This window comes from Artibeus jamaicensis, unplaced genomic scaffold, assembly GCF_021234435.1.
Source record: "Artibeus jamaicensis isolate MK-2021 breed Jamaican fruit bat unplaced genomic scaffold, CSHL_Jam_final contig_335, whole genome shotgun sequence".
NCBI lineage: Eukaryota > Metazoa > Chordata > Mammalia > Chiroptera > Phyllostomidae > Artibeus > Artibeus jamaicensis.
The window spans coordinates 6,599,194-6,670,856 of NW_026521800.1; the positions used below are offsets into that span (position 1 = coordinate 6,599,194).

At 44.7% G+C, this 71,663-nt stretch overlaps 1 protein-coding gene across 6 annotated transcripts; it reads right to left on the reverse strand.

The window, feature by feature from the left end:
• Window positions 1-27,927: 27,927 nt before the first annotated feature.
• TFAP2A (transcription factor AP-2 alpha) lies at window positions 27,928-50,543 on the reverse strand. Of its 6 annotated transcripts, XM_037158650.2 has the most exons (8): window positions 43,632-43,880; window positions 41,344-41,397; window positions 40,963-41,200; window positions 37,866-37,917; window positions 35,634-35,865; window positions 33,644-33,762; window positions 31,582-31,723; window positions 27,928-29,885 (listed from the first exon to the last, which is right to left on the reverse strand). In XM_037158650.2, exons 1-8 carry the CDS (start codon window positions 43,799-43,801, stop codon window positions 29,597-29,599), a joined length of 1,296 nt encoding a protein of 431 aa, XP_037014545.1. In that variant the 5' UTR covers window positions 43,802-43,880; the 3' UTR covers window positions 27,928-29,596. The 6 variants fall into 6 exon arrangements, with proteins under 6 accessions (XP_037014545.1, XP_037014543.1, XP_037014542.1 ...); XM_037158648.2 differs by lacking the exon at window positions 43,632-43,880 and adding an exon at window positions 50,385-50,543 and having other exon boundaries at window positions 40,963-41,397; XM_037158647.2 differs by lacking the exon at window positions 43,632-43,880 and adding an exon at window positions 45,944-46,191 and having other exon boundaries at window positions 40,963-41,397.
• Between the last annotated feature and the right edge of the window lie 21,120 nt (window positions 50,544-71,663).

Here is a 71,663-nt window from a genome sequence, read left to right on the forward strand (position 1 = left end):
AACTCCTTGATAAAGATTGGTATGTGGAGAAATTACTATAATAAGGCACCATGGTCATATTTTCTGAATCAAAATCTGAAACACACGTGCATTCATGGAAGAAAGTTGGAACTGTCTCAGATCATCAAGAACCTAGAATTTCCAGGGGTGACATATAGAAAAGTCAAATATGTACCCCTTCATTCACTAATAATTTGTGAAAGGGGCTAAAAGGAAGACATAACAACAAGAAATTAAACTAAAACATAGTCCCTTCTGCTAGATACTACTGGTGAACTAACTGGGGAAGATGAGACACAAAGAAAGACATAGCCAAGGTAAATAAATAGCCTTGGTAAATAAATATTTATCTATAGATAAATAGCCAAGGTAAATGGTTCTATGAGAATGTTTTAAAGATCAAAACTATGGGATGATGAATGGATATTGAATATTCAGGGAAGAGACTATGCAGTTGGACATATCTTTAGAAATAGGCACAACTTGTACAAGCAAAGGGGGGAAAAGGCACACCAAGCAGAGAGCACTGCTTCATCTATAACAGCCACATCACAGGTCCCCATGTAATACAAGCAGCTAAGGTTGCTGTAGGCACACCGAAAGAACCAATGAAATGGTTCTTTCATTGGAGGAGGGGAGACATTTCCCCACTATCTGAACAAGCTGAGGCAACCCAATGGCTCTCTGCCCGAGGCGGGGAAATGGGGCTCATCGTCTATCTATGTTTCCCAAGGCTCTGAGTAGTTCATCCATCAAGATCCTAAACTCCTCCAACAGGTCTTGGGGCTTGTGATTCATGTCATTTCTGATTCACCCAAGGATGACGTCTGTCATCTCCATTGCTCCTGTGGTAGTTAGCTCCATAACAACAGACTTGAAAAGCTTTCTTCTTTAGAGCCTAGAAGAGAGTGATACATTCCACCAATGAAGGTTTAAGTACAGAAACATCTGCACCGATTGCTGTGAACTGGAATTCCAAGCAAGAGGTTACTTCAAGGCTCATTGTTCAGAAATTCAGTGTTTTATTTTACCCTTCTGCATGATAAAGACTTTGCATCTTTTACAACATAATGGCATGGTGCCAGAAAATGTCTGCTATTTCAGTAGCTCATTCCACACTAAAAAAAAAAAAAAAAGAGAGAGAGAGAAAGAAAGAAAAAAGTCTGGTCCATTTTACTGGTTCCTCGATCCCATCTTTCTAGAGATTTTTATGTTAAGGCTGTTGACCCTAAAAGTAATGATTTATTGGAAGTTCTTGAAACTTTCTTATCTGATAGTTTTCCAAAGTAGTTACTGCTGTTGTACCATAGAGAGTAAACTTTGTGATCAAAGTGTTCTCTATGAGGAAAACATTCAGGAGACCTGCTTTGTGGTTTAAAAAAAAAAAAGGAAGAGCCCTGGCTGGTGTAGTTCAGTGGATTGAGCACTGGCCTGTGAGGCAAAGGGTCACTGGTTCAATTCCCAATCAGAGCACATGCCTGGGTTACAAGGCCAGGCCCCCAGTAGGGGACACATGAGAGGCAACCACACATTGATGTTTCTCTCCCTCTCTTTCTCCTTCCCTTCCCCTCTCTCTAAAAATAAATAAATAAAATATTTTTTTAAAAGGAAGAAATAAATTCAAACTTCAAGAATTGAAACAATAAGGCAACAAATTTCCAAGAGAAATCAATGGTAGCCTTTAAAGAGTGTTGAAATCAGATGATATTCTGCAAAATTTTACATCAGTGAATCTGATATCTTTTACTGGTAAATTCTAAAAAGTAGACACAGGGAGAAAAAAATCTTGTGAACATAGGAAAAGAAGAATAGATCATAGCAAATCAGTAAGTATTCACAAAGAACAGTCAAGATAGTTCATTTCTTTTCCATGTAAGATTACTAGCCTGAAGAATACTTTCAACAGTAATACCTCAACTTTTTAAAAAGCTTAGGTAAAATCTCCTTAACCACTATAGTGCTGATAGAAAAATATAAGCTGGATGCTAATATAGTTCTAGGTAAATCAAACTTAGTTGAACATCTTTCCCCAAGAATACTGGCTTCCTGTGAGTGGATTTTCCTTAGATGCTCTTGATACTGTGGGCTGCTGCCCAACCTTGATTTCTTCTGGGCTCAGTATTGTTGTCCAAGGGGATGCTTCTTGGCATGAGTCTCATCCAGGTTGTTTCTGATACCCCATTCATACATACTCTCACCTCGTGAGACAAATTTGACATAAAAATTCCTCCATTACCCTAAGCCTTAGAACCTAAACTATTGATAAATATGACCCTGTATGGGCTAGAAGCACATTGCACTGACACTATGAAGTGCTGATTAATAGAAAAGTATGTGTGTTTTAACAATATATTATATAAATACTCATATAATTATATTATACAAAATATTTCTCAAAGATGTCAGTAGCTTTTCTTCATATAGCTATCATTCTTGAGAAGCCTAGTACAACAAACACTAGTTGAATAAATGGTGGTGTTTATTCTACTATAGTACTTTCCCTGAGTTTATTTTTCTAAATATGTGAAGTAAGAGGCCCTGGCTGGTGTGTCTCAGTGGATTGAATGCTGGCCTGTGAACCAAAAGGTTGCTGGTCGATTCCCAGTCAGGGCACATGCCTGGTTTGGGGGCATGTGAGAGGCAACCAATAGATGTATCTCTCACACATTGACACTACTCTCTCTCCCTTTCTCTCTCCCCTCTCCTCTCTCGAAAAGAAAATAAGTTATTTTAAAAAAGAATAAAGGTATAATATATTTATTCTACATAAGTGGGAAATAAAAATATACAATATGTATGTGTGTAAATTAACTACTAACAGGAATGAGCATGGTGGTGAGACAGGGTGGGGCACAATGGAAAACGGGTAGATGAAAAATGGAATAACAGAGAGACTCTCTTCACTTTATAACTTTCTGTATATTTTTGACTAATGTGAATATACTATCCTAAAATCAAATACATTGACTTTTAAATTAAAATCAAGTATTATCATTGAAGTGCTGATATTAAGTGCCTCTGGACAAAGAGACCAAAAGGAGGCAAGATGGCATATTGCTTTCCTAAGGCTACCATAACAAAATGCCACAAATTGAATGGCTTAAAACAACAGAAATTTATTCTCTTATAGTTCTGGAAGCTAGACATTCAAAACCAAGGCATCCTCCGCGTCTTGTTCCCTCTAAAACTCTGGGTAGCCCTGGCTGGTGTAGTTCAGTGGATTGAGCACTGGCTGGGAACCAAAGGGTCACCAGTTTGATTCCCAGTCAGGGCACATGCCTGGGTTGCAGGCCAGGTCCCCAGTGGGGGCCGCATGAGAGGCAACCATACACTAATGTTTCTCTCACTTTCTCCCTCCCTTCCCCTCTCTCTAAAAATAAATAAATGAAATATTTAAAAATCAATAAAAAATAAAATAAAATAAAACTCTGGGTGGATCCTTTCATGCTCCTCCCTCGCTTCCTAGCTTCTGATGTTCCTGAAGGCACCCCCAGCAATCCTCGGCGTGCCCAGGTTTGCAGCTGCATCACTCCAACCTCTGCTTGTGGCATCACATTGCCTCCCCCTCTCTAGACTGGTCCACATTTTTTTGCTTATATAAGGACACCAGTCATATTGCATTGAGGTCCTATCCTACTCCAGTATGACCTCAATTTAATGAATCATATTTCCAGTGACCCTATTTCCAAATAAGGACACATTCTGAGATACTGGGATTAGAATTTCAACATATCTTTTGCGGGGACACCACATCACCCATAAGAAATGGGATAGAGAGAAATTTACATAATGTCTCTCTTCATACTTGTATTTTTTTATGTGCAAAAGAGAAATGCAAAGATTTAAAAAGATCTTAAAAGTACTATTACAAATAAACCAGTGTACTGCTGGAAAAGGGGTCTACTACATTTGGGCTGCATTCTGAAGCTTCACAGTGTGAGAGTTCTGCCTGCACTGTTATGATGTGAGAGTTCTTGTGCTTGCTTGGAGATTGTTTTGGTTTGTTTTTTTTACTTTTCTCAATATGCTAAAAGAAAAGTTAAAAGAAAGTGCACACATGCTAGGGAAGTGTGTGTGTTCATACAAACCCTCCAAAGCCACAGTTTTTTCATTACCTTGATGCACTCATAGTGGGACCTCAATCACCCAGAGACACGTTAGTATAGCCCCAAACAACCCTCATTTCAGTTGATGTTCCTCTCTTATAAACACAGGAAGAAACAAATATCTGTCACCAGGATTCCCCTTCCCATCATTTATTAATTATGCAATAAAATCAAATGGCTTCATCATTAATTCAGATGACTCCATTTCACCTAGAAAGGCATGGGAAATTTCAGCAGAAAAAAAGGCCATGGGCCACACAGCAGTTATTTCAACAGCAATATCCTGGAGAAGTTTGTCAAAATTTAAAAAGCAGTTAAATTGTTTGCTGGTAACAATTCAGAGTCGCAGGAGGTTTCAGGGAGATGAGTAGGCTCACTATCAGTACTCTGCTCCCAGAAAACCCCACATGAAAACCTAGCAGTCTTCATTTACAAAAGAAGTCAACACGAGAACTTTTTTCATAAGATCTACTCAACTGAAAAATCAGAGCCAATTTTCACATGCAAAAAAAATCACACTTCATCACATATTTTCAGAAACACATCTCTCAAAGTACACTTATTTCTTTTTTTAATATATTTTATTGGTTAAGCTATTAGAGTTGTCCCATTTTTCCCCTTCATTCCCCTCTACCCTGCTCCCTGCCTCCCACCAGCATCCCCCCACTCTGCCTTAGATCATGTCCATAGGTTGTACACATTAACTTCTTTGGCTTGTCCATTTCCTATTCTGTACTTAACCTCCCACTGTCTATTTTGTACCTACCATTTATGCTTCTTATTCCCTGTACCTTTCACCCCATTCTTCCTCCTCCTTCTCCCCACTAACCTTCCCTGTGATCTCCATTTTTGTGAATCTGTTCCTGTTTTAGTTGTTTGCTTACCTCATTTTTGTTTTTTATTTTATTAGGTTCAGTTGTTGATAATTGTGAGTTTATTGTCATTTTACTTTTCATATTGTTGATGTTCTCTTTCTTAGACAAGTACCTTTAACATTTCATAAAATAAAGGTTTGGTGATGATGAACTCCTTTAACTTGACCTTATCTAGGAAGCACTTTATCTGCCCTTCCATTCTAAATTATAGCTTTGCTGGATAGAATAATCTTGGATGTAGGTCTTTGCCTTTCATGACTTTGAATACTTCTCTCTAGCCCCTTCTTACCTGCAGGGTTTCTTCTGAGAAATCAGCTGCTTCCTGTACTTCCTGGAAGTCTATTTTCTTTGCTGGATTAGGGAAGTTCTTCTTCATTATTTGTTCAAATAAGTTTTCAATTACTTGCTCTTTGTCTTCTCCTTCTGGCACGCCTCTGATTCAGATGTTGGAATGTTTGAAGTTGTCCTTGAGGTTCCTAAACCTCTCCTTTTTTTTTTTTTTTTTTTTTTGAACTCTTGTTTCTTCATTCTATTCTGATTAAATGTTTATAAATCATTGATCTGAATCCTGGTTTCCTTCGCTTCACTGTTGGTTCCCTGTACATTTTCCTTTATTTCACTTTGCATTGCCTCCACTTCTTCCTCTATTTTGCAATGTTACTCAATCATTTCTGTGAGGATCCTGATTACCAGTGTTTTGAATTGTGCATCTGATAAGTTGGTTATCTCTTCATCACTTAGTTCTATTTCTGGAGCTTTGATCTGTTCTTTCATTTGAGCCATCTTTTTTTTTGGGGGGAGTCTCAGGACAACTGTTATTTTCTAAGGGGCAGAACCTTAGGTATTCACCAGGGAGGGGCAACCCACATTGTTCCATGGTAGCCCTGTACATGGGGGAGGCATCCAGGAGGGAACAGTGTCACTTGCTGGGCTCTCAGTCGGCTCTCAGTTCCTTTCTCCACTTCACACAAGCAAATTGGGCTCTTATGGTGCTGATTCCTGAGTGGGTGGGTTTGTGTACATTCTAAGACGCTCTGGAGCTCTCCAATGAACTCTCCTGCGAGGCTGGGAGTTTCTCCCACCACCAAAACCCCCACAAATTTTTACAGCCAGAGGTTTTGAAACTTTCTTTTCCTGTGCTGGAACCCTGGGTTGTGTGGTCTGTCTCACTTCCCAGTAATTCTTCCCGGTTTATCCATATGCAAATGTGGGACTGCCAGCCACCACCTTGCCTGCCTGGTCCTCTAGCCACTGCCTTGGTGTGCCATCCTCTCTTCTCTGGTTACCAGTCTCCACCCCTTCTACCAGTCCAAATGAATGTTTCTTCTTTAACTCCTTGGTGGTCAGACTTCCACGCGGTTCGATTTCCTGTCAGTTCTGGTTGTTTTCTGTCTTGAAATTTGTTGTTGTTCTTCTTCTTTTATTTGTGCAAGGAGGCAAAGTGTGTCTACCTGGCCAGCAGTCCTCAAAGTATATTCATTTCTAAATCACATTTCATTATTGCCCTTTGTTTAACATTTTCACAGCATAAGATGCAAACTTTCACCTAGGCTGGTGTGGTTCAGTGGATTGTGCGTTGGCCTGAGAACCAAGGGGTCACTGGTTTGATTCCTGGTCAGGGGACATACCTGGTTTGCAGGCCAGGTCCCTGGTAAGGAGCGCATGAGAGGCCCTACACATTGATGTTTCTCTCCTTCTCTTCCTCCCCCCGCCACCTTCTCCTCTGTCTAAAAATAAAATAAATAAATTTTTGAATAAAAAGGATGCAAACATTCATAAAATGTATCTTAACCCAACACTTTTTCTTATGAATATATGCAAAGCTTTGCCAATCACTATAAAAAACACAGATATCAATAAAGCATGAGCCCTGCCTCCATACACTTATCATCTACTGAAGAAAATAGATGTTAACAACTAACCAAACACAAAGCGGAAGGAGAGTCTTCCTCATGCTTTATTTAAAAAGGTCTCACTGTACCTGAAGCATGTACAGCATTACATTTATAAACTTTACTATAAAGACATAGGTGTTCAATAAATAATGATGATCATAGGCTCACAGCAAGGGGGTTTAAATAGACTTAAAGCATGGTTAAATAAGGTTACAAGAATTATGCTCTAAGAGCCCTGGCTGGTGTGGCTCAGTGGATTGAATGCAGGCCTGCGAACCACAGGGTCACTGGTTCAATTCCCAGTCAGAGCACATGTCTGGGTTATAGGTCAGGTCCTCAGTAGGGGGTGCACAAGAAACCACACAGTGATGTTTTTCTCCCTCTCTTTCTCCTTCCCTTCCCCCTGTATCTAAAAATAAAAAAATTAAATCTTTTTTAGAAAGAATTATGCTATAAGAAATCAGGAGGAGAGAATTGTTTTAGGGAAATTAGAGAAACTTAATCAGATGAATTGGTAATCTGGGATTTAAAAGATAAGGTGTTTTTGTTTGCTTGCTTTTGTTGTGTTTTGTGTTTTCATTGTCTGAGTGGGAGGAATGGCATTCTAGTCAGAGCAAAGTCCAGGAGGAGTCCTGTTAGACCCTCATACAGTCAAGTTTAGACCTAAGTTTAGGAATATAAACCTAGACAACAGTAAAATACTCAACATTAATCTAGTGTGGCAGATGAACCAGGTGGGGAAAAAAAAAAGCTGCATGTGAAGATCTTAGAAAGAAAGTCTTGGATTTAACTCATTCCCAGCATAATTATAAAGCCACCTTACATCTTCAAAACATTCTGCGGTTTTACAGTATGCATTATTTTACCCAATTCACCCAATATTCCTACATGTTTTAAATTATTGTGCCCATTTTGAAGGTGAGGAAACAAAAATTCATCCATACTAAGTGGTTTGCTCACAGATAAAAACTCTCAGTTCCTCTGCATTCAAATCCACCCTTGTTTCCCCTAAACCACAGCTAACTCCAAATATGTCCATTTTTATTTTACAGTGAAGATTATTTTCTCAAATGTACTTAGTGTCGTGAATAAAAACAGACATATTTGGAAATTTAAAAACTAGTTTCATTCTTCAGTCACCTTTGTGTCTGAACACACAGACACACACACTCCTCCAAAACTTTAGCACCAAGATTTAAAATGAAGCAAATGTTGGCAGTCAACTTTTAAACTTTTGAAAATGGTGTCATTAAAGGAATAACAGCCACAATAACAAGGCTACAGTAAAACAGTCAATACTAATATGGTGTGAATGAAAAGAATTGTTTGTTACATTCCCTTAGGAATGTGGGTCAACCTTCTCATGCTTCCCCTTCAGCCTTGTCTGAAACATTAACAAATGGCTTTTGTGTCCCTGTCTGTGTGACTATGGTATGTGACCAGACAAGAAGCTACTTCATACAAGAAGGGTTTATATATAAAGGTTTACATCGATAGTAGCGCCTTCTGGCCCAGATGGATTGAAATGCTATCCGAGAAGTGCTGCACGGCCCCACCTCCCTGCCTGCTGGGCCTTGTTTAGGGAAGCCGCTAACCCCAGCTGACTGGCTGTCAGGGAGTTCTAAACCAGGTTTTCCATAGTACCCCCCCCCACGGTGTTCATTGGCTCTTTAGGATTACTCAGGATGTTTGTGGATAGTGAGGACTTATTATTTTTTAGACTTTGGTAGAAAGAGGAACAAAAAGTTTTTTTTATTCTTTTTAAATGAGGCCATTTCATGTAAAAATATTTTTGTGACGGGCTCCATCCCTCTTTCCCGCTTCAGGCCGTCATTTTTCCTCCCCTTCCACTAAAGTGCTCAATAATTATCATCTTGTCTGCTTTCCTGATTGTTAAGAGGCCTACTATTATTACATTTCTCAACTTGTGTTATGTTCTACTACTTAAATATCTGTATCTGATAAAAAATTTCTTCTAGAGCTATCTCAAAACATCTCAGATACTGGGTTCAACAAATTCTTAAACACTGGGCAAGATATAGAAGGGATAATTATAGTTTTCCCAAAGGATAAAAACAGCAAACCAAAAAAATAAATTATTTACAACTTCGCAAAGGGATTTTATTACTTTTTCTATGTATTAAAATTTGATAACTTCTGTATGAACAAGAGGAAACAGGTTTGCAAATTCAACAATCATCTATATGTAATTGATAATATGGAAAACCATCTTTCCACACCCTGTCCCTTCTGGTTGGGACAACATTTCATCCAGCAACTTCATTTTGTACCAGGAAAATGGAGGCCAAAAGTTGGTTTTCTGTGTTTCCCCCAAGTTAACTAAGTTCTCAGATTAACTAGAGGAACATTTGAGAATTTACTTTCTTATTTTATGAGGCTTGGTGGGGGTTGAGAGGTCTCTCTATAGCAAGCCATAAATCAGGAGGATTTTTTAATCAGTAAAATAATGCCAAATTTCTGGATAAATTAACCAAGTTAACTGTGGCTTTTTAAGTAACTGGCCAAGGCAGCCACAATAACCAACCTGGTAGTCTGAGATTGATAGTCTGTCTTAGGGAGACAAATTCATCTATCTAGCTCAGTGGTTACCAGCCACACCTCTCCTTCTTTTTCCATTATTACTCCCTCTAAGAGCAAAAATAAATTTAATTTAAATTCCATCTAACAAAAGAAAATAAATACAAAGGAATAAGATTTTGTCAAGTAGGGTTGAGCTTGGAGAGCCACAAACCATTGTAATGTCTAAGATTGTGTTTTCTCTCCAAGAACCAACATTTGCTTCTTTGAGAGCAGACTATATGCTCTGACCTAATTTCTATATTCAAATGATTAACTGACCTAGTCTCACCATATGTATAAACCTCCATTTGAACTTATACCCCTGGTCTTGTCTGTAATTACATTTTTACTCATCTGCTTCCCCACCAGCTTGGAAGCTTCTCAATGAAATTTTTGAATTCCAAGAAAAGAACTCAAAAGAGTTGAATAAATGAATGAAAGACTGAATGAATGAATGAAGCATAAAGATGATTTACTATAACCATTAAGAAGCCCCCAGTGTCCTTAATAGCTCTGCCTCTTTATTCTTTGACTGACTGGCCCTAGTTTAAAGACGTCTCCAGGTGCTGCCCCAGGCAAACGACTAGCATGAAAGAGTATTCGAGGTTTTCAGACAAAGGCAAGTTTTTGCCCAATTGTTGGAGGATGACAGGTGCAGTAGGTAATGTCAGAGACTTGATGCTCATTTGATGTCTTTGTGACCACTTCTCTATGAGACCCAGTAAGGTATGGGAAGTAGCAATTATGTTGTCTCAAAGCAGCATTACAAATTTACTCACAAAAATTAACACTTAACTTTTCTCACTGTTGTGCTGGGGCTGGTTCCGAAGAGTGATGGCCCACAGCAGGGCAAATGGCCCAGACACCATTCCTGGCAGAACCCGAGATCCCATAGGATACAGGGAGACTCACCAGAAAGAGCTCAGTCATTTCCAGAGGTGTTTCCTCCATTCAGCCAGCACAGTCTCGCTACCTCACGTTCACCAGATTCATCACCACACACATCCCCAAACAATCACTCACCTAAAGTTCAACCAGTGTTAGTGATTACTACTGGAAAGTAGGTTATTGGAGGTACTAGCAAGTATACATAAGAAGGTGCATATAATAACAGAACAACTTGCTGTATTCATGCAGCATTTTCACATTCTCAACATGTTTTTATAAATGGATCAGATTTTATGTTTACCACGCTGTGAGCAATACAGACTAAGCAGGTATCAGCTGCATTTTATAGATAAGAAATCTGAGGGCAGTGGCTTATACCCTTGATCACAATGGCTGAAAGCCCTATGGCAGTGCCTTCTTCATTCTAGTGTCCTGGGTTCCAGATCAGTCATTGCAAGTTATTCACCAGTGACCTAAAATATATTACTTACCCTTTCTCAGCCTTTGTTTCCTTATTTAAAAAAAAAAAAGAAACACCAGCAATAATACCTATCTCAAAAGGTTGTTAAGAGTTTAAATGGAGTGAAGTCCATAAGACACTGAACACAGTAACTGGCAAATGCTAAGGGCTAAAAAAGTGATAATTATTAGTACTGGGACCCATATTTAGACAGGAAATATTAAGCAATGTGTTGCAAAGCCAAAATGACTTTATTTTAGCACTTCTCAAGGAAACAGGATAATATTCTCCTTCAGAGATGAAGTCATAGGCCAAATGATCCCATTTGAGAAATATAAAACATCTTTCTTCAAAACATTCCAGTGGAATATTATTCAGCCTTTTAAAAAAGGAAGTCTTGTCATTTGCGACAACATAGATGAAATAGAGAACATTATGTAAGTAAAATAAGCCAGACACAGAGAGACCAAACTGCCCGAGCTCACTTATTCGTGCAATCTAATATATTGAATTCACAGAAGCAAAAAGTGGCCTGGTAGGTTGCCAGGGGCTGGGAAGATGGGGAAATGAAATGTTAGTCAAATGCTACAAAGTTTCAGTTATGCACAAATTCTTGATATCCAATACACAACATACTGACTACAGTTAATACTGTGTTATGTACTCGAAATTTGCTAAGCGGGTAGATCTTATGTATTGCCACAAAAAAAATAAATGAAACAAAAATTAAGGTAACTATGTGAGGTGATGGATATGTTAATAAGCTTGAGTGCACTAATCATTGCACTATTTACATACATATATCTCAAAACATCAAGTTGTACACCAAATATATACAATTCCTGTCAATTATATATCAATAAAACCGGAAGAAAAAAGTATATTTTTATACAATTACTTTCACTTGTAAATCTCACATTTGTTCTCCTAAGCTCAATTAAGTAAAGAAGAATCTGAAAGGTGAAACATTAAAGCATTTTCCCAAAGTTTGACAGGAAACCATTTACCCAGCCCTATAAAACAATACATCTACCCAAAAAACCAAACAAACAAACAAATAAAAATATCAGCTTTATGAAGAGAGGAATTTTTGTCTGTTTTGTTTGCTTGCTGTATCTCCATCGCCAAGAACAGTTCCTGCACGCGGTAAGTTACAAAAAAATACTTGTCAGATATTGAAAATATTGAGAACTTGAGCATCTCAGTCCACCTTCAGATGTTATCAAGAAGACTGTCCATTGAGTTATTTGCTTTCTATTATTGGTCCATTCAACATTTACTTATTCAGTGCACACCTATTAAGCACCTACTGTGTGCCAAACACTGGGCTGGGTGCTAAGCATAAGATGACGCTTGAAATAGAATAAGATTTCTTGCTCCGAGAGTTTAGAGTCTGATGCATGGAGAAGAAGAAAAAAGAAATCACTTCTGCAGGTTGTGGAAGACAATGAACTTGGTATCCCCCTCTTCTCTTGGGCATTTCCACTGGGCTCCTTTTTCTGCATGAGCTCTGAAGACATTTAAGTCAATAACAAGCCTTCTGCTGTAAAAGAAAAGAAACAGAGGAGCGTTTCATTTTTGTTTTCATTCCAATACACAGGTTTTACACCTCTCCATTTTTGGCTGGTTTGTTGCTGCCACAGCTAAGCTGTCGTGTGGTTCCTGTCCAATGAAACAAGCAGCTACCGACCCGCACCAGATATAATGGTGCGACGTTGGACCGAGCCTCCGACCACATTAGCCATAGGCCGCGTTGTTGCTGCTGCTGCTATTTTAATTATGATTGTACCTTAACCACCACCTTCCTTCCTCTGCCTCCCTTCAGCTGCAATGATGTATGTTACTTTTTGGTAACTGGATTTCATTAACATTTATGAACTCTCATAAAGTAGTAGAAAAAGCAATTTGTGTGGAAGAATTTTCCACCTCATTAAACAGTGTTCTTTTGGGGGTCAAGCTGATATTTTTTGTTGCATTTTTTATAGGCCCTTTGTCTTTCCCTGAGCCCAGTGGGATGAAAGAAGAGCGGTTCCCCTTTGGAGAGCCCCGTGAGCCCTATAGAGGGCGCTAGACTCAGAACGGGCTTCTCACTCACTCTACCCACTGAATTTTCAGGCTCCCCTGAGTGCCAAGTACCCACTCTGAGTTGTTACGGCCTCTTTCCACCTTGGCCAAGTCTGACATTTTTACCGCGTGTAGATGGTATCTCGTGGCTAAGGGGAGCGTGCGGCTGGTCCCCAGACCTGACGCAGCTCACACCTGGAACCTAAGGGGATGCTCCACGCCTTCTCCTAAGCGAGGGTGCGTCACATCCCCGCGTCTGGTGAGGACAGTCCCTAGATCTGCTCTCACCCTTCGACCCCCCCCCCCTTGGCCAAAGCTCGCTGGCTCCCCCTCCTCTACCTACCCCCCCCCGCTCCCCCCCAACACACACACACACACACACACACCAAGCCCCTTGCCTTTGAGGCAGGCAGGCCCCAACCCCGGGGCTGGGGGCGGGGGGGGGGGGGGGAGGCCTGGGGGAAGTGGGAGGAGAGATTCGAATACGAGGCCCCGCTTAGTCTTTTAAAAGCCCTTCCCCTCGTTTCAAGCTTAGTTGTATCTTCCAGCCACGGTCTCATGGCCCAAGTCAGTTGGGTTTGCTTTCACACGGGGACCGCAGTCACAGCCTTGGCGGGCAATGAGTGCGAGCTGGAAGTCGGGCAGATCTGTCCCAACACAGGTGACGCCTCTCCTCCCCAGCCGACCCTCAAATCCTGCACCCACCCTCCAGCCCTCGGCGCTGGGACGAACTGGAGGACACGCTGGAGCCACTGAAGAGGGCAAGGGGGAGCAAAGAGGGAAGAGCAGCCTCCCCCAAGGCTAGTCCGAGGGAACTGGGGAATGTGGAACCTACTGCGATGGGCCTTGGTTAGAGATGCGCTCGGTCCCAAGCTGGGCCCAACGTCCCGCCTCCAGCTCGCAGGGAGGAAGCAAATCGGGCTCCGAGGACTTAACACTTGGGGGACTAAAGTGAAGCCAAACCCGAAGACTTCGAGGCCTGAGGGCGCTCTAAAGTAAACAAGTAGCTGACAGGTGCTGGGGGAAAGCAGTATGTAAGGACCGCCTTTCTCTATTCTAAGTGTAAAACTGTAAAACTGTCGTTCAAACCCAAGAATCTGTGAGTACCTTGATTAAAAAACCGAACTTGGCTCTTAAACAAACCATCATTTGTTCCTTGGGATGCATTTATCTGCCAGAAAACCCCCAAATCAAATTTTATGAAAGGAGAACTCTTAAAACCTGTTAGCAGGTGACCCAGACAGGAGCGGGAGCGCATCTGCAGTCCAGCCTCCGGAGAGGCGGTTCGCCTCGGCCGGGGTGGACGCGGTCCAGGGGCTTTTCCGATTTGCTGAGTCAGCCGCGGGTGCTGCGCGTTCTGCTGTTTCCAGCCCAGGCGACTGTGCCTCGCTGACTGGTGTGTCGACTTGGTGGTGTAATTATTGTTTTGTTTTCTAATATGTAATTACTCTTTGTCGTCGCTATTATAAATCCGCCGAGCCTGACTGGAGCAACAAGAAGAATTCAAGTTTGGGGTTAGGATTCGATCCGTGGGAAATACTGTTTTCTCCCGAGGCTGAGGACACGAGGCCCACGTTTCTCTCCTCCTCCACTGACCCGGCCCACTCGGAAAGACGGTCTGGGGTTTCTTCGCTGACCGGAGGCTGTCAAGCCTGGTTCCCGTGCGGAACATTCACTCTCGGCTATTGCTGAGGCTCGTTTTTCCCTTTCGTACATTTATAAAGAGGGTGAAAGAGGGAGACAGAAAAGAAAGAGAAACAGACCGGCTGGAGAGTTGAGGACAAGCGAAAAACAGGGGAGAGAGAGAGAGAGAGAGAGATTCTTGCTTATTTCCAAATGTGTTCCTTCTCATATTTAAGACGAGATACTGGAAATTTCCCTCCATTTCTCACTTGTTTTACCACACCCTGCCCTAGCAATTCCCCGCGCCCCATCCCGAGTGGCCGCCTGGTCCCAACATTGGCTCCCCCAATCTTGCGTCCTGCTCGGGGCCGGTCCTGCACGGTCGGATTCCCCCACCGACGGAGCGACCCGACGCGCCTCCCTAGGGGTGCCTCGCTGGGAGCCTTGAAAGGGTCCGAACAAAGAACTCCTGCCGCGAGCGCTTCCCCTGGTGGCTGACCTCCCCCGGCCCCGCCCTCAGAGACTAACCCCCGGGCTGAGCTCCGTGGCGAAGACCCCCACCACCACCGCGGGGAGAAGTTCCTGGTTGGTCTGGGCACCGCGGAACCCTCCCGGCTGCAGCTCGCTGGGGCCCTGCCCACGGCCCTCTGCGGCCTGCCGAGCAAGCGGAGCGGTCAGCCTTGCAGAGGGACCGGCTGCCCAAGGCGGGGAAGTGGAGTCCCTGGCCTAGGAAAGCGATCCATTTTCTCTAACCACTTGCCCGAGAGCTGTCAGTTTAGCGCTGCCTCCTCGGCCGCCTAGAGAAGAACGCGTTAGGATTCTTAGCTCGGGAGTCTCCCCAGACCTAAATATACCGCCCTGTGGCATTTGCGGCGCCGAGCGCGGATCTCTAACCTCGGCCACCTTTCTCCCGTTGAAATATGCACATCACTCTTCAATAATTTAGACACCTGGGAGACTGGACAAGTATAATTTTTTTCCCCAAACACACACGCATCCGGGTTGCCATCAATCATGCTTTTGTTTTATGTGAGATGGGCTTTGTGTGTTTAGCTGCCCAGCTCCAACCTATTTGCATGTGGCTATTTAATGGGCATTTATTTTAGCTTTGAAGATCTGCTCAAAAATCTAAACCCAGAAAAGGGGGAGGGGCGCCCCTCTCGTGGTACGGATGGATTTGCCTGCGGGCCGGGGCCGGGGTGGGGGGGGGGGGGGGGGCGGGAGGCCTGCCTTTGAGGAGAGGGGCCTGCGGGTCTCGATTACAGATGAATTTTGATTCCGAGGTGGGACACGTAATGGAACGGAAAAGATGTGTTCTTTATCCTAAATCTCGGGGTTTCTTTCTAGCAAACAATGCTCCAGTCAGTATTTGTGTATGAGACAAGTAATTGTGTTCCAAATGCTTAAATAAATCATTGATGGGTGAAATTACACGTGCTCACTTAAAGTGTAATGTGATTAAGAGATTATGAGATTGAAGCTAATATCTTGTCTCCCAGCTCCTGGCCTCAAATCTTGACACCAGAAATTTATCAACTACTACTGACCTGAAATTTACAGATACAATAGGTTTCTATTGAAGACCAATCAAAGACAACCTCTTAAAAACAAAAAATGTGTGTATATCAATATTGTATTGGTCGTGGTTTTACTATAAAAGACGGGAAGAGAAAAAGACTGAGATGATGGTCAGAGTGTGTTTGTTTTTATTTTTAAAAAGTCAGTGGCCGGGTGGGGGGACCGGGGACCATGGCGGGAGCTTCGTCTGCGAGCTGATTACTCCCTGCCTGCAACCCGCTCCATTTCCCGCACCCTGGGTAAGTCCTTTATCGGGGAAAGCCCCGGCCTCGCCCGCAGCCATCCTACGCCCCGAGGCGCGCGCGGGGCCGGGGCGCGGGAGCTGCTCCGAGACTCCGTAATGACCCGGGTTCGCCGCAGCTGCGCCCTGACCCTTTGTGATGGCGCCGATAGCGCTGGGATGAAATTATGTCCTTCTCCGGGTGTGAAATTACCATGTTTATTAATTGAGCCAGACATTAGCTTTACCTTTTCTTTTTAAGCCGTGAAAATTTGCGATTCAGGGCAAATGGTTCTCCGACAGACGCTGCGCTCGGCGCCCCCTCCCCTCCGGGCCCGCGCCCCCTCCCACGCCGGCGCTCCCCTTCCCCCACGTCCCGGGCAGCTCGGGGGAGCGGGCTAGGTTTCCCTGCTGGAAGCTGGCGGGCCTCTGAGTGTGCGAGCGCGTGTGTGTGCCAGTGCGCACGCGGGGCTTGCCTCCTCTGCAAGTGTTACCAAGCGATATAACAACCCCCGACTCTGAATTACAGCATTTCCCCCCAAATTCTTGATCAGTAAAACCCAAATCGTTTTCAAGACAAAGAAGCATCAATCAGCGACAAAGACAGATTTAACGTATTAAATCTTTATTAAAGTGAAGTCATTCTTATTGAAATGATGTATTGGGTATGCAGAAAGATTGGATTTTTTTTTTTTTTTTTTTTTTTTACCATGCTTAAGATGGAGATGGCGGAGAACAAGCGCTGTGCCTGGCCCTTATTGTTCTGCGCAGGGGTTGGTTTAATGGGGCTCTGTTCAGGGCCCCGCGTCGGGGAACACCGCCCTGGCCACGACGCAAGGCTGATTGATGCCCATTCTCCCGCCGGCCCCCACTTCGATTTCCCGACGAACAAGCTCCCCGGGCCTCCTCGGGAACTTTCCTCCTTAGTCACCGCAGTAGGGAAACTAACGCGCAAGTAAGGCTGCCCGTAAAGTCACGAAGTCACCGACTCCCGAGGCCTTGAGAGGAAAGGGAACGTCCCCGGTGTTCAAGAACCAGACTGAGGGCTGGGTTCTCTTGACAGCCTAAAGAAAACCCTTGCCCCCAAGGTCTGAAGAAGAAGGGGAGCGTGAGTGTTTGCCCGGGCAGGCTCCTTAATCCTTTCTTCCTCCCGGACAGATTGGAGGCAGGCGCTGACTGTCTTCTGGCCTGGGATGGACTCTCAATTAAATTGACCCGTCGGACCTCGGGTCTTGTCAACACTGGGGAAACCTGGATGAGAGGGAGTTCAGAGCAGAGTCCTCTCCGGTCTAGGGACCGGCTGCCCAGAATTTTCTGCGTTGCATCTTAAATGGCTCAAATTCTTATCTCCCCAGGAAGGAAGGGAGGGGAGGTCTAAAGCCATGGGCTGCTTCTGAGAATGACAGCCACAACTTTAACAAGATGTATTTGTGTCTCCCCCTTCAGACACACAGATATCCACATCGATGGAAAAAGAACTGTTGGAACCAATTTCCTTGGAATATTCAACTTTTTTCTATCATATTTCAGCAGTGGAACACTACAGCCAGTTGATTTAATTTAGTATTTTCAAAACCAGGAGAAGAAGGTGGCTTTGCAGACTCAATGAATAGGTCTCTTGTTTGTTGTGTGTATGTTGTGGAGTTGGACTTTTAAATACATGTAGGAAAGGAGAGCAATAGGAAGGCTTTTCTAGGACTGTGCTGCTGGCCCAGGAGTCAGAAACAGAGAAGTCACTGCTGGGATGGTGATGGACTGTGGTGACCTCGCTCCTCTGGGTTTTCCCACTCCTTTCTCATATCCACCCATAGCCTCTACCTTCAAAGACTCACTGATTTGCTTGTTCCAGGCAGCCCTGCTCTTAAAGATAAATTCCTTTGGTAAGCTGTTTGGAATGATTCAGTGTCAAGGAGAGATGGCAATGTTGTTTTATACTTTGCACATAGAAAAGGAACAAGCTGATTTTCAGGGCAGTCTTCAGAAATAGAGCCAGATTTAATAGGATCCCAACCAGTGCACTAATTAAATATTTCACAGCTCCCAAAGTTAATGTGCTAACATTGGGATTTTTTTCCCACCAAATCAAACAAATTGGCCTTCTGTGGACACCATCCCCCACTTCAACTACCTCCTCCCATACCCACCCACACACATACACACTCCCTGCCACAAACTCCTACCAACCATTTTCTGAATGGCATTACAAAGAATTTTGTTAAAGAAAAGTCAGACTAATTGCTGCCAGAAGACCCGTCTCTCAGAGAAGTCTGGTTTTCATAAGCCAGATTCAGTAAGGGTTGTGGTTAAATCTTCAGGAAGGTTCTTAAGATTTTCTCAGCAAAGGAGGGAAATACAAAGAAACACTAAGTTCAGCCAAAATACTCAGTGGGAGAAAGGGGAAGAAGATGAGTTGGAAGAGAAATTCAAGAGAATTCTCTGAACTCGTGTTTCCTTCCCTTAGAAGAGCTTTCTCCAAACTCACTGACACTCACTGAGATATGTTTCCTTAGCAGCTCTAGCTTCACAGAGTCACAGACCAGTGGCTTGATTCTTTTGATGTGGCACTAACTTCCAAGGACTGGGAGTCATACTAGAGGGTATAACAAGGGATTTTCCACGCCAAGATTCTCTGAGGCAACTCCCTGCTCCAGCCTTCCCCTCAGACCTGACTGAATCGGTGGCAGAAGTCCTCTTCAGAAACACACAGGTCCATCCTCCCTTTCCTAAGCCATGTCACTGAGGAACACAAGGCTTCCCTAGGGCTTGAAGGGGCAGTGCCAGTCCAAGCTCCCCAGCCTCAAACAGAGTTAGATATCAGTGGTCTATGTGGAGTCTGGATAGATCAATATCTCTTTGAGTGTTTTAAAAAAAAAACTCTAAGAATGGTCTTATTATTAATGAGCTAGTTTAATTTTAGGTTTTCCTCTTCCGTACTTTATTCTGTTGTTCCTGGGGCTTTTATAGGTGCGGTGTCTGGGCGATGAGAAGCCCCCTGGAGTTCATCAGTCTCTCCTAATGGATCCCCCCCCTCCCACCTTGAGTCAGGCAACTCAAGATGCAGGAGCCACCTGCTTTTGTTTCCTGAGGCAGGAGAAGAAACCCACTCAGTTCCCAGCCTTCAGTCTTCATGAGTATCTTCAAGACTACTTTGGATTGGAGCAATAGCAGTCCCATGCTCCCTGATATTCCAGAAAACAGTTTTCCTACTTGGAACCTATCATGTCGGTTCCTTCCATTCAACTGGGTATGGAGGGTGTGGGTGAGAAATAAAGAGAATATGCAAGACTATATTAATTGAGTGCAGTCTCTCCCACTAGAGGGTTCTTACAGTTCTTGCCATCCTGGTGCTTAGTATTTAACATTTTTCTCTTTCCTAATATTACTGCTTCCTACTGAATCCACACCCCCATTTTACTGCAGGGATGAAAAAAGGACTGGAGGTGACATTGGTGTTACTGTGTCATTCTTTTGTTCTATAATGACAAAAAGATCATAATATAAGCAAATGAATAAAAATTTCAAAATCACTCTTTCTCTTTCCCCTGAGAATCCCCTGATGAGGCTTAGGCTTTGAAGGATTTCATTCATTCTTTACTGTTTCATAACCGTAACAAAGTAACTTCTTGTTCTCAAGCTATGAGGTTCATATGAGTCTCATTTTCCAGTTTCCAGGATGAGTCAGGACAGCCTTCTCCCCAAATTCCTGTCTCTTCCAATCCCACAGCCTGAATATTTTAGAATAACTAAAGCAGCACACATTCACTCACCTATTAGCATTGTTGTCATAGAGGATCTGAGTTCAAATAAATATCTGGGCCTTGACATTACAGCAAACTCGGCTCATCCACTTGGTTAGTCCCCGAGACCTCAAGAACTTCATCTGATTCTGGAAGTGGACTAAGGATAGCGGGATTGGCATTGAAGGGCCCATGTGAGTAGGAGGAACTTACCACTTTCAAGCACTTCATAATCTTCCTAAGCTCGGACGTGTGAGGAATAAGCAGAAGCACCAAAAAGCCACATAGAGTCCTATGCCATAAAGGCCTGCAGTATTCTAAGGCTTCCACGATGCTGTTTATAACAAATGCTGCTTATGTTGACTTTCTTCATCTTGATCATCATGAAATTAATTGTTGTAGAAGGAAAACTACCTAAGTCCCTAAGATCAGTCTCAATATGAGGTGATTTGAGATGTGAAGAAAATTGTTCATAACTCTGACGTTCTCATTTTATAAACAAGCAGCAAAGCTGTGTTTCTATAATAGAACTATAATATCTTCTGTTTGTGTGTATTTACATAATAATTGCTACATAAAATCAAACCCCATGCTTCATCTTTTGTATTTGGCTTCATTACTTTTTACTACAGCATCAAAAATATTTTTTATCAGCTTCTAAGGTCTTTTCCAGAGTTTGTCTCTCAATCAGACATCCCCCCTTTTATTCTCCTAATCAATAAAAGCTTTTTCTCCTGAAGCTAGGAATCCAGTCAAAATATTAAATCAGGGGTGTGGAAGAATTCCATATTTACCAAGAGGGTATTATCATAAGGCAGAGATCTTCAGCTTCAACTTTTATTTATGCCAGTCACAGGCCACAAAAGAAAGATTACATATGTATCTGGGAATCAGTGCTAGAGATTTTTTTTTTTTTTGGTCAGAGCTTTATGCTAGACTGCCAATAATATCCTTCCCAATTTCTGCCCATTTCACTGAGCTCGTTTCTGCCTGTCTTTTAACCCCACTAGACTGCCCAACACTCTAGAGAGGCAGTCAATTCTATAATTTCAAAGAAAAAAATAATAATTGAAATGTTTTCTCTTTAAGTGTGACATTTGACCTTTCCTTCCGTACACCTGACCACTTGACACCAAAGGCTTTAAAAAAAGAGATGTGTTTTGGGTCTGAGATGCTGATGTGGTTTCTCTCTCTCTGTCTCCTCTCCTCTCCCCCCCCTCCACCCCGCCCCCCCTCAGATGCTGAACTCAATGAAAAGTTGTTGCAATAATCGCAGCTCCCTGCTCTGCCTGGGCTGAGGGAGGCAGGCGTCTAAGACGGAGGGTGTTTTGTTAAATGCTCCCATCGTTCGCAAGGGCTGGGACTTGATAAAAGGAGACAGTTTTCTGAAAAGATTTGATTGAAATGGCGTGTGCCAGGGCTGATGGGAGCCAGCGAGGGACAAAGCGCCGTGAATCCATGGACACTCGAGCAATTATGCCTCCACGCTGAAGGTGGATTAGCGCACTGGAAAGAAGCATATGTTTGGCCTGGGGCGACACTTCCCCCCGGCTGAGCTTAGAGAATGGAAGCACGGAGAGCGGCTGGACTCGGAATATCAACTATCTGCGAAGCCACCCCCCCCCCAGCCCAGCCCTGCCAGTCTCCCCATCCCCGCCCCAAAGTCGGAGTGCATTTTTACAAAGAGAGGAAGGGGGAGGAGGGAGCCAGGAGGAGGGAGGAGAGGAAGCCCAGAGGTGCAAATGGGCCTGGGATTGGCCAGGAGAGCCACCCAAGGCTTTCTTCTCGGGTCATCATAATGGGGTGTCTGTGCTTGGGTCACGTAAATGCTCTCCCCATAAAATTTCACACTGCTAAGGTAGTTCAGTCCTGGATGTTTCCTCTGACGAGTATTGGAAGGTCAACCAAATTGTTGCAATAAAACAAGGTGTTAATGACTTTTCAAAGACTCAAGTGGCTAACGGTCAATGTTGCGGTGGGCAGGCGGAGCTGGGGCAGCCGCGCGGGTTCCCTGCCGCGCCCCGGGTCTGGGCTAAGGGAAGCCCTTGCTTCAGGAGCGGTGTCCCGCACTTAGGCGTCTAGTAAAATGGGTGAGGAGTGCAAACCTCCGGAAGGCCTGGTAGGAGAGGAAAGTGTGCGGGTGATCACAGTAAAGCCCCGCGCCGCTCTATCTGCTTAGACACCCGGGCCAAGGATGCTGAAATTTCGTGCAGCCTTCGGAGGCTTGGAGCCAGAAAGTTTCCCCGATCTTTCTTCCTCCAGTCATTAATTAAAGCGCTGTTCCCGTGAAAAAGGCCCTTAAAACTCTGACCTGGAGCCTCCCGGCTCCCGCTCACTGGCCCTGTGAGCACGCGAAGGGAGGCTGGAGGCGCAGGCAACTCCCAAACCTCTTTCTCAGGAATTACTGCAGCTTAATTGGGTCAAACCCTGACGCGAGCGTCAGTGACCGCCTCCCAGGCCTCCCACACCTCCCACACCTTCCCGGGCTGCCCTCCAGGTCCCTGAACCCCGACCCCACCTCCGTCCAACCCCAAGCTCAAACCTCATGCCCCCCAGTCCATCTTCACCCGAGCCCACCTCCCACCTCCAATATCAGGCCATCAGAATCAAGTTGCGAATTGCTTCTACTCCAAAGCAGTGCGTGGGAGATTTTTTTTCGAGGAATTTAGCTAGGCCTGCGCCTGGGAGGCCGGAAGGGGTCTGGGTGGGCCGAACCAGACGCAGTGAGGGGCGCGGACCGCGCTGCCTCCTCTTGGGCGGGGGTCCTGGCTCCCGGAGCTGAGATCAGGCGCTGGGACCGATTCCATGCTGTGGACAAAGGCTCAGACCAGACTTGGGGACTCCAAAAAAGACAGGGGAGGGGGGATCCTGAAATAGGATTTGGTAGCTGACAAAGCAAACGGAAATTTGATCCTAGCATGAACTCAGTGCCTCAGGGGGGGAAAAATCTTTTAAGCTATATTAGCTAAATTTAGTTTGACCAAATGCTTCAAATATAAATATAAATCTATACATGCATGTGTGCATATTTCCCTAGGACAGGCTGGATTTTAAAGGGTGATGAGAGGGAATATAACACGAGAGAGAGCTTGGAAAGATGTACTCCCAGACAAACCGGACCTCGTGCCCTGCTTTTTCACTTGTAAAAGTTGGGAACTGTGATGGACAACTGAGCAGCGTGCCAGGATCGCACAGAGAGAGGCTAGACCGTGAGACTCCACCTTCATTTTGAGGGCTTGTGTTTGGGGTTGTTACTGCATATAATATTTATTTTCATTGTAAAATCATATGTAGCAAAAGCATAGTATGAAATTGGGCCACTTAAAAAAAATGCCCGCCTTGCTGTTGAAAATGTTCCTACTTTTAAATGGATGTTAGTATGGAAAGTCAAACTAATCATAGGAAGTTTGCTCTTAGATGTCAGGTTCATTCTTGTATTTAAAGAAAATACAGAGAGGAAAGGAAGGGAAAAGGGAAGGAAGAGAGGGAGAGAGGGGAGTGGCAGGAAGGGAGGGGGGAAGAAGGAGGGAAGGAAGGAAAGAAATTCCCCTTGTAAGTATTCTCAGGTGTCCACTATAGACAGGTCCTCTCCCTGAGCTTCCTTTTTCTTGAACAGATTTCTTCAGCAATATGGTGTTGCTTTTTTGTTAAGAAATAAACCTGTCTGTGAAATCAAAATTAGTGCTGCACTCTTTCAGGCATCCAAGATGAAAAATAGTTTTACACATGAATAATACTTAGAGTTCAGTTATGAGGCCCCAGGTTCAGCCTAAAGTCGCTTGTATTTTCTCCTTTCTTCTTTTCAGTCATGGTTCTAAGGAACAGAATATTATTTTTTAAACACAGAGACGTCCCATAAACATGTGTTACACAGTTTTCCATCCCAACATTCTTCTCTCTTCCCATTCTCATGGCTGCCCTGCTGCACTCCAAGGGAGCACCAGTTACTTTTCTGGGTGGAGACCTAACTCGTGTTCATGATTTGATTGAGAAAGTTTTTAATCTATGTCCATGTAGACAAACATGAGTTTGGGCAAATGCTTTTATAGAAAGAAACCCATGTCTTGTCCAATCATACAACTTCTCTCTGTTTATAAATACTCCACCTCACACTAATTTGTCTCTGGCTTCAGAAACAGTTAACGCTGATCATTGATGGGGTATTTCATTCTAACTCATGGTTAACTTACAAGTAATATTTTTAAAGACAAGCTTCTAAAGAGTCACCCATAATGAGTCAAACTTTTTCAGTTTCTCTTTCATGATGTGTCAAAAGTATCATTAAGAGTAGTGACAATAGAAAGCTGAGATGGCATACATGTGCAGCAACCAAGTTTAACATAAAAAAGAATTGTTCATTGACATTCACAAGGAAAAATATCCCTGAGCATTCTAAGAGGTGATGCAGAAGTGTGAGAGCTGCTATCGCCTGCTGTGTTCTGTGGTTTCATTCCTCTGAGATGGGTGGTTGGGTGATGTTTGAAGTTACCTTGGGTTTGCCTGTGGTATCCATGGATTTTCTTCTCCTCCTTTTCCTCCTCCTCCCCCTCCTCTTCCTTCTCTCCCCCACCTCCTCTTCCTTGCATTTTAGGTTTTGTTTGTTTGTTTGTTTGTTTGTTTTTACCACACAGCACTAAGTAATAGGGAAATATGGATGTGTTTCTTCAAATGCCCGACTTGGATAATCAAGCCATTTAAAGGACAAATGTTAGTACTCTTGCCTCAGGACGGCTGCCATCTCTGCACCTGTAACTCTGAGAATGAAAATACTAGTTATTTATGTTGTACTTCCTGCCTCTTAGATCTCTAGTGAGTTGACCTGATTTTTATAGCCCCTTTACCCTAGCGATGAGGATTCTTCCCCTCCCTTTATTTCCCCCCTCCCCCACATTCCGCCCCCAACCCCATAACTGGGAGGCTTAGGGGGAGGTCTGTAACTGGGATGAAGCAGCTGTTGGCTTCATGCCGTCCTCTAACTTGATTATTCTTTGGACACGTTAGGCAAGCATTAGTGATTGATAATGACGCTAATTAACCCCTTTCCTTTCCAAACAGTAAACTGCTGCCAGCAGGATGCTACAAACAATAAATATAAAACACTGCATACATCAATATCTGTTTAAAGCACAACTTCATTTAGGCACATTTAACCGTATTGCTTTCAGTTAACAATTCACTATTTATTCAAGCACTTCTCCAAAAGCCGGAGGGGGGAGGCAGAGAAAGAGAGAGGGCTAAGAAAAGGGGCCTGTAGCTTTAAGACCACAAAAAGCTGTCATACCTGTCAGCTGCAGCCAAGTTAAGCTCTAATGGAAACCATGCGTAATTTTTTTTTAAATTTCAGGTCAATACTTTTAAAAAACTTAATTAATCCAGCTCTGTTCTTAACCCGTTTAAACTTAATGCAGGGCTGATGACCACATGATTTTTTTCTTTGTGGAAGAAAACAGTTCTCCCACCTGACATAGAATTATTATAAATTTATGTTTGGTTGAGAAAGGAATGGGAGACAGTGTTTCATAAAGAGTGGTGAAATTTAGATTTTAAGAAGGATTTGGGGAGAACCAGGGCAAATTTGATCTGATTCTACAGCCTAACACAACCTGAGTTGTAAAGAAATGTACATTAAATTTGGAATTTTGATAAATGAATATTCCTAGCAAGTGAATAAAATGTATTCAATTAACTAAAACCCTGTGCACTTCTGAACTGAAGTGGAATCGACTGTAATTGATTTATTTGAAACCAGAGGTTAAGGACTGAATTAGCTAAGTACAACTGGGTATTTCAAGCCACTGACTTCTCAAATGTCAAATCCCTTCTATTTTAAATATTATTTCAGCTGCGGGGCATTGCAGTCCTGATGGTAGTTCTATCAAGAACTCAAATTATATTAATATTCGATTTTGGGGAGGAAAGGGTTGGACCATGATTTTCAAAGGGTGTGGGAGAATAGAAGGGGTAATGAAGAAGCATTGTGTTTCCATAAAAATTGGGCGTGGTAATTAGCATAGCCTAGCAAGCATTCTTACAATTCAACCATGTATCTTAATTTGACTTAACTCAAAGATAATCACTTCTGTTAGTAGATAATAAGCATGTTACCTGTCCAATGTGTTTTAGAAAATACACATTAATTACAACAGAAAAAAACCAAAATCCATATAGTCTTTGACTAGTCCCATAAAAATTATTTTTAATAATAACCCCTCTAATCGTCCCACTTCTTAAAAGAGATATAACTTCTTTTAAATTTTTTTGCTAAAGAAAAAGAAGTGGCAATATCATAGTCCTCTAAATTTCCAACTACAGAATAAAAATAATTAATTCTGTGCCTTTGGAAACCATTGTTTATAATGACCTTGTAATGTTCTAACCCACTATTTTCTTTCTGTCTTTCTCAGGATGCAAGGATTATATTGGGTTCAGGTTTTCCAACATAACAAGCATCTGTAAATCCAGATATGAATGAATGGTATTTAATAAGATTGTTTTCGTTTTAAAATGAGTATTTATGTGTCGTTGGAGAAAGAGCAGCAATGGATGGCTGTTTATGAATGCTATTGTGCCTGAGGTTAGGATCCCCCCACACAATCTGAGATGCAGCCAAGAAAAACAGCCCTGATAGACAATGCTTCACTTCACCTGCTACGATGCTGTGTGCATTTCATTTCTGTCAAGAGTATGTACAGTTAGGGTTCATTCGCCTCATTATTTTGTTACATCTACGTTACAGTTAAACAGTCTCTCTAGGAAATAATAAATAACCGCTTTAAAAAACAATTGCCGCCTTGCGTTCTGAGGATACACTCTCCATTTGAATTAAAAAAAAAAAAACCCACCACCATTGTTATGAATTCTCTGGCTTTAGAAAATAGAATTTAGACTCCACCAACTCTCGTTCATTTGCCAGGATTGATTTTACACTGCCTTCCATAAGGAGATTAGAAAGCAGAAGGCTGCAAAATGGACACTGCCTAATGCTTCGCTTCCTTAGTCCTTCGGAATGTCAGACTGGATGAACAATGTTAAATCCCCTCCAGTAGGTAGGTTATACCTATACCTAGATACTTTTTCTATGACTTTTCCTATAAGCCTTCCAGTTAACCACCTCCATTTTCTTCTGAAAAAATTACTAGAAATCCTTCTCACTTCCAAAGCCGACTTTTCAAATCAGTTTAAAAAGCTCTGAATTCACCATTTTTATGTACAGGAAGTCCTTCTTCCTCTGTAACAGCTAAGCACATAGTCCTGTTATTGTGGAAGACAGATAGGAGAGGTCTGCAAAGGCCCTCCCCCAGCCTTGCCACGGTGCCTCAACCTCAGAACATTTTATACTTCTGAAAGGTTCTAGGAGGAGTCTTGTGATAGAAAGGGGTGGGTCGGAATTTAGGAGCAGACAGAAACCATTCTGGGAATCAACATAATTTCCTACTCCCCTCTGCTACCGCAATACTACTAAGAACAGCACAGGAGTGAATCTATCTCCAAATAAAATATTAAAATAAATGGGAGACAGTTTGCTTTCTCTTTCTCTGCCCCACGTACATTTTTGCCACTATTCCTTTTCCTGTCAGAAAACTAGAGCTAGTTTTTAGCTCATTTAACAGGTCTCAGCCACTGAGAAGTCTGAGCTAGCACTCGAAGGCTGAGGTGGTAATTTCCTTTGTGTTAATGAACTAACATTTTAAATCTCAGTTATCTTCTGCATTGGATTACAAAATAGTTGGTAGGGGAGAATCTTCTGTTCTCCACCTTCCTTGTCATGCTTAATGTTTAGTTCTGAAGGTTTATATTTAGATTTCCAAAACACAAATGAAAACCTAAAGGATCAACATAAATAAAACTTTATTTATAATAATAAAATTAATGTTTCCAGTAAGGGAAGGATAGTGTGTCATTCCTTTAGCGGTACAAACAATTTTTTATCCAAAAGAATACATTGGGTTTTATTGTGTCATTTGTCTGAATACAGACTCAGTGGAATATCTAAATGATACCCTGCTCTGAACTCCAAGTTGAAAGTAAGTTTTTATTATACTTGAGGGAAACAATGGGTTCAGCTGCTTATTGCAAGGAGCAATTGCCAAGGGAGAGTTAAACTCAATTACTGTAACCATACTGAATAAAAAATACTGCCAAGAACAAAAATACGCCTGGGTAAAGACAGCCACTGAATAAAAAAAAATCGACATAAAGCGTATCAAATATTTATTTATCTGGGCAACAAAGGACTATGATACATTGACAGGCATGGAAACTACTGCCAGCACAACTCAATACAATACAACCAGAACTGCTTCCAAAATGGCCACTGAAAATACAGAATACCAGGTGGTCCCAAATGTTTGAAGTTCTTGGAACAAAAAGAGAGAAAGAGAGGGAAAATCCCTAACCCTTGGTTTAAAGACAATACTCATTTATTGCTCAAATGATGCTTTTAAGGGAGGAGAGTGGAATAAAATTAACTTTTTCCCCTCCTCACAATACATTAAAGGGTTATGAAACCACTCAAGTTTAAAAATCTTTCTGGAGTCCAATATCAAATTTTCTTTCAGTTCAGTGAAAAGCTAAATGTAATTCTAATTGTATATAAATTTTTACTTTGTTTTTTATTTGTTCAGCTGTTTCATTGTCATCTTTAACATGCTAAATTCATGAATCCCAGAGGAAAAAAAGAATCCCCCAAACCTTGAATTTCTAAATAAGTACCATGAACCACATGAAAAACTAATGGGGAAGATTCAAAACCCACTAAACAAGAGGTAAACAAGATCACCAGATAAATTAAAAAAAAAAAAAAAGGCTTAAAACAGATGCACCATATTTACACTTCCCATTAAATTACACATAAATAAATATATACATAGACATGAACACTGATTCCCTTATATAACTGAATCGTGTTGCCAGAGAAAGTTCAAGTTGGTTGCTTTACCTTAAAGAGGAAAAATTTCTACAACTGAGACATGACATGGAACTTCGTATATGTGTTCAAGTTTATTCACAATACTGATAAAAGTGTCATTATCCTTTTGCCTTTTTTTAAGTATGGCTACAATCTGAACTGAAGTTTGTAAGGGAAGGTGGTGATTCAGTCCCATGAAGCTCATATAAGCTCATATAATTTTTTTAAATTTTACTTTTTTTTAGAAAAAAGTTTAAATTTTTGTTGTTGTTGTTGTTGCTGTCGTTGATTTGTGGGGGGAGGGGAGTTATTTTTTTAAAAAGTTCACAAATCCAGACAGAACTTTTCTTTGCTGGCTTCACGGCCGGCCTGTTCTGTTCTCTTAGGCTCCACAGGAGGGCAAAGGGGACTTGGTTCTGATGGGGGAAGCTGAGGCAGGGGCCTGAGTCAGCAGGGGCTGCCTGACTCGTCCCCAGACTCCCAGACTGGAGGACTGGAGGCGGCAGCGGCAGCAGTGGCAGCAGCAGCAGCAGTGGGGGGGTTGCTGATCCCGGAGCTGTCACCTGCTGGTGGTGGTTGGTGGGGAAAGACTGAGTGGGTGAGCTCTCGGGGAGGGAAGAGGGCTGGTGAGACAAGGGAGGGGGCAGAGCAGGAGGAGAGCCTCACTTTCTGTGTTTCTCCTCTTTGTCACTGCTTTTGGCGCTGTTGTCCGTGTGGCTGTTGGGGTTGTTGCTGAGGTACATTTTGTCCATGGCCTTGAGGGCCTCGGTGAGATAGTTCTGCAGGGCTGTGACCGCTGCGCACACAGCTGGGCTGCCAAAGCCGTGGGAGATGAGGTTGAAGTGGGTCAAGCAGCTCTGGATGCCAGGCTCTAGGATGGGATTGGGCCGGGAGTTCCCCAGGGGAGATCGGTCCTGAGCCAGCAGGTCGGTGAACTCTTTGCATATCTGTCTGCAGCACAAGTGAAGCAGAGAGAAAGAGGAGGACATGAGACTCTCCTGTGGCAGCATCACTAGCAGCAAAGAGAACCTTTCTCCCTGCGGTTACTTCCTCTGGGATGCAGCAGACACTGACCTGATCCACCCGAGGGCCCTACCCTAGAGACAGTCTTGCAGTGGCCACATGCTGGCAAAGCTAGCACTGTCAACTAAAACACCTCTCCTTCCTTGATATTTCCACCAATTCCTGCTTCTCTCCCCCCTCCTCCTCTCAGCTACACCAAACTTCTAACCCCCTCCTCTATCAGCTCACACCAAATATCACAGACACCAGAAAACATTTCACACATGAGAAGAGCAACAAAGGAGAGTAAGAGGGACAAGAAGTCAAACACAAGCCCCTTTTCAATAGCCAACAGCAAAAGCAGCCAGAAGCTGTCCAGCCCTTCTTCTCTGATCTTCCAGAGACAGAGAGCTCAGCAGCAGTCTGTGGGATGAAGTCTCCACTCACTCACCTTCAAGTCAGTTGCACGTGAACAGAAAAGCAAAACTTTTCTTGGGATTATATTGCCGTTTTTAAAAAAGGCATGAAAAACTTGTTACTTGGGCATAATTCAGAATGGTTTTGGGAAAAAGACCTATCAATTTCCCATTCCATATTTTGTCCTACACATCAAAATAAAGTAACATAAAACTCTCTGGGGGAAATTGTGAGCATGCATGTGCTTGTGAAGGTGAGGGGAGAGAGAGTTGAAACACAGTCAGATGAGGCCTGCACACTGGAAGCTCTGACTCTGAATCTGGGAAATAAGGACTAGCTGGGGCCTTGAGGATGGGGGTGGTGAGTAGGGAGAAGGGAGAATGGGGAACACTGACAGACTACCCTCCCCAAAGCCAGCCGATGTCCCCAGGTGAGAAACTGCCTTGCCTGAGGCCTTAGCCTCTGCCCTTTGGTTCCATGCCCTCCTGTGACATCAACTTTGATAATTAAGGGCTTCCAAACAAGCCTTTTAATTTCCAGAAAACATACCAGGACAGTCATTTTCTTTTCACACACCACCTGGAGACTATTCAGCCCAGGCACCCATGGGAATATAACTTAGGGCCATTTTGAAACCTATTTGACATCTCACCTGTGGGCTGAAACTCGTGGGGAATGTGCGTGTCTGTATGTTTGTGTGTGGCACTTTCCAGGAGGGAGGAGAAAGGGAGGCAAGAAGTGGGATAAGGGATTAGGGTTGAAACTAGGACAGCTTCTGGCTTGCATATTTTGTAGGCCACTAACTTAATCCTTGCGCTGGGAGAACATTGATAGAAGACAAAAACTGACCTGACAAGAAAAAAACAGATAAAGGCAAGCCTGCTACCCCTTTAAGGACTCAATTCTGGTGTTTCTAAAACAACACAGTCGCAAATCCACACTCAGCTTCTATCAAGCCCCTACTATCCTCTACCCCCACACACATTTATTATTACTATTTTAGGAAGATGAGGCAGGAGAGAGGAAAAAGATGGAAACATGAGCAATCTTACTTGTACTTCCCCTTTAAAATAGATTATGGTTTATCAGATTGTGTTGCAATTTCAATATTTACAACAACAAACTGATTAACACAAAAGGAAAAGAAAAGTGAGAGCAAAAAAACATTTTTGATTTTTGTTTCTCTTCACAATGAGACGTAGAGACCCTGAAGAGGTAAACGCCTTACTTTGTAGCCAGAAGCATGTTTTTTCTTGTCACTTGCTCATTGGGATCGGAATGTTGTCGGTTGAGAAATTCAGCTACTGCTTTGGCAGGAAATTCGGTTTCGCACACGTACCCAAAGTCCCTGGCTAGATGGACAGCTTCTCCTGGCAAGAGGTGAGAGGGGAGAGGCGAGTGCAAGAGAATGGAAACTTGGGATCAAAACTTCCTCCCAACTCCCTTATTTTCTTATTTTCCAGATGTTGAAGGAAACACAAAAATACTTGTTTTCTCATTTCAGGCATTTTATTTCCTTCTCTGTAAGATCTGGTGGATGTAGTTATCAGAAAAAATGGCCACTTACCCTAGAAGGCTGAGATAATTTGAAAATGTAAATCCCATCCACTACCCTCCAGTCTCATCCCCCCCCACCCTTATAACATTTTCCCAACTTCTCTTTTTAGAATATTTCTGGTACTCCAACCTCACACCTATCAACACATTTATAAATGGTATTCATAATTACTCCTTGAGCTTTTCTGCAAGGTAACAACTTAGGGTTTACATTTTAACTTGATCGCATATAATTATCTGTTCATCCAAACCGATTAACCAAGAGGATTTGAGGGTCACTCCACTGAGTCTGTCTGTGTTGTTGATTTTCAAATCTTTGGTTTTAATTTCCTGAACCAGTTGGTTTTTACTGCAGGGCTTCCTGCCATTAGCTCCAGCTCCGGAAGAACGCATGCGCCAATTAGAGCATCAAAGCCCTCTCCGCAGAGCTTGTTTCCATAAAATGGAGCGGATCACAAACAATAACAGTTCTCCAGAAACTGCCTCCCTGCCACAGGACTCAACCCCCAAGCCCATACACAGTCTCACACTACACCTGAAGCCACTACGACCATTTTCTTCGGGTATAGTTCTTTTGGAGTATGAATAGAGAGTTCTCTATGTATTGGCATTACTTTTAGTAAGTATAATGCTACCATAGATAGTTTCTGGCACTGAACAATTGCTTATATTTAACAGTTATGTTATTGTCATCTGTGACACCACTAACAAATAGTTCATAGGATTCCTCCTCAAATTTATCGTTTTAAATATTTTCAGTTATTTACAAAGCCAAACGTTGAATTTAATTGTATTTTATTTCCTCAAATACAAAATTTAAGTAAGATAAAATACCTTTTGAAAATATAAATGGCAGTTTTGAAATCTGCCTGATTATTGGCATGCCTTTTTCCTATAGCCATAAGGCATTTCCAAGAGAACACAAAGGGAGATGCAAGAGAGCTATACATTTATTTAAACATATTCAAACTTAAGCCAATTTCATATCAGAAAAACTTGACACCTAGAAGAAGCAGGGATGTGAGAAGATTCTGGTGACAGTTCATCTAGAGCAGGGAGTGAGGACAGCATTGACTTTTGTTCTGAGGGGTCTGGAAGCAGGTATGTATGTCGTGTATGCATGCATGCGTACGTGTGTTTAAAACTGCCAGGAGAAACTTTTTGCAATGCTTATACTTCTCTTTTCTTTTCCCATCCAAACAATTCAAGGTCTAAAATCACTCACTTTTCTTCCCCTCCAGTCAAGAAACACAATTAAAGGACAGATACGGAAGCATATGTTTGGAAAACAAAAACTCAAAGGGCATATAACCCTGAGCTTTCAGGACGGTCTTAAATCAGGATGCAGGTCAAAGATTCCCAAATTAATTCAGGAAGTAATGGTCACGCATTTCTCAAATGCAGATGTCAGAATACCTTAAGTGATTTACTGCTGAGCTCTATAAAGGAGACAGGAACTTGGAGAATATGCAGTTCTTAAATTTTCACATTGTTTAGGTCAGAATTGGGCTGGGGAGGCATAATTTTGTGGCAGAGGGGAAGAGGAAAGGAGGATAGGAATAAATGCAAGTATTTTTTTGACATGCAAGAATTCCACTCACTTCCTGCTTTACTCTCTGGAAAAAATGAAACTGCCCAATTGACACAAAGTACAGCCAAACATCTGGTCACTAAGTATTAATCCATTTTCCCAGAAGAAAGTTCCCTTCTTGTTAGTAAGTAGACTCGCTTACCCTCCACTAGTGATGTGAGCAGGGTGACATTGGCAGCTTTACGTCTCCCTGCTGGCAGATTTAATCCTATTTTGTCCAGTTTTTCTCTTAAAGATCTTCCTCCATTTTTAGACTTCGCCCTGTTTCACAAATATAGGCGAGAAACGGATTTAGAAAACATTGGATTGCTCTGCATCACATTATAGTAATTTTGACAAGTTCCTAAAATGCTTTTAAAAATTAGGAATCATAGCCCAGAGACATTCAAGGGAGGAAAACCTAGGAAGGATTGGTACAGAAAGATCATAGGAGATAAGTGCTTATTAAACTAAAAAGCACCCCTGTAGTTCAGTTATTATTGCAACTATTGTGGCAGAATGGAAGGTTTTGATTCTCAACTCTTCAAAGAACCACAAACAAAAACAGCTCTCACCTTTAGGGTTTGAGGTATTTTTTTGTTGTTGTTCAATTGATTACTGTATATTTTCCCTGTTGTTACACTCACATAAATCCCAATGGGGTCTTTAAATTGTCTTTGTAAGATCTGCTATTAGGTTGTTCAGAGTAACCAAAGTTATCATCACTCTCACGTTTCTTGCTTTGGCTTTAGCCCCAGTGGGGAATTCATTTCACCAACTGTTTACATGCCATGTCATCAGCCTAACTGGAAATGTCAAAAGCTGATAACAGCCTTTAAAAATTTCACTCATTTCAGAGACAATGGAGGCAGTTCTAAATAGATGTCTAAATAGACTCCCATAATCATAAAGTGGTTAAGATAAATTGTTTAAATAAAACAGCAAATTAATTAATTTCAGATTTTATTCCCTACTCAAGTGCTCTTTAATTGTGTGGATTAGATTATACTCCCCTAGGTAAACAGTCTCCAATACTGGGGATGGGGGAAGGGGAAGAAAGGCAGAGGGCAGATTCAGATCTGTGACAGTGAGAGATTACGAAAGGACAGCAAAGTGATTGTGAAGGAAGAAGAAAAGATGAAAATAGCTGACGTTAAAACCTTCCAAAAATGTTTTTATAGGCTTTGTATGTAATATACCCATTAGAGGAGAACTAAAAGTCTCATAGATAGGTAAATAAGTAAATATCAAAAAAATAAAGTTTTGGTCTACTTTATTAATTTTTTTAAAGGAAGAAACAAAATAATATCCGGGAAATTTCTACACAAGACCCACCACCCACAACAGTGGCTGGAATCCTGGAAAAAAAAGAAGCCCACAGGAGGGGAAAACCTGCCCTGAGGGAAGATGCTTCACCTCGCTGACCCTTATAAAATCTTATCTACGAAATGAATCAATCTGACCTCCTGGAAGTGAGATGAGAATCCCTGGCACGGACGAAACACACATTCGTCGGTAGACTACTCGAAGTGCACTTAAACGTGCCTTGCACGTCTGGCACATCGGGACGGCCTTACATCACAACCACTTAGTGCCTTGGGCACCGTGAGTCACAGCCTGGCCGAGGCACCCACCAGCGGACGTAGCGTGCAGACTCAAGAAAAAGCCACTGTGTTCTGCTTAAAAACCCTATTCAAGAAACGACGGGATACCGTCGGAGATCCTACACGGAGGTAAGAAGTGAAGAGGCCGACAGGAAGTTTCCCAGAGCCCGCAAGGTGTGCGCAAGCAGGTAAAAGGCAGCTGCACGGCGCCCCGCTGCTGCAGCTGCGGGGACTGAAAGCAGGGCGATACAAGCTGCGCGTGCGCGCAGGGCTGAGAGGGCAGGGCCTGTGAGCGCGCTACCGCTACCTACCGGAGCGCGCGCCAGAACCCCACCCCCGGCGCGCGCGCGGAAAGCCGGCGGAGAGCGCAGGCGCGCGCCGCCTTGCCCCACCTCCAGCTCCCAAGCATCCATTTCCACGCCGCCCCCCCTTTCTTTTCCCGCGAAAGGAGGGTCGTGGCGCGAAGCTCGTGCGCGTCGCTGCTCCAGCGCAGGCGCACTGCTTCCCCCAGCCGCGGGGCGGGGACGGTAGGGCAGCGCAGGGCCTCACCTCCGCAGCACTCCACCCAGCAGCGATGCGTTGAGACACTCCGGCGGTGAGAGGCGCCGCTGTACTTCCGCCACCGTGACCTTGTACTTCGAGGTGGAGCTGAGGAGCGAGAGGCGACCCGGAACTGAACAGAAGACTTCGTTGGGATTCACGACGCCACCGAAGAGGTTGTCTTTATTAATGGGTATGGCGGAGACGGCGTTGCTGTTGGACTTGGACAGGGACACGGGGCCTGCGGAGACAGACCGGGAGGCCTTGTGTGGGCGTCGAGGATCCCTCCCAAGTTCTGCTGGACACGACTCTCTTCCCTGGCTAGGGCTGGCGCCCAGGCTTGCGCTGCAACCCCCACTTTTGCAGCCCTGAAAATTACATGGCTCTCTCCCCGTCTCCTACCCTATTCCGTCCTGGGGATCGAGACTGCTCCTTGGCGCGCCTCACCCCTCGGCCAGGAGCTGTTGTGCCCACCCAGCCCCAGCAGCCAGACCTGTGTTTTTGCCTGGATCCTTTCCTTTTATCTTCAAGGGTGCTGTCGAGAGATAGTGGTGAAATTGTGACCCTCTGAACTCTCAGCATCCGAGCAGAGTGGGCCCCAGATAAGGTGCCTGAGCACGGGTTTAGGGTGCAGGGGAGGGGGTTACGTTTGCAAACCAAAACCAAGCTATGTCTACTTTGGAGTTTTGTGGAGTGAGGGGTTTAACGTTGGGAAGAAATTGCTTTATACACCTATAATTAAAATCAGCCCAGATTTAGATGGCAAGTCAAGCCTATAAATGAGCATTTTCAGTTAAGGCATGAACTGAGAAGTGATGAATTCTGTTGTCACACAGGACACATGCCCCCTCCTTTTGACAAATAGGCCCTTTCCCTTGTTTAGTTTTGAGAAAGACTCGAATTTTGGAGAACCATTCCAAGCTCCGACTTGTCCTGGGAGAAAGGATAAACAGGCCTATCATAGATTACTAGTAATATGTCTTTTTGTTGAGCAAATAGTTAATAGCTTAAGCATCTTCATTGGGAAGGGGGGAGGATATATTAGTAGTCATAAAAAATTCAAGTCCAGCAGAAAGTGTACTAATTTTAAATTTCTCAACACCACTATAATTCGGATGCATTCACAACCATTTAAGTACAGTATGCATTTGTAATTTTTTAATTCCACATTGAGACAAATACATTAAGCATTTGTAACACCATACTCCGGCTTTAATGGGGATATTCTAGATGTATGGGGAGGTGGGGGCTCTAGGTTTTGGATAGATCACTTGTGACATTAATAGCTCTGGGGAGGCTAATAGAGACAATAGGAGTTAAACGAACTCTTGAGAGATTACTAATAAAAGACCCAATTATCATGTCGACTTGGAAAGAGCATCTCTTAAGATTTATCCCTTGCACATCTAATTTGATGTGACAAAGACTTCACAGATGTAAAAATGAAACTTTAAACTAGCTAACAATACACTGATTGGGGTTAGAAATGAGAACAGTTTTATATAGCATCATCCTCTGGTGGTGCCTGGAGTCCTGAAATGTAACATTGTCACCAGAACAACAAAAAAGCTTCTGGGAATATCATTTAATCCATTAAACTTTATTTCTACTCACTAAATACAAGTTACAAATCCATTAACATCATTGGACACTTTAATAAACAACTTTTGCTATGAACAATTAAGCTAACATTCCTGGCATCTTTAAGATGTTAATTTTAACCAAAAGCCAACATTTTTTTAACCTAATTCACAAACTTTAAAAACCCTTAAAGAGCTAATGACAAATTAAATTGAAAACACGGAAGGTTTTTTCCCCTCTGCTAAGGAGTGTTGTGTCTTTTTATTATCTGCCCTTATATTAATATTAAATTATTTGCACTCATTTAGTATGTTGCAATTCTTCACACTCTTGGCCACTCACACAATGGATTAACTACACTATGAAAACCGTCTCAAACTTGAAATGCCAATTCCAAATCAGTTCAACTATTTACACATGTGTGTTTGTCACGACAGCATTAAATTAAATGGTTAAATCATGAATCAGAACAAAGCTAGCCTGTTGCCATTGCTAACCTACTGAAAGCCAATCATTTAGGCAATGCTATTCTATGCCTGTGTATTTGCTAATTCTGAGCCTTTAGGAAAATCGTATTTGAAAAAATACAGCTCTGCAAGTTCCTTTAAAGAGCACTGTGCCTGTACAGACATGCTTGGAATGCAAAAGGAAATGGCTTACCTTTCTTAATTACAGTTTGATCTGGGATGTTAATACCCGGGTCTTCTACATGCTGCAACAAAAGGATACACATGGATGTAAGTGTATAATCAAAACAAAAGGAAATGAATATTCCATGCAAGATGGGGGGAGGGGAAGGAGTAAAATCGAAATTCCCCCCTTATAGTGACATTTATATATAAACAATTCATCTTGGCTTATTGGAATTTGGAGCTTTGCAACTCAAGAGGTTTCACTGCACACCCAAGGCCAATTTCTACTCTCTCAGCAAGCAATTCACATTTGAAAGAGGTGGGGGTGGGGGATAAAACTTTCTTTGGAAATTAAAATCAAGTTTTGGAGTACCTAATCTTTTTCATAATCAGTTAGTTCAATCTTTTAAAATGCACCTAGCATTACTTTGGCGCCTCAGCAGCTTCGGACTTTTAGTGATTCCAAAGCTTAGGCAGCAAAAGGCAGAAAAACACAATAGAAATGACAGAGGTGGGAGTAACAGGGACGCATTGGACACGGTTTATGTAGTGTGATAAACAGCAAAGGCATACACACACCTTACAGAGAAATGAACATAATTTTTTTTAAAATAAAGGACTACTGCCTAACTTGGCTATCAGATAGGAATATGAATGATAAACCACAAAAAAACCTTTGAGGTTGCTTTCCTGTCATCCAGCAGATTTGTTGGGGGTGTGGATTTTTTTCTTTTTCTTTCTTTTTTTTTTTTTTGCAGACGGATGGGTTTATGTGTCACAGTAAAAACGTGATTAGAAAGTAAAATGAAATCATGTTTTTTTCTAATGCAGAAACTGACAGGCAATATAATGTCTGGCTGTGTTTACAAATTAGCACCAGGGCTGCTGAGATAGAAGATTTCGCAATCGTTACCAAACACAGGCATTACCATTTAAAAAACTATTACTTCCTTCTCTAGTCTTTGTCCAACAATAATACTGATTCAAACATTTTCCATTCTGTCTTGGATTTATGCTCCTGTTAATTGTGCCTGATCGCAATGATTCCGGGTGGATGGTACTAAGTTGCTTTATTACAGGTTTTATTATACTCAATGCTCTCATTTGTAACTTGCCTAAAGTGCTTCTGGATTTAAGTATAATTAAATTGAGAAATGTTCAGAAATGAGTACTGCTGCAGTTCTTGTGTTTTAACTATATGGGGAAATATGATCCCTTTATGCATGCACCCTAAACTCATAAAGTAAATGCAGTGTGGCGTAATACTTTTATTTGTGTTATTTCTAGACCTTGTCCATACAGGGAAGACTGTTAAGTTTAAAACCCCACTGAGATATTAATGATTAAATAATTTTCACCATCAATTTGATTTTCTTAAATATTAAGCAGTCATTATTAAAGGTTAACCATTGCAGCAATGAGAAAATTGAAAACAACCCTTTTCCTGACCAAAAAATTTTTGAAAGAATTTTTCTTTAAAGTGGGAGGGAGGGAGAGGGAGAGCAGCAATTAGGTTTCCTTGTTTTTATTTAATCTTTTGCTTAATTTCTCCCACTGAACAATTTCACTGCAAGGAGTGACTATACAGGTGTTAAGAATTCACACCAGCCACTTTGGAATGTTTGCAAAGTAGAGCAGTTCTAATTCATGGTAATCCCAAAAGCTTGCAATATTATCTTGCAATTCAACTATTTCCAAAGACCAGGCTAGGAAAAGGATTCGGATAATCTTTGGGAAGAACTAAAATGATCACAGCTTCCAGGTTTGTTTTTTAATTGCTCTTTGCCCAACTATTGCTGTTCTTATTTTCCTTCCCAAGAAATATACTGTTTAGTATCAAGTTTCTAAAAACATGCTCGAACACACACACACTGCTTACTAAACCCTACATTGAGTCAAGTTCCTATTTTCCTGCTTTCCATGTGAGGCTATTAAACATAACCAACAAATTTCGGTGATTAACCGAGCTAAATGAGAGAAGTAATAAATTTTCTATTTTCCTATGTGACTTAAACAAAGTTTTAAATTCACCAAGCAAGCAGGTAAGTTCATCTGACCATTTTCTTTGCAATCTAATGCAGTAATCATTAAACTGTCAACGGACATATTGCTGCAATATTTGATGCAGTAATTTGAAATAGCATTTTAGCAAAAATCACATCCAGATACATTTCCTCTCCAAAGAAAAGCAGCATTAACAGAGCCTTTACAGCTTTAATAAAATTATTGGCTTGTTCTAATTCCATTTCAGGAAGGTTGTGAGGAAACCATAAATATGCAGAATTGAAGCAGAGATGGAGGTTTAAAATTAATTTCAGAAAGTATTTTCAGATTATCAATAGCTGGTTTACATTGTAAATAGTAAATGTGCTAATACCATGCTTATTAAGAGACCATTTTAAACCACATTTATTGATAACTGAATTCAAACTCAAGTAATTGTTGCCCAATACTCTCAAAACATTTAATGTAATATGGGGTGTACCAGCTCCTTTCTTACAGGCGTTGGGAACCTAGCTAATGATTTATGAGGTCAGGACTTAGCACCCCTAGGAAGAGAAGAGGCTGCATTTTAATGTCCCTGTGCTCAGATTTGCTATTTATTCTTTAATCAGGGTAGGGATACACATAACTAAATCTGGTAAAAATAATTCTTAGTACGACTTTTGCACTTTATTTTCAATTGCCAGGGCATTTAATAAGTTCTTTCGGTTGAATTTAACATCTTTTTCCGGACAGGGAGAAATCCCCAGGCCAGACTCAGCAATAGAATTAGATCCTCTCCCAGTCGAAACAGTTTACAGTCTTGGAGAGGGGAAGATATTGTGACATTGTCTGATTTATTTGAGTTGGTGGAAATGGTAATGCGGGCATTGTTTGAAGGAGTTCCAGGAACCATTGTTCCAGGGGCAGAACTCTCTACTTCTTTTTAAATTTTTTAAAATTCGGTTCTCTATGTGGATTCCTAAAGCTCCCGCCCCACCCCCCGCCCCCCATGAAATTTTGAAAAAGTAAACACCATTGAGGAAAACCCGGGCCCACCGGCTGTGTGTCCCCGGCATCTTCTCTGGGAGTGGGTGAGTAGGCGCTGCACTGCCTCTCGCACCGTCCGCGCGGCCTCTTACCGGGACGTCCTCGATGGCGTGAGGTAAGGAGTGGATCGGGAGGTCTCCGAGTCCCGAGCCGAGCCCGTGCGGGCCGTGCAGGAGGTCCTCGTGCCGTCGGTAGTCCCTGCGAGGATCCAGGCCCGGCAGCTGGTGGGGCAGCCCCCGGTGCGTGTGCAGGAGCCCTGACTCCTGGCTCTGCCTCTGGCCGGGCCAGCCCGGGTGCTGCGGCTGCGGCTGGGCGTGCAGGGGGTTCAGGCTGTAGGGGTCGTTGACGTGGGAGTAAGGATCTTGCGACTGGGGGTAGATAGGCTGATAGGGCGGGGGGAAGTAGGGGGGCTGGAAGTCGGCATTGGGGGTATGGGACAGCGGCGGGGCGCTCGTGTAGGGAGATTGACCTACAGTGCCCAGCTGGGGCAACCGCGCCGTCCCGTTGCTGGTGCCGTCGTGACGGTCCTAGAAAAGAGCAAGAGGAAGGGGAATGAACAAGAAATCAGACGTCTATTTACAGCTGTCCGCACGAAATCCACTCCGCGAGGCTGCGTGGGAAGTGGCCCCTTCCCATCGGCAGGCCGCGGGAAGAAATGAGCTCTGAGTTGTTCGTTTTGGAACCCCCCCAGCAGTGAACCGGGCCCTTCCCCAAACGCAGGGAATCGGTGTGCAAATGCGGGGGCGGAAGGGATTCTGCTTGGCGGGTTCTTTCAAAAGCGGTGTTGGTGGTGGGATGGGGTGGGGGGCGTAAAAAAGGACCTCCCAGAATAGAGCCTGTGTGAAAACACCCTTAAGCAAAATTAAAATTCCTACTAAATATTAAACAGTAGAAGCGGCGTTTCCTTTTTCCCCCGGATTTGAACCTGCCTTCCACTGCGTTATTGTTTACTCGGTTCCATTTATTTGGAGGGGAAAATCATACATGTTTAAAGATTACTGGCATTTCATAACTATTTAAATAGAAACATTTCGTAGAACTATATAACGAAAGCACAGGTTTAAATCGCCAGCTTAAATAGGGTTTTAACTGCAGCAGGGCGGGGAGGGGTGGTCTGTATTTTCTGCTTCCTCAGTTAGAAGCCCTTTTCTCCACAGGGTCGATTCATGACATGGATGGGGAGAAGGGGACGTCAAGTCAAGGCTTAAAATATAAATATTCCGCCTTATTCGGCTTAAAACAGAGAGGTGCACCCCGGGGCGGAGACCCCGGCCCCTTTCACCCCAGCCCCAAAGGGCAAAAGAAACGCCAGACTTTCTGTTTCTCTGCTGAAGTTCGCTTGCTGAACAAGCTAACAGAGTTGATTCCAGGGAATTCGAACCTTCCGAGGTTCGGCCCAGGGATCTAGGGTAGGGGGGCACATTTGGCTGCATTTTTTTCAGCAAACGGATATAGCATCAAATGTTGAGCACATCTCGGAAACAAGTGAAGACACAAGGAAATATAGATAAACGTGGCGAGAAACACGCCTTGGGAAGTAGCGGCGAGGTAGATCTGCGCGCTGGGAAAAATGTTGAGCAGGGACGAAGGCATTTGAGAATGGAAAAGTGGAAAGAAGGAAATGCAAATAGGGGTGCCCTGGTGGAAACCTGGGCGTGAAACCCGAGGTCTCTCAGAATAGAATTCCTAAGGAAACAGGAATGGGGGTGGGGATGGGACTCACCATAGCTGAAAAACTGTGAACTAACATCTGCGAAGAGTCTGGGGTAACGAGTCAGGGTGGAAAAAAACAAAACAAAACAAAACAAAAAAACAAGCAAGCCCGGAGAAACCGGCTGCCCCGCCGCCCGAGTGCGCCCCACACAAAAGGCGCCGGGAGCCCCGAGCCACCCTGGACTCCAGTCACCGCGCCGACGCTCCCCCAAGCGCTGTAGCCCCGCTCTGGTCCATCCGAACTTGAACCACCGATTCGAGCGGCGCCTTCAGCTGGTCGAACCCACGGTCTCTATCCTGCCGTGATCGGTTTTGATTCAAAGTTCCTTAGAAAACGAAAAGCCCCCAAAAAGAAAAAGTGTGTGTGTCTGTGTGTGTGTGTGCGCGCGCGCCTGTGTTCCTTAATCCGTGTCTCCCCTCTTTTCTTAGCGGCGGCTTCGCTTGAGCTTCTAATAACCGCGCTGGGCAGCGTTCCTGGAGCCTCCTAATAGCAGATATTCATGACTATTAATATTACACGAATACTTAATAAGGGAAGAATGCCTGGAAATCGAGCGTGAAGCGGAGAGGCAACTCGCGGCGGAGCCGGCTCTCAATGCAGTCCATTGACGGGAGCCTCAGTGTAGCAAATCGGAGGTGGGGAGCGGGAGCGCCGGAGACAAAAAGCGGGCGAGAGAGGGAGCGGGCGAGCGCGCGGGGGGCCGCGGCGCGGCGTCTGGCGAATCACAGGGAAGGGCCAACATTTTAAAAGGTTGCAGGGCATGCAAAAGTGAAAGAGAAAGAGAGAGAGGGAGACAGAGGGAGAGTGCAGAGAGGGAGAATGTGTCTGCGTGCGTGTGTGAGAAAGAAAGTGTGGGCGAAGGAGAGGAGCCCGGAGTGGGAAGAGAGGAGGGAGGAAAAGGAGGGAGGGAGGAGGGGAGGGGGGAGGGGGAGCGGGAGGGGGCTGGGTCCGAGCGCGCGGAGGGGGAGGCCGCGCGGGCGGGGGAAGGGGAAGAGGGAGCGAGTGAGGACAATCGGACCTAAAAGGCTGGGGCAGACCTCGGGATACCGTGGGGGCCGCGAGCCACCGGCAGGAGCTACCGGGGACCGCGTCCGGGCGTTCATCCGGCTCTCGGCACCGGAGGTGCTTCCCTGCCCTCTCCGGCCACGAGCTCCTCCGCTCCGCAGCCGGGCCTGGGACTCGGGATTCGGCTGCCCGCCGCCTCGCTGCTCCTCCATCGTGCGGCGCCCCGCTCGGGACGGGCCCCTCTCTCGGCCGCCGCGCTAGCTTCCCTTGGACACCCGGGGCTGTGCGTTCGGCCGCAGCTGCTGCCCCACCCTCGGCTCTCCAAGGCTGGGGCTCGGGGAGGGGAGCCCGGACGCGGCCCCGGGAGCGCGGAGACTCGAGGCGGCCCAGCCCGGGCGCCGCTGGCAAGGACTCCGGGCTCAAACCCGTCCGACTGGCTGGGCCACTCCCGCCCACGCCCCCCCCCCCACGTTTGACAAGGCTCGTTCTCTCCCAGCTACCAAAGGCTGCCGCTGCCAGTCTGCCCGCCGGGTTGTCAGAACAAGCGGCACCTCGCCTCCTGCATGTCCCTGCAGAGCCCCGACATAATGAGACCGCACGAAGCCGGCTCGGAAACCCGAAATCCCTGCTCGGGCGCTCGCCCACCGCACTCAAAGTTGTTAAAACAACCCTCACTTTATTTTCTTCCCCGTCTTGTTTCTCATCTTTATTCTCTCTCTCTCTTTCTCCTTTTTGGCGTCATTCACACACACATTCACTCGCACCCTCACAGGGTCCCTCTTTGGGGGTGCAAGTTCACTGCTTCCCACCTACGTCTGGTAGCTCCTAGCGTAGCGCGGAGGTTGGGACTCCGCTGGCGGAGAGCTCAGTGCCCGCAGCTGGGTTCGTGCCTCCGCCAAAGTGAACGCCTGAGCCTGGGGCTTTCACTGTAGAAGACCTAGGGGCTGAGTTTCACTCCAACTAGCTCTCAAAAAGACACGCCGGTCCTGAAAACAAAGCAGCTGGGCTGACGTGGGGTGTCTGTGCCCGCACCGCGCACGACGTGAGCCCTTAGAGAAGCGCAGGTCCCCATGGGATGTCACCCTGCGCCTTGTGGGGGTGGGGAGAGCGAAAAGAGGGCCCGGGAAAGGAGTAAGATTTAAAATAATCTACACATAGTGGGGGGGTAGGGGGGGACGGGTGACACAACGTTCTCATAAATCCACGTTCCCATTTCAAGTGAAAACAAGACTTCTGCTGCTGTGCCCTCACAGACCTCCTTGCCTGCCGTTCCCAGCTCCAAAAGCCAAAAAAGAAAAGAAAAATGGCAAAAGCCGGACTGCCACCTATCCATTTAGGTAATCTCTGGCAGTGGCCTCCTCCCCCTTCCGTGACTCATCGACTCATTTCTGCAGGAGACGTAAGGGCGGTAGGAGCAGCTGCAGGCAGGCCGGGTCTCAGCGCCTCCCGCGGGCGAACCGGTGGAGCTGGGGCTTCCACGGCTGCCGCAAGAAACCGAACTCCCGGGACCCTAGGTTTTTTAATGGGCTCCAGTGCGGCGCGCTCTATCGGCACTGCTAGCTCCCCACACCGGAGGTCGAGTGCAGCCACACCAGGATTCCCACGGTCACGCAGCCGTGTGTCGGGCGGCTGCAGGGGCAGATGACTGGGACCCCGGAGCCAGCAAACTCCGTGCCTCACAGTCCCAAGGACGCGCTGGCCAAGTAGTTCACAGGGAATGAAGCGGCTTAGAACTTCTTGAATAACAGAGTGTACCTGGAGCGGGCCCCACAGCAGTCAGCGAGATGAGTGCACACACACTGAACCCTCTAAAAGAGAGACGCAACCCGGCTTACAGCGTAGTATAATGGGGCCCCTTTCCCAAATAGAAACGATCCATTTTTGAAAGGTCGAGCAAGGAATAAATAAGGAAACATTAAGGATCCTCGAGGTAGTTAAAGAAGAAAAAAAAAAAGGGTTTTTTCTCTGTCCTTTCTCTTCCTGGTGACTTTGTCCCCCAGAATCTCGCTGGAGAGACACGCGGAGTGCACAGGCGCGTGCCCAACTGGTTGCCAGCAATTGCTTCAAAAACCCATGCTCGTGTCTTGTGTCTACTGTTAGGCACAGACAATATTAGTCAGAAAAAGTGGGAAAGTGGGACACAGGCTTCGAAGGGGGAAACGAAAAGGGGAGCGTCCACAGCCTCCCTCTCCAGCTCTCCCCTGCGTTCTTTGGGCGAATCGGAGAGTCGGGCGCTGCGCGGGGGAAAGTTTGTCCCACCGGCATTTCTCAGCTGGCTGCCAGAAGAGGAGGTGCGGGAGGGTAGAGCTCGGAGCCTGAGGCCTCAAGGATAACTGAGCCAGCGCCGCGCTTACCTCGCAGTCCTCGTACTTGATATTATCCGTCAGTTTCCAGAGCATTTTCATGGATCGGCGTGAACGGATTTGCCCCCTCTCTGCCTCGGCACCCAAGTGCAGCCACTCTCTGGGTAAGTGAAAAGTGCCGGCTGCGACGGTGATCAGAGGAGGAGGAGGGAGAGGAGGAGGAGGGAGAGGAGGAGGAGGAGGAGGGCAGAAAGGAGGAGGAGGAGGGTGAGGAGGAGGAGGCGAGAAGGGAAAGAGCTCCCGTGTGCGCTCGGAGATCTCCCTCTAATGGTAGAAACTTTTCCCTTTTCCAGCTCTTTACCAACAGTCTAATCGCCTCATTAGCATATCAACAATAGTCCAATTGCTCGCCAGCACCGCAGTCTGCCGTCGGCCGCTCCGACTCAGGTATAAAGGCCTCTCGCAGCCACGAACTTGCTTCTAGAGCTCACGACTGCCTTCGAGCCAGGGAAAGCTCCCTTGAGCTCCTCCGCACGCCCGCCCCCCCCCCCCGCCATTCCTCTCCACTTCTCTTCCTCTCGCCGCCCCCCCCCCCCCGGGAGGTGTCAGGCGCTAAGTACGGCCCGTACCGCGCAGAAGCTGAGCGCCCGCGCCCTAGGCCAGGCCCTCAGCACCTTTCCCCATCCCTGCTGCCAAAAACGGCGCTGTCCTTTCGGGCTCCGACCAATTTTACTAGAAATTAGTATCCCTTTTGCAATTCAATATAACCACCAAACCAAGACTGGCGAAGTCACTCCAGGATTTTTGCCCAACAAGAGATCGCCTCCACTCTGGGCAGCCACCACCTCAGGCCTCAGCGCTTTGGGAGTTTTATTGGCTTTGCTCTTTACCCCCAGGTTGGAGATTTCGCTAAACGGCCCCAGTCGCTCGGCTGGGGGTTGCGATCCTTTAATTGCTGCGTGTAAAATAAAAATTGTACCCTGAAGAGGTTGCTTGACAGCTCGAGGAGTTAAATGATTTTCCTCTAGTTTGTATGAAGCTACAGACGAGTGATAACGTGGCGTTTGGGATAAGGGTTTCCTAGGTGCAGTGTGGACAAGGATAGAGAACTCCTGTAGCGACTCCACAGCCGCAACCGGAGTTGAGCCGAAACACTGACATGTGTGCACCCTGTCATGCATGCATCAAAATAAATCGCTGGGAACCAACTCTCCGCTGTGCTAATCTGCTCCAGTTTTCCCAAGATCCCCCTTTTTAATTAAAGCAGGGAGAGCTCCTTCCTGATTTGGTGATGTTACTAACGCGGGCGCACTAGCTTCGCAGTGCGGGCTGACGCGGAGCCCGGAGCAGGGCGGCTCTCTCCTCCTGCAGGTTTGCTGGTATAACATTTCCCACTCCCACGGGGGCCTGCTCGCTTTATATTTCTCCTTCTGTTTTAGAAAAAGTTTTAAGGAAGAAAGAGAAAACAAAGACGTAATATTCGAAATACAGAGTAGTTATTTCTCTGGCCGAGCTTCCGCATTTGTCCTCCACAAAAAAAGTTTCTCTCTCCCATTTGAATACCAAAAACTGCCCAACAACAGTAGGTGGTGCTTCACAGTCTCCACTAAAAGACTTCTGATTCCCTCTGGGCCTGTTTCTTGGAAATCTCCAAGCCTTCCAGTGTCCTTGGAGTGGGGCACAGGTTGTTGAAAATCGGATTGCTCCCTAACAGGTGGAAAGAAGGCAAGAGGAGAGAGGACTTCTCGGCGCAAGCCTGTAGTGGGGCAATTCTGTCTGCAGAGGACCGCAGCAAACTTCCCTAGCCAGGCAGAGTAGGCCAGGAGGCCCCACAAAAAGTGAGAAAGAAAACTAGAGTTAGAAGGAGGATTTAGAGCCGGAGGACTCCACTCCCCCACCACACACACACACACACACACACACACACGCGCGCGCGCGCGCGCGCGCCCTGGGCGCTCCTTTTCACTCCCCGCTCCCCCTTCGCAGAACACTACCGGGGTCCTTTGGCTGAACGCTGCTCCAGGTTCCGCGCCGCACTCCACCCAGGAAATGGGTCACTTCTAGTGTTAGCACTACTCACTGTGTGGGCTTCCCCGAGAGCCCACCGCCCAGCCCAGCTGCTTTAAGCAGGGAGATGGGCCGCTGGGGAGACTGACACCTTTCCAGAGACAGCTGCGGACGCAGAGCATGATCAGTAGGCCAAACCGCAGGCCTGGGAGCATGAATTTCCCACCCTCAAACTTCGCCACAACATACGTAAGGGAACTCTCTAAGTTTCGCTTTCCTTCTTTCAGTTTGCGGGCGGGGGTGGGCATTGGCTCTTCATCTTCTCCATTCCTCTTCCCCCTTGCTGCCCCGCACCCCGCAACCCCCAGCTCCGCACCCGCCACGGCTGCTAAACTGTTGTTGTATTCCTGCCGAGGGCGCCTTTGAGATGCAGATTGCGGCCTACGGACTCTGCGCCGCCGCCAGTGTTTTGGGCACAGGAAGAATGCCCAGGCAAACACCCGGGTCGACCCTGGAGCCAGCCGAGCTGCGAGCTGCGGTAGTGTGAGCTTCATTACCACAAGCCACTCGATTGCATGTCAATGCTTGGGCCTCGCCAGAACCCCAGGACAGCAGCGCCAAGCCTGCGGTTAAGAGTGGAAGGGGGTCCAGGCTCGATTTGGGGGCGTGGAGAGGGTGTTTGGGGTAAGAACAAGTATCTCTGTGAAGACAGACACCGAGAGAAACAAAGAGGCAGTGAGAGGCCAGAAAGACTCTATTTTCTCGGGTTGTAACCACACAGTAGGACCTGGGAGCTGGGCAAGCCAACCCCGGAACATCCCACCCCTCCTGGCTCCAACTCCACAGCGTCCTATTTGAGATCCGAGACATCCACCACTTTGCCAAATCCTAAGCCCGCAGGAGCCAGGCGCAGGGTTCACTCCTTTCCCCTTCCGGCTGTAACCTCACTGCTTCAGAACCGTGGCTGGGCTCACTGGAGGCCTAGCCTGCGCTCCCAGCGCCTTCTTACCACCGAGGAATTCTGCAACGAAGTTCTTTCGCTCCAGGAGGAAACGGAAAAACCTCTGTCTAATCCTCACCCTCCAAGGAAGAGAATGAAGAAAGGCTCTGATGCCCACTGGGGCAAGAGAAAGGAGGTGTGCATTCCCAGGATTTGTGTTTGGTGTAAGGTTTGCACCCCTAAAGCACAAAGTTAATGTAACTTTGGGGATGACATTTTATTTAGTGAGATTTCCTGGGGAGGAATGGGAGGTATAAAAGTACTGAAGGTTGATTTAAAAATACATAACTACAAGGAGAGAAATGTTTAGCACAAGATGACTTCCTTTCCCCAACTCCAGGGAGTGTGGCGAAGATGGGACTTCTCTGAACTTTACTTTTAATGGCTGAAATACGGAAAAAGTAGAGAAAGAACTTGCCCTAGAAGGAACAAGGCCTCGACTTTTCTTTGGGAAGATCAGGCGTTTGGTTCGAATCACCCCGAAGACTTTTAGTTACGTGGAACCTCGCCCTAACTAGGGCTTGCTTTGCTGGGGAAGAAAAAAGGGCCCTGGGGTTCCCATTATGAAATTGGCGACAGGAGAGAGACTGCTCCCGTCACCAATCTGGCCAGAGCCGCCCAGGTTCCCATAGGGAAAACGCCGGTTAGAAGGGCAGCGCTGGGCTCATGCTCCAGTCGTCGGGGTCGGGGTCCACGGCTCAGCGCGGGCAGAATCCGGAGTGTAGTTGGCCTTGCGGTGCCCGCGGCCTAGCAGGGCCAAGTTTGGCAAGCGTTGGTTTCGGGAAATTTTAGACCTGCTGCTTCACCTCCCCCAGCCCCCACCTAGTCACCACTATCAATAGCCCAAGCGGCAAAAACTGGCTTCAAAAAAAGTGGACTGAGAAGCTAAACTTTGCAAACTCAAGTTTAAGTGTTTCCCCAAAAGACCACGCTCGCCTCACGACCCTTCCATCTGAACTCCTTCCCATTCTCCACAACCCCTAGATTCCCCAAACTTGGAGACACAAAGAGAGACAGGTGCACCAGAACCCCACCTCGCGGGCAGCCCTAGGGTTTGAGAGAGGATCCAAGGCGTAGCCAGCAGGGAACTCTCTTGAAGGCGCACCTCAGCCCCCACCCCGCGCCCACCTCCTTCCCGAATTTGTCATCCACCCCTGTTTCTACTTGGGGCGGGAGTGGGGGATGGCAGTTGCGCAAACCATGAGTGACTCCCCCCCGCCCGGGGCCACCTGTGGAGCGTGAGCCGGACTTTCCCCCGCACCCAGCCTTCAAGCAGCGCTGTTACCCCCAGCACCCGGCCGCCTCCCGCTCGCGTTTTTCCTGTTCTCTTTCCCTCCTGGGAACTCTCCCGGACGCCGCCAGGCGCGCCTCACCTACGACTCTCTAGCCCTGGGCCAAGGCTCTTCCTCTCCGCCTCCCTCTCCCGGCCCCCTCCCCCGTTCCACCCCCGCCCACCGAGGCCAAGGCGCTGACAAACCCCCGTACCTGCCAGTCCCCCATTTTGGCAAGTATGGACATCGCGGCTTCGCGCTCCTGGCGACAGGTCCCCGCCGGGCATGGGCTGTAGGGCTCCACTGGGCCCGCTCCCTGGAATCACTTAGGCAAATCCTCCTTTTTTTACCTGCTCACCAACATCTCACCTGGTCATAAAGAGCTGGGTTGCTACCTGCCGACGCATGCGCGCTAGCCCAGGAATTCGCTTTGCCAGCCCCAGTTGCTGCGCCTCGCGGAGCTGACCTGGGAAATGATGGATTTATAGCCGCGGCAATCTCGCCATCAGCTCCCGCTTTCCGCAACAGCCCCAGCCCGCTTTCCTGGTCAGTCCCAGACCTAGGAACTGAGGCAGATTTCCTGCTGGGGTGTGCCGGGCGCCCTGCGGGTGTGAGAGGCTGTTTTCGCGCTCAAGCAATGGGGGCCTCTACGCTCTCCTCGCCCTCGAAACTTTGGATCTGGGTGAGTTTCCACCCCGAGATGGGATCGGGGGAAGTGTAAAGCCCGAAGATAGGGCCAGTCTGGATCGGTCCTGTGCACCTGGATGCTGTCCGGCCCTCCCCACCGCCCCTCACGAGGTTCAAGATAGTCCCAGGCCTCGCGGATCCGAGTCTGCGACCCCTAAGGCTGTTTTCTGCGTCCGATCCCAGATCAAAGAGTTTTTCAGAAGGTGAAGAGGTTCACTATTCTCTTTCATTTCTGGCTTCCCGGTGTAGTCTCCTCCCACGGCAGAGAGACAAACACTTGTACACACAAACACACAAATTGCACACTCATACACGTATACTCCTATTTAAGGTCCACCCTCTCTTCCTACTTTCACAATTCCCTGTTCCTCCCCCACTCCTCTATGGCTCCCCAGCTCTTTATCTTTTCCACTAAGAACTTTTTAAAGGGAAAATGGGGGCGTCGGTGGTGCTGGGATGGGCAACTGAAGTTTGGGCCGGGGTTTGCTTTCCCATGACAGATAAAATCGCTCAAGTGATTTCACCGCTGCTTCTAATTAGAAGGGAGTTTTAAAAGAAGCCACAGGATTTTGGGCTCCCGGAGAGCTCACCTCCCCAGCAGGAACCACACCTGGCTGGGAGGGAGAGGAGGGTGAGGAGCTCAGCCTCAGGCCGCGCCCTCCTCGGAACAGTGCCAGCCACAGCCCAACTGCCAAGACATCCGATTGTCCAGGGCTTGGGCCTGGGACACCTGGGACAGGCCCAGTTACCCTCCGGGGCTGCCGTCGAGGGGACTGACAGATGAACAAAGAACAGTTTTGAATCGTCTTCTGTGGCACGTCAGATAGATGTGTGAGAAAGGCCAGCTCCGCGTCGAGAAGTGGAGATTTGTCCCCACACCGGTACTTCCCCCTTTAACCCTGAGTTCCATCCTTCATCACCGGTAGGCTACCCAGATGCCCTTGCTTCCTCTTGGCATTTCCAGGGGAAGCGTGATGGTGTCAGTCTGGGGAGTCACTGTGTCGCCTAGGCATTTTAGTTGTCCCTGGGCTGGGGGACGTTCATGCAGGTGCCTATTTTGTTGTTGATTTGAAACTGCCTTGGACTTGCTTTAGAACCTTGCTGAATAAATTTGGCTTTTGTTTTGGAGGGGCTCACAATGAATTTTAAATAATTAAAATTACAGCATTTTTACTTATAAGCCTCTACACTTCACTTTCCCAGCTTTTTCCAGATTGTTGAAATAGGTTGGGGAAACCAAATGCTTCCAAGTCCAAGACTTCCTGAGAATGCGCCTGTAGTTCTTTGATGTTACGGCGGGGGGCGCTGTGGTCTCTTAAAAATGAGCAGGGTTTCAGGCTAAGGCAACCTTGCTTCTCCAGCGCATGGGTGGAAAAAGAGCAGGAGGGACCTGGGACCCCTCTGGCTGGACCCCACGGAGCCTGGAAAAGTCGCGCAGGCATATGCCAGGGCCGGGTGGAGCACTCAGAGAGCCACCTCCAGCTTCGGTACTTTTGGGGGGCGGGGTGGGTAGGAGGTAGTGTCCAGGAAAGAGGAGGCAAAGTTGCTAGTGTGGCTAATCCCGAAACCAGCCGCCTCCCAGGGTTGGATGGGAGAGAGCAGGAAGATTTGAAAGGAAGCGGCCTCGGCCTTGGCAGTGAGGGACCTTAGCGTCTGCTCAGGTGTTAGGTGCAGGGGTCGGTCGGGGTAGGGAGAGAAGGAAGGAGGGATCTGAGGACACAGGAAGCTGGAATTGAGCTTTGGAATATAACTGGGTTTCAAACTCAGCTGTCATTTACATGTATGAGCTGCGTAATCTAGGGCTGGTTACTGAACTTGTCTCTGAACCTCCATTTACTCATTTGTAAAATGGGTAATTTGTGAGAATTCACTACGAGAATGTGCAGAAAGTGCTTAGCACAGCACCTGGCCCACCTTTTGCTCTCAAGAAAGGCTACTGAGTTTGATCAAAGACATCTACTCTACCCATCCCCCACCTTCACCCAAGACCTGTTCAATTCCACATGAGGTCAACGTCATTGCTCCTTTATTTAGGTACACCCAAACTGGACATTGGGTCAACTGCACCTCTGGATATTCCCCCCTCAGAACCCTCTTGCTCCCCCAAACATCTTCACCCCCAGGGGCCTTTCCTCACTTCAACCTCCTGCCTAGCCCCACCAGCCTGACTCATGCCTTAACCAGGTAGGTAGCCTTGGGAAGGGGATGAGGGGGAGTGCACTTCCTTCCAGCTGCATCTGGGACCCACGTGACAGTCAGCTACTCTAGCAAGCCAGCTGAGCCCAGTACCACAGCAGGCCCAAGGTCACTTGGTGACCCACCTCAGCACTCAAGCAGTCTTCAGAACTGTGACAGTGGCCTCTTGCCAGAGAAAACTGTGGTTTTTTTTTTAAAAACAAACAAACAAACAAACTTAGGTGAGGGAGAGCAGCAAGAGCACCCTCCACCCCAGGTTGCACAGCTAACAGGTCCAGAAATTCTTGACCCAATAGTGAACTTTTCCATGCACCCCCAGTGCATATGGCTGGAGCTGCAGGAAGGAGCTGATGACTTCATTTCAGATTGTGCAGAGCTCCCAGCTTCAGGTAATACTGAGCTCAGGCCTTCTAAGGCCCCCAGTGTCCAGGGGTATCCAGATGAAACCTACTCCTATTACAGTACTTCTCCCTCCACCTCCCTCCCAGCTTCATCAGCCCCCAAGTTGCAGTGGGAACAACTTTTCCTTTAGGGTAAATCTGTGCTGGAACTACGTTCACCCTACCTCAGAACTTCCAGGATTCTTCTCCTACCTTGTCATTCATCATCAAATGTCAAACTGCCCAGTGACCCCTTCAGGGTTCCTAAGGTACTTGGACACCTAGACCTGAGTTTGAACAATGGGTTAATTTAGAAGTTCACTGCCAAGGTGACCTGGGCTTCACTCTCCCTTTAAAAGAGTGAGGGGTAACTGGGACAGTTTGAGAGACCACTCACTGCATCTCACACTATTGCTCTGCAGAGGCTCATCATCGCTGCCTTGGGGAAGAGCCTAAAACAACTTTGGGTCTTTCTTAGGCCCCTCAGAGCATTAAACTGGCCCCCAAATAGGGAGCAGGGAAGGCAGAAGATTGGGCCACTTAGGGAAAAAGGTGAGGGCAGTTGAGCGAAGTGTTGCCACACCAGAAACCCTCACCTGGAGCGGATCCGCCAGGGCACAAAAGCCAGTGACTGCAGCAAGATTAGGGAGAAGGAAAATAGGGTTACAGTAACTACGAAAGAAGCCAACATCTTATCAAAGGTGCCCAGGGAGAGCACGGAAGGGAGGCCCCAACCCTGACGTGTGTCTACCTACCCCTGCCTCCCAGGCACGTTCTTTCAAACTGGGAGTTCTGGAGCAACAGAGGCGGAAGGCCCAAGGAGGCAGGGAGGCCGAAGGGCCTAAAACATAGAGATGCCCTGGAGGTGGAAGAACCGCAACCCTGCTCTGTTCGCCCCCCTCCAGGCGCGGCCGGGTTTCCTCCAGGACGCAGGCGACAGGTGCAGTCACAGCCTCGGCCGCCCGCCCGTAGTGCCAGGGCAGCAGCCGCGCACTGGTGCGGAACCACTATCGGAACGAGTTTGCGCTTCTGTTTACAAAGCAATCCTGCCATCAAAAGAGGAACAAAATCACCACTTATCACACCCTGTCATAAAGTAATCTGCCCTGGAGGGAAACCCTAGCCAGGAACTGCGCGGAGTTGGGGTGGAGGGGCGGCGGCGGACGCGGAGGAGGAAAGGGGAACTCTCCCAACGCCTTTCTTGGCTGAAGCGCTTGGACTCGCCGCGTCCCTTCAGTCTGGGGAAAGACACGGGGTAGCGGGAGCGCTGGCACTGGGGAGTGACTCGGGAGCCTAGCCTGGGACTGCGCAGGGCAGAGTTCCGAACTGCTCTCTTGGCTCTATGAGATCCACCCATCTGCAGCTCCCTACTCCAGTGTCTTATCTTCTAGTGTCTTCAAAGATGTTCCTACCCTCCCCCACCTCCCCGGCCAATAGATGTGCAGAGTGAGGAAGGAGTGAGTTCTTGAAACTGAGGTTTCTTCTGGACTTGCAAGAGCACTGCAGGGCCCAAAAGACAGTCTTCAGGAATTCCTAACCAGTCCGGTAGGGTTTTGCTCCTCTTAATCCCCATGTGTTCCCCGTGCACTTGTTTTTGGAGGAAGGGAGCAGGTGTTTGGCAGTCCCTGTCAAAAGGCCAGGAGATGAGGGACAGGCAGAAGTCCTGGGAAATCATAAGCCATCTATGTGGAGACCCAGTCCCTTCAGGTTACCTCAGTCCCTGTCCTGGCTCATCTAGAACCAGGTTCTAAATCCTTCAGGCAGCCAGAACCACACACAGAGGAGTCCTGGGCAGTTCCACTGGGGTGCAGGTGCCTCTGTCTCTCATGCTGTCCTGGGGAAGAATGAAGAGAAAGAGCTTTCCCACCCTCATCCTTTCTCCCCCCCCCCCCCATTTCCCTTCAGATGCCTGATGTGAAGACCTTTCTAGTCTTGGTAGCAGTAATTCAGCAGTTAACATAACCAGAGTTTGGGTTTGTGCAAGAGCCATCCTGCCCATCCAGTACTGTTCCCCCTCCGGCACTCTTTTGGCCAAGGGCAAGATTCCCCTGAAGGCCACACTAAAGTATTTTGTCAAGTTTGGTTGCAAGCGCCTGACATCTGGCCTGGATTTAGGACTCTTGGTCCCCGTAACTCAATTTTGGAAAGTCTGCAGTCACTAACCCTAAGAGATACCTTTGGTTCCCAATGATATATATATACACACTGAGCTGGGGTGAAGAAGAAGATTCCATATATGGGAGGCAGAATTACCAACGTTAAATTATGATTGGTGTTTTTTGGTCCCAGGAATTGTTTCATCTTTTATAATTCCTGCATAGTTGATAAAAGTGGAGAGTCAACATTGTATTTGTGGCACTGTGCAAAAACATTTGTAAAATGAGGATTTTTCCTTTTCAAAGATTGGGGAGATATACCCAAAGCTGGCAGAATCACCAAGAGCAGGATAGAAAAAGGTCCTGGTCCCCTTTCCTCCCACCAGTTTGTCTTGGGGCAATGCACAGCACAACAGCACAGGGCTGGGGCATTTGCACTTTGCTGAGTATCAGAATCACATAGAGTTTTAAAATGCCAGTGCCTCAGTGGACCCATTACAATTTTTTTAATGTATCTCAGGCAACTGCAGGAAGATCAACATCACCTGGGAATTTATTAGAAATGCAAATTCTTAGCCACCACTTTAGTTCTACTAAAAACTCTGAGGGTGGGGCTCAAATTTGGCCACCGCTGACCTGGGGAAATGTGTGCCTCCATCTGGGGACTGGCTTTCTCGTCTGTGGCTGTTCTTCACTTTCGGCCTCATAAAAAACTCGAAACTTCAGTTTTACCTGTTCATCCTTTGGGAAAACAGGGCGATTCTCAGTCCTAGGCATGGCAAGGTGTCCGCCAAGCAAACTGCCTGCATTGGAATCAGCCCACCTTAAGAACAAACTCTATTACCGCAGAGCAAGAGCCCACAAGCCCAGTCTTTCCCTTCTCTTTTGGGTGGCGTTGGAGGTTTTCGAAGGATACAGGTTTAGAACAACACCTGGATTTTACTTGGGTACCTGGGGCTAGACGTAACATGTCCTCAACCTCTAAACTGCTGGCTTCCCTTTCTACCTGTCTTCTCTCTCCCTCCGTGCCCAACCCATCGAACCCTGGGCCCTACTTGGCATCTCAGTCTCACTCTTTCAGGACACGTGCTTGGAACTTGCCCTTCGAATGTAAAGTGTGAAAACAGAGAATCACCCACTCGCCGACTTTTTCCTACCTTGGAAGAGCCAAATCCCCGCCCTCAGCTGCATTCTATCCCTAAACTGGTCGGGTCTAGCGTGCTATTTGGGTGCGCTCCTAGTCGCAGCACTTTCCATCACCTTCCTACTCCAGTCCTAGGGCAAATCTGCCACGTCTGTTTCGAAAGGGCACTGGGTCCGCTGGATGGGGCGGCTTGGGTGCCATTCCCGAGAGCCGGAGCCCTCGAGCCGCGGGGCAGGGCAGGGCAACGGACGGCAGTCCCAGCTTCGGGACTGCACACCCTTCCACCCCTCGGGCCGTGTCCCCTCTAGGAGGCTGTGTACCCCAGACTGGGGCCTAGTCACCATTCCGGCTACAAGAAAGGCATTCTGTCTTTCTTTGGAAACGGCGTTATCTGGACAAACAGGTGGGCGTCGCTCCCCGGCAGCTCAGAGGTGCCGCGCGGGGTCCCGCCGCTACTTTGCGCTGCCGACTCGGTTCGCTCAGGTTGGCAGGGCCGGTGCCTCGAGGTCGGCGGGAGCAGAGGCCAGCGCGCGGAGCCTAGGGCGCCCTGGCGGGGCGGACAGTCCCGCAGCGCACCGGCCTGGGTCTGCAGGGAGCTCTGGCGCCAGACCCAGGCGGCCCGGGGGGCGGGAAGCCGATTGGGCTCATTCACATTCAGAATTTAGAGGGTGGTGGAGACAGAGAGTCTCCTAAATTGATGCAAGTCTCCTGAAAGTCTGGAAAGGAAGCCTCGCGACTTTGTGCTTTGCAAAGCCTGGGATGCCGCGACGGCTGGGTCCTGGTTCCCTTCGTTCAGGCCCTGAAACCTTGGCCCCATTCCCCGCCCGTCCGGAGGGGTCCGGGCTCGTGGATCCACGCCGACCCGGCTCCGTTTACTTTCAGTTTGTCTTGGTTGACTTGTGCCGGAACAGGCTCTAAAGGGTGTGCTCTGAGATCTTTCCGAGGATCTGTCACTTTGATTCAGTAGTAAGAAGGCCTTATTTTAAAACGTGGAGATCGCCCGCTTTGCCTTTTCTGCCTTCCTCAAAGAAGCTCCTGAATGATGGGCTCAAGGGGACCCGCCGACACCGGATTCCATTGCTTTTCCACGCGACCGCAAACCTTAAAAGAGCACATACCGCGGTTGCCATTAAAACCTGTGAGACTCACATGTTTTAATATCTTGTAATTTTTCAATATTGGAGACTTAGTGCGTTTGCATATGATGCTGAAAAGCTAGCTCTGCAGTGAAGGGGCTCTGCGGCGCGTTGTTGTGAGGCTGCACAAGATTGTTTCATCGGAAATCTAAAAGTGACAGGCCGGCTACCTCTGGATATCCAATTACATATTAAAGAATCAGAGATGAGTGTATCTGGCTTAAGTCTAAAGAGTTTTTTTTTTTTAAGCCGTTAACTTTTTTTCCCCAAATAAAACAATACCACAGCTCAAGGACCTTGGGGAGATATTGTTCAAGTGGCACTGTGTCGCTCTGCATTTATTTCAACATAATAAGTTGCGTTCCAAATTTGGGTTGACAAATTAACAAGGCCAGATCAACTATATGAGGTTTTTAAAAAACCGACATGGCACACATCACTTCATCTGCTTCCAAACTCAGAATGTATTCTTTCTGAATCTTACAATGTAAAATGTACAACCTTTCTAATTAGATAATTTTTGCCCTAATGCTGTGGGCATAATAATTACACCATTTCCCTTTGAAGTATGGTGCTAAGAAAAATGAAAAGGAAGTTTTTCCTTGGGTAGTGATTAAAAACAAACGCAATTAGCACACAGTTTTCTTTCTGACTTGACTCTCCTTGTTGAGAATTACTATTCAAAACACCAAAGTTACAGGATACTAAGTTAACTGTGGTCTTCAGTTTAAATATTTTATTTCTAGTTTTGAAACATGGGCTTTCATTTGTCTCAATATCTTTTAAAGACAAAATCAGCTAAGACACCAGGCAGTGTTCAAGACATATTAAAGAGACAGGTAACTGCAGGAATATTCAGACTAGAATTTTCTGGTTTTCTTGTAGCTTTCAGTGTAGTTGAATAAACATTCAGACAATAGCATTTGACTGCTATTCATTCCCATTTATCTTAAAGTTTTTTTTTTAATTTTAAAACTACAGCTCAAGTGAACTTCTCAAGTGCACTGAATAAAGGCAAAATACCTAAAAACTGTTTAAATACATATTTTGTTCTTTCATTTTTTGAGCACTTAAGCAACTATTATATAAAATTCAAATTAAGTAAAACATGAAAAATACATCCCAGTTTACACATTCTTATTATGTTCAAATATATAATACAATCCTTCCAACACTGAAAATATTTTAATATCTTTTTTCTTTTACTTTTACTGCTAGAAAGAAAAGCTAACAACTAAAACTTTTTCAAATAACAGCTTGGCAATTCTCCTCAGTACTGGCACTGTCCCGGTGCCAACACTAGATAGGAAAACTCTTACTTGTTATGTTCAATGGCAGCCTGCCCCAAACCTCCCAAAGAGAGGGAATTCGGTATGTTTTCCACAGTTTAATCTTGAAGAAGAAACCATTAGAATCGCAGAATTTTAGAGCCTTAGCCCTCTTGTTGCAATGCCCCTCACCACAGGTGTATATTCTGAGCCTAGCACCACTCAGCTTTTTGGTGGCCAAAGCGGTTAAGACTATACATCCAGGGCAATGGCCTTCCCCTCACCACACCGGTTCCATGCAGTTTGTCCACACCACTGGAGACTGTGTCCAGGACTGTGCTCAGGATTAAGGCCCAGTTAAAATACCTTTTGACTAAATGTTTGTAAACCATCCAGTCTGCCTTAAAGGGGTTGGAATTAAAATGACTTGTGTGTCCCTTGTTAAGTGTACAGAGGGAATGTGCAGTGTCGACAGAAGTAACATTCAAAGCCTGGCTTTTGGATGATGCTAGAGAAATGGCTCTTGGGTTTGATGTTGATGTTTCACTGGTAACTGTTTCTCTTAAATGAGTTTTACCTCTGCTGAAAGCTGCAAGAAAACCAGAAAATTCTAGCCTGAATTTGCCTATCTCTTTAATGTGTCTTGAACACTGCTTGGGCACATGACTAATATATTATAGCACAGAATTCCAGTGTAAGAATTCTACTTACAGTAACAATTTGATAGAAGGAAAATGGGGATAATTCCTTAGAAATCACTATTTGGAGTAACAGACAATAAGAAAGCAAGCATTCAAGAGTGAGGAAATAAAAAATAGATGTAATTATGAAAGGAGAATGTTTTATTCATCAGTAATCATAGCAATGAAATGGGTAATAATAATAGCTAATGGAAATTTTTACCTATGTTTGTCTTTACTTATTCCAGTCTGTGTGACCCATAGACTCTCACTAACTTCTACAAGGAAGGCCTGGCTCAGTATTCACAAACATCCTGAAGACACACTTCTTATATTTAAGGAGTACTTTTTATAATCTCTTAGCAGTGGCACATTTGAAAGCAAAATTGAGTCTTGGTGACTACCACTTTCACTGAAATCTCCAATTCCTTATTGACACAAATGGGTCATAAGCAGTCTCAGCATCATCAAACAAACAAACCCCTCCACTCCCCCAGCATCCCTTTTCCAAACCACTCTGAGTGGATATACAGGGGTGGGCAAAAATAGGTTTCCAATAATTAATAAATAATAATACAAGAATAAACTTTTTGTTTTGTGTACGCACAACGTTTGCCCACCCTGCATATAGCCTGCACACATTAGAACTGGAGTTGTTTTCTTAAACTTTTGCTGCCCCCATGTGTCCCTTCAGAAAACTGAGTGTTAGAACTAAATTGTTTATTCGGCATCTCTTACACAGCACTCACAGCTGAGATACGCAGAACTACAATCAGAGAAACACTCTAATTATTAAAAGAGCCCTATTAAAAAATAGGATGGGAGGAAGGTGGAGAAAAGGTTTACTTTTGCCACAGATTCGTGATGTAATCTCCAGTCAATTACATAACTTCTCTGTGCCTCAGTCTCTTCAAACATTAAAATGGGTGGCAGGATGGTGGGATGGGAGCAATGTGGGAGCCAGATTTTCTTTAAGGTCCCATCTAATACTTGGTTCTATCTAGTCTAATATTTGGGCATTCTCATAGAGGATAATAAAGCATAAGTAGGAAAATCTAGTTATCCCATTTCTGGCTAAGTAAAATTGGAGGTATGCCAAAAGCTCATGAATGAATTTCCTTTCATCATTGAAATCTATTGCCTTGGCCCTCTGTCATCTGGACAAACCTGCTCTCAAAATCTGAGTAGCTCTGAGCCTAAGTAGAAAGAAGGAATTCGTTTTCTTCCTTTTTCTTATCCTCACCCAAGGACATTTTTTTCTCATTACTTTTAGAGAGAGAGGAGGGAGCCCTGGCTGGCATAGCTCAGTGGATTGAGCATGGGCTGCAAACCAAAGTGTTGCTGGTTCAATTCCCAGTCAGGGCACATGCCTGAGTTGCAGGCCAAGTCTCCGCTTGGGGGCACACAAGCGGCAACCACACATAGAGAGAGAGGAGGGGAAAGAGAGAAGCATCAATGTGAAAAAGAGGCGTTGATTAGTTGTTCCCCATACCCACCTGGACCAGTACTGAAGCCAGGACCTGGGATCCTACACATCCAGACAGTGTCTCCTGTGCCCAAACTAGGTATCAAACCCACAACCCTAGGCATTTGCCCTGTCTGAAAATCGAACCCACAACCTTTCAGTTATGGGATGATGGTCTAACCAACTGAGCCACACTGGCACTGAGACACAGTGGCCACAGGAATTCACTCTTTTCTTTTAAATTTGTTATTTATTTGTTTTTAGACAGGGGAAAGGGAGAAAGAAAGGGAGAGAAAAGTCAGTGTGTGGTTGCCTCTCACATGCCCCCTACTGGGGACCTGGCCTGCAACCCAGGCATGTTCCCTGACTGGGAATGGAACCGGCCACCCTTTGGTTCACAGGCCAGCACTGAATCCACTGAGCCACACCAGCCAGGGCAGAAATTCATTTTCTTTAATGACCACTGATTATGCAGTAGACCGCTTATGACTTCAAAAATGAACATCATCTTTAATGTTTATAGTATATATCCATAACAGGTACTTTTACAGCTGCCTGGTTCTTCAATTTTCTCTGTAATGTCATGATGGACTTAACGAAGTCATTCTATCCCTACGTCGTAGATAACAAACCCCATTTTTCTTGGTTATCAGGCAACTATAAGTATCAAGAAAGTCTGGGTCTCTCTCTTACCCAAGGGGATCAAGCTCAATTCATCTAAGAATTAGACAGGTTCTCAACCCTTACTTCTTTTTTAATTCAAAAGTTTTAGTCTTATTGTTATTGCTTTTTAAATTATTGAAGTATAACTTTGATAATTTAAATATTAGTTTCCAGTGTACAACATAATAATTGAGTATTTGTATACAGGGTGGGGCAAAAGTAGGTTTACAGTTATTCATATGGAAAATAATATAATAACTAATAAATAAAATAATACAAGAATAAAATTTTTCAAGTACTCACAACTGAAAACCTACTTTTGCCCCACCCTGTGTATTTCAAAATGATCATCACATTAAGTCTAGTTAACATCCATCATCATACATAGTTACAGAAATTTTTTCTTATGATGAGAACTTTTAATATCTACTCTTTTGGCAACTTTCAAATATGCAATACAGCATTATTAACTTTAGTTGCCATGCAGTGCATTGCATCTGCAGGACTTATTCTGTAACTGCAGTTTTGTACTTCTGACTCCCCCCTCACCCATTTTGTCCACTTCCCCATTCCCTGCTTCTGGCAAACACCAATCTGCATTGATGTGAGAGGGAAATATCTATCAGTTGCCACACATATTTGCCCCATCTGGGTATGTGCCCTGAGCCACCAACTGAGCCACCCAGCCAGGGCCCTCTCTAAGCTTGGTTTATATTTTTGGTGTTTTTTATTCCATAGGTAGGATCATATAGTATGTCTTTCTCTGACTTAGCATAATGACCTCAGTGTTCATCAATTTGTTACAAGGGGCAACATTTCCTTGTTTTTTTAATTTATTTTTTATTTTTTTAGAAAAATTTTTATTTTTTTACTTTTAGAGAGAGGGGAGGGGAGGGAGAAAGAAAAGGAGAGAGACATCGATGTACAAACAGAAACATCCATCAGTCGCCTCTTGCACGCCTCCAACTGGGGACCTGGCCCACAATACAGGCATGTGCCTAGACCAGGAATGGAACTGGCAACATTTTGATTTGCAGGCTGGTGCTCAATCCACTGAACCACACCAGCCAAGACTCTATCTATTTTATAGCTGAATAATATTCCATTGTGTGCATGTGTTTATATGTATGTATATATGAGGTTATATTTATATGTCATACATTCTTCACCCACTCGTCAGTTGATGGACATTTGAGTTGTTTCCATATCTTGGCTATTGTAGATAATGCTGTAATAAACAGGAGGGTACATATATCTATATTTTTAAAAGATTTTATTTATTCATTTTTAGAGAGGGGAGGGGAGGGAGAAAGAGAAGGAAAGAAACATCAATATGCGGTTGTCTCTCATGTGGTCCCTACTGGGGACCTGGCCCACAACCCAGGCATCTGCCCTGACTGGGAACGGAACCAGCCATCCTTTGGTTCACAGGCTGGCATCAATCCACTGAGCCACAGCAGCCAGGGCCATATATCAATTTGAGTTGTTTATTTTCTTTGAATGAATACTCAGAAGTGGAATGGCTGGATCATAAGGTAGTTCTACTTTTGATTTTTTGAGGGACTTCCATACAATTTTCCATTGTGGTTGTACCAATTTACAACCTCATCAATAGCACACAGGGGTTCCCTTTTCTACATATCCTCACCAGCACTTGTTATCTTGCCTTTTTGATAATAGCCATTCTAACATGTGTGATCACCCTTGGCTGTTTACCAGAATCTTCTGGAAATGCTATAAAAATACTGATGCCCAGGCCTACCTCCAGAGATTATGGTTAATTGGTCTAGAGTTTGATGGTTTTTAAAAACTTTCCAAGTGTTCTTAGCATTCAGCCTGGGTTGAGAATCACTTACCTAAGCCAACAATTGATCATTCTACTCCCCTCTCTGGTGACTGGCTTAGGAATGACCACATGATGCAATTTTTAGCCTTATAAGGGGCATCTAATTGGGGTTGGGGTATCTGGGATTGTTTTCCTCACTCTTAGGAAGCCACAGAACATAAGGCTGTGTCCTCACTTTGTCTTCTAGGCTTTGGTTGTTACCCTGTGGAAATATGAGGGATATGGTGTTTGGAACTGCTGCAGTCACACAGTCACCATGAAAAAGACCCAAATGCAAGGGTAGAAGAGCAGAAAGAAGAAAGGAATTCTATGTCTTTGGTGGTCTTGTTAAATTGCTGAATTAAGTGACCTAGCTGTTCTACCTCAGGACTTAATACGTGAATAAAATACATTTAACTGTTGGATCTAAAATCATCCCAACTGTACCCTACAATTCTTTAAAAAAAATCTTTATTTTAAATTGGGTTCCTCATACTATGTTCTTGGAACCCCTAGAATCCATGGGATTTTGCTAGTATTCTATAGGGATGTTTTATAAATATAATTTTATATGGATGTGTATATGTTTGCATAGTTAAATACATGAAGATATAATTTCATAATGCTATTCCTTTCACTTCAGTTTTCAAAATAAAGCAGCTCATTTATTTACAAATAGACAACAAGGACTGGAGCAGAAATAACCTACAGGAGAAAATTTCTTATTGGACCTGAATAACATTAAAATTAAAAAGGAAATCTTACAATGCATACAAACTCAATCCCTTAACTGTCATAATATATACAACTACTGTTTTTCACTACCATCACCTTTTGTGTGATTATTAGTGACATAAACTTCATGATCACTTTCCTTTAATATGTAAATCACTAAAATTACCATCATATAAGTTTTATGATTGTTTCTTAACATCATAATAGTTGTTTAGCTTCAGCAACTGAAATGTTTGAAAACTCCTATACTCCAAATATATTATTCTTTTTTTTATTAAATAAATTTATTTATTTATTTTGAATTGTTTATGCTGTTACAGTTGTTCTATTCCCCCCTCCATTCCCCTCCACCCTGCCCCCCCAACCCCCCCATTACCCCCCCTTTAGCTTATGTCCATGTGTCTCAAGTCCTTTAGGTTCTGTATTTCCCATACTATTCTTGCCCCCCATCTATTTTCTATCTACTGTCTATGCTACTTATTTTCTGTACCTTCTCCCCCCTTCTCCTCCTCCTACACCCCTGTTGCTAACCCTCCTTGAGATCTTCATTTCTATGTTTCCACTCCTGATCTAGCTGTCCTTTTAGTTTGCTTTCGTTTTAGGTGTGGTTGTTAATAACTGTGAGCTTGTTGTCCTTTCACTGTTCATGTTTCTTTAACTTCTTTTTCTTAGATAAGTCCCTTTAACATTTCATATAATAAGGGCTTGGTGATGATGAACTCCTTGAATTTGGTCTTATCTGAGAAGCACCTTATCTGTCCTTCCGTTCTAAATGAAAGTTTTGCTGGGTAGAGCAATCTTGGTTGTAGGTCTTTAGATTTCATGACTTGGAATATTTCTTTCCAGCCCCTTCTTGCCTGTAAGGTCTCTTTTGAGAAATCTGCTGACAGCCTGATGGGGACTCCTTTGTAGGTGATTGTCCCCTTAGCTCTTGCTGCTTCCAGGATTCTCTCCTTCGTTTTAATTTTGGCTAATGTAATTATTATATGCCTTGGTGTGTTTCTTCTTAAGTCCAACTTTTTTGGTACTCTCTGGGCTTCTTGGATTTCTTGGAAGTCTGTTTCCTTTGCCAGATTGGGGAAATTTTCTTTTATTATTTGTTCAAATAGTTTTTCCACTGGTGGTTGTGTCTTTCCCCCTTCTGGTACCCCTATAATTCGGATATTGGAGCGTTTATAGATGTCCTGGAAGTTCCTAAGCTTCTCCTCATTTTTCTGAATTCTTATTTCTTCATTCCTTTCTGATTGATCATTTTTTTCTTCCTTCTGGTTCACTCCATTGATTTGAGTCCCAGTTTTTTTTTCATCTCTATGGGTTTCCTGTGGAATTCCATTCATTTCCCTTAATTTAGCCTTCATATGTTTCTCTAATTTGTGGCTATAGTCCACCAGATCTGTGAGGAAGCTGACGACCAGTGTTTTAAACTGTGAGTCTGAGAGATTTGCTATTTCTTCGTCACTTAGATTTATCTCTGGGACTTTGAGGTCCCCCTGTGACATTTTTGGTCTGTTCTGGCCCTTTAAGTGAGAGAAGCGGCGCCTTGGAGTCCCAGGTTGCTGGGTTGTGACGCTGTATGTGGGGGCGTGGTCAGAGCGGGGAAATGCCGCCGCCGCGCCGCCGCCGGTCCGAACGTTCACTCCCTCACCCGCGAGTATCCGGGCACCCACAGTCAACTCGCTACCACCGCCTCCCCGCTGACTCCTCCGTAGTCGCTCACCCGGTGGGCTGCTCACTAGGTCCAATCCTGGGTTTGGAACCCGTGCGACTGGATTCGCGCGTCTGGCTTCCGCCCGCGCCCGGGTCGATCGAGTTCTCCTTTGTAACTCCTCACCCGCCGCCGGTTTCGCCCCTTACCGGTCAGGCCGAAGAATTTGTTGTTTGCGGACTTCCGAAAAGTTCAGTTTTCCGTGTTCTGGTTGTGTTTTCTGATGCTAATATTTAGTTGTCCTTAAACTTGGTTGTGAGAGGAGGCAAGGCACATCCACCTTAAACCTCCATCTTGGCGGAAGTCCCAAATATATTATTCTTTTAAAGAGGTGTTTTTGAGGCCCTCTTCTTTACTCGTAGCTTTTGTTATCATTTTCATCATTAATGTGCACATCAACACTTGATATGCTGTGAAGCCCTTCAGCTCTTCTCCTTTGTGTCTTATTTGTGGAACACATAAAACATTAACACAATAGCTAGGCACTTAACACAGGGTTCCAAGTCACACTTCGATTTAGGAAGCCTACTTTGAATACCATATCATAGTGTCAGAATTTTCACATGGTAGATACTGTGCTTGACAAAACAATGCAATAAGCAAATGTACTATTTGTTGCTTGGAAAACTGGGTTCTGGTTTGGTATTCTATTTTCCTCACATACCCATTATGTTAGTAAAACACACACCTTATTATTTGAATTGCGTGTATATGTACCCTGAAACATATGCTCAGGTATAAGAGAGGCATTACTTTTAGCCTGATCACCATCTATCACAATATAAAACTTAAAAATTCCGAGTCCCAAAGGCAGGAAATGCAACATGCCAGATTAATTTAGGTGGGTTTTCAAACAGTTTTCTCCATTACCAGATAGCCTGCTGCTGTATAACTGAATAGAAAACAGACTTATGGTATAGAAAATATTTGTGTCCTTATCTCAGAAAAGACTCTTTTATTTGACATCTTTCTCAGTACAGGAAACCAGTGAAATTTATAGGCATTATTACCAACTATAATTAAAACTATCTGGTGACAGTGACATATGTGATATATGTCCTTAGGGCCAGGTGCAGAGTAACAGCCACAGTTCAGTTTGGTGGGGCAGCGAAGTGCAGGAGAGAATGGCAGTCCACTCTTCATCACCAGGTTTGATTTGTGCTACAGTGACTCCCAAATGCCAGTCCCCACTCCCATGCTGTGCCCATTCTTTACTAAAGCCATATGATCTGCTTAAATACAATACATGTCCTTCTGAAAACTCCTGCTATCGCAGGCAAGACAATGCTCAGTTTACAGTGTTTTGAAGGTTCATAGGTTTTTACGAGTAGCATGGGATAAAGGAAAGAGACCCAGGCTGGAATTGGAAGAATAGGACTTTAGTGTCGGCCTTGCCACAAGCTTTCTCTATGTCATTGGGCAAGTTGCTACATGTCTCCAAACCACACTCCCTGACTTGTGAAGCTGGAGTGTCCATCCTACTGTTTTCTGAGGCCCCTTCCAGCCCCACAACCCCCCCTGAGCCAGATTCAATACAACATTGAAATCCAAAACAGCGTTTCAGAACAATGGCTCTAGGAATGAAACATGCAACTAAAAAACCACAAGTCACAAGACTAGAAGACATCATCTAATGCATTTATTTAGTCACCTTAATTTGGCACTAAGTAACAAATTCGGTACATATGAGATTCAATTCTAATTTTAGATATATTGTTTTTAAGCAAAGCATTTTCACTTATTTGTATTTCACTCTATAACATAAAATCCAGATAAGTTCTGCCTGATGTGGAAATAATATGCCAGTAAATCACATTATTGACTTTATTAAAGAGAGCTTTACAAACACATGCCAATACTATTCATGGATATCATAAAAATTATGACATTTCCTTAAGGTAAGTGATTCAGACGAGTCTATGAATGGATTACATACAATAATCTTTATAGGCAAGTTTGCTGTTATATTTTAAAAAACAGGATTAGTCTTACAATAGTCTTCATTGTCTACGAAATCCTCTTAACATGTAAAACAATACTGCATTTGGATATTTAAATGCACAAAAGTCAGATAAAGAATACATTTATTTTATCTGTAGATACCTGAGCCTGGAAGACCACCTAATCCAGCCAATCCTTTCTTTTTCCTTTACACACAGTGATAGTAAGTAGTACCAACAAGTTTAGAAACTCCTGCTTTGCAACATCTCCAGAGATTTGGTAATTTTTCTTTATATCTTATAGCAATACTTAAGGATTCTCAACATCTGATAATTTTTTTATTCAACCTAATCTTTCACATAGTGGTTTATATATAATATTTCTTGTTTTCTCTGTGAAAGATGTAGAGAACTGTTGGGAATTCTTCTTTGCCCAATAACCTTGTTTTAAATGTTTTTGTTTTTTTAAATCATTTTTAATTGTTATTCAATTACAGTTGTCCCAATTTTCCCCCCATTGTTCTTCTCTGCCTATTCCAACCCCTGCTCCCACAGTCAATCCCCACAATGTTGTCCATGTTTGTGGGTCATTTATCCATGTTCTTTGTCTAGTCCCTTCCCCTTCTTCCCACCATTATCTCCCTCCTCCTCCTCTCTGGTCACTTTTAGTCTGTTCCAAGTTCCTGTGCCTGTGGTTCTATTTCGTTCATTAGTTTATTCTGTTCATTAGATTCAACTTACAGGCGAGATCATACAGTACTTGTTTTTCACCACCTGGCTTATTTCACTTACTAGAATATTCTCCAGTTCCATCCATGCTGTTGCAAAAGGAGGAGTTCTTTCTTTCTGCTGTGTAGTATTCCACTGTGTAAATGTACCACAGTTTTTTTATCCACTCATTTACTGATGGGCACTTAGGCTGTTTCCAATTCTTGGCTATTGTAAGTAGCACTGCTATGAATATAGGGGTGCATAGGTTCTTTTGAATTGGTGTTTCAGGACTATTAGGGTATATTCCCAGCAGTGGAATCACTAGGTCTTAAGGCAGTTCCATTTTTAGTTTTCTGAGGAAATTCCATACTGTTGTCTACAGTGGCTGCACCAATCTGCATTCCCACCAACAGTGCACTATGGCTCCCTTTTCTCTGCATCTTCACCAGGACTTTTGGTTGATTCATTAATAATGGCCATTCTGACAGATGTGAGGTGATATCTCGTTGTAGTTTTAAACTGCATGTCTGATGGCTAGTGATGTTGAGCATCTTTTCATTTGTCTGTGGGCCATCTGTATGTCCTCCTTGGAGAAGTGTCTATTCAGGTCCTTTCCCTATTTTTAAATTGGATTGTTTGTCTTCCCAGTGTTGAGTCATATGAGTTCATTATATATTTTGGAGATCAAACCCTTGTCATTGACAAATATATTCTCTCATACAGTCAGTTCCCTTTTCATCTTTTTAGGTTTTATTATTTATTTATTTATTTTTACAGAGAAGGGGAGGGAGGGAGAAAAAGATGGAGAGAAACAACAATGTGTGGTTGCCTCTCACACGCCCCCTACTGGGGACCAGGCCTGTAACCCAGGCATTTGCCTTGACTGGGATTGGAACTGGCCACTCTTTGGTTTGCAGGCCAGTATTCAATCCACTGAGCCACACCAGCCAGGGCAATTCCCTTTTCATTTTGATGATGGTTTCTTTAGCCATGTAGAAACTTTTTTATTTGATATAGTGTCATTTATTTATTTTTTCCTTTATTTACCTTGCCATAGGAGATACTTCAGCAAAAATATTGCTACATGGGATATCTGAAATTTTCTTATCTATGTTTTCCTTGAGGAATTTTATGGTGTCATGACTTATATTTAAGTTTTTTGCTCATTTTGAGTTTATTTTAGTGTATGGTGTAAGATGGTGGTCATTTTTTTTGTATGTACTAGTCCAGTTCTCCTGACACCATTTATTGAAGAGGCTATTTTTACTTTATTGTATGCTCTTTTACCCTTTGCCAAATATTAATTGACTACATACAGAGACTTGGGTTTATTTTGGGGTTCTCTATTCTGTGCCATTGATCTATGTATCAGTTCTAATGCCAGTACCAGACTGTTTTGATTACAGTGGCCTCGTAGTATAGTTTCATATCAGGTATTGTGATTCCTCCTACTTTGTTCTTTCTTCTCAAGATTGCTAAGGCTATTCGGGTTCTTTTTTGGTTTCATATAAATGTTTGAAATATTTCTTCTAGATCTGAGAAATATGCCATTGGTATTTTAATAAAAATTGTATAAAATCCATAGATTGTTTTGGGCAGTATGGACATTTTAATGATGTTAATTCTTCCAATCCATGACCAAGGTATACACTTCCATTTATTTGTATCTTTCTTAATTTCTTTCTTCAGTGTTCTATAGTTTTCTGAGTACAGATCTTTTGGTTAGATTTATTCCTAGATACTTTATTTTTTTTGTTCCTATAGTAAGTGGGATTTTTTTCCCCTAGTTTCTCCTTGTGACCTTTTATTGTTGGTCTACAAAAGTGCCATCAATTTCTGAATAGTGACTGTATCCTGCTATTTTTATCAAATACACTTATTAGGCCAAGTAATTGTTTTAGTGGAGACTATATACACGATCATGTCATCCACAAATAATGACAGTTTTATTTCCTTCTTCAAATTTAGATGCCTTTTATTTCTTCTTGTCTGATTGCTGTGGCTAGAACTTCCAGAACTATGTTGAATAAGAGTGGTGAAAAGTGGACAACCTTATCTTCTTTCTTCCTGATCTTCAGGGGAAAGCTTTCAGTTTTTGCCTGATGAGTATAATGTTGGTGGTAGGTTTTTCATACATGTTTTTTATTATGCTGAGGAATGCTCCTTCTACTCCCACTTTGCTAAATATTTTCATCATAACCTTGTGCTGGATTTTATCAAATGCTCTCTCAGCATCTGTTAATGTGATCCTGTAATTTTCGTCCTTCATTTTGTTTATGTGGTGTGCTATATTTATTGACTTGTGAATATTGAATCATCCTTGCAGCCCTGGGATGAATCACACTTGATCATCATATATGTTCTTTTTAATGTATTGCTAAATCCAGATTGCTGATATTTTTGAAGATTTTAGCATCTATGTTCATCAGAGATATTGGACTATACTTTTCTTTCTTTCTTGTGTCTTTGCTTTGGAATTAGGATGATATTGGTCTCACAAAAAGAGTTGGGAGTCTTCCCTCTTCTTGAATTTTTTGGATTAGTTTGAAAAGGATAGGAGTTAGATCTTCCTTAAATGTTTAATAAAATTCACCTGTGAAGCTATCCAGTCCAGGGCTTTTGTTTGCCAAGAAATTTTTGATTACTGCTTCAATTGCACTAGTTTTTATGGCTCTATTCAGGCTTTCAGCTCCTTTTTGATGGTGTTGGAAAATGGTATGTTTCTAGAAATTTGTCCATGTCACCCAGGTTGTTCGATTTCTTGGCATATAAATTGCTCATACTAATTTCTTACAATTCTTTGTATTTCTGTAGCATCAGTTGTTACTTCTCTTTCCTGTCTGATTTTGTCTATTTGGGTCC

Coding starts and splice junctions, on each gene's coding strand:
- TFAP2A (XM_037158646.2), bottom strand. CDS start 43,801: ATGGAGGAGCAGCGAGGCGGCGGGCAGCCGAATCCCGAGTCCCAGGCC. Junction 35,866..37,865: donor TCAAACTGTAATTAAGAAAG/GTAAGCCATTTC, acceptor CTGTCTCCGCAG/GCCCCGTGTCCCTGTCCAAG. Junction 33,763..35,633: donor CTGGGTGGAGTGCTGCGGAG/GTGAGGCCCTGC, acceptor TTTGTGAAACAG/GGCGAAGTCTAAAAATGGAG.